General features: G+C 36.3%; 1 long non-coding RNA gene across 1 annotated transcript; it reads right to left on the reverse strand.

Annotated features, from left to right (window-relative positions):
• Positions 1–29,918: 29,918 nt before the first annotated feature.
• Positions 29,919–57,566, reverse strand: LOC128655458 (uncharacterized). Its single transcript, XR_008401806.1, has 3 exons — positions 56,227–57,566; positions 33,857–34,032; positions 29,919–30,211 (listed from the first exon to the last, which is right to left on the reverse strand). It is a non-coding gene; the product is annotated as an uncharacterized LOC128655458 (long non-coding RNA).
• Between the last annotated feature and the right edge of the window lie 14,523 nt (positions 57,567–72,089).

Raw genomic sequence — 72,089 nt, forward strand, 5'->3', positions numbered from 1 at the left:
GTAGAGACTTGGTACTCCAATTATACACAGTACTGGCACGCTGCTCTGGATTACCTCCATAGCATTACCCTTTGTTGCCCCAGGAGCTGATAACTTGATTAAACCTCTCAGAGAGGGACCTGATTCTTTTGTGTATATTTAAGTGATCATTACAAAGGAGCCACCTGTACATTTTGATTTTCACTCTGCTTATTGAAATACCCACATACCCTTACTTTATCAACTTTCAAAATCAGGGAGCTTTTTGAGCCTACAGTCGTCCCAGACCCCTACCCATCGTTGGCGGGGGTAACTAAGGAATGCCTTGTAAGAAACAGAACAAGACTGACAAACACACGCCAGTGCGCACTCTAAACAAGTATCTGAAACAGTTCGAGCAGCCTAACTCTATCCCTCCAGACACAATGGAGGCCAGACAGCTAGAGAATAGTGATCAACCTCAGAACACTGATGCACAGGTGAAGCACCTCATCACAAAGGAAGGTTTGCGTCACCTTTCATCGAAAGAGGACATCAAAAATGCAGTGCAAGAAATGCGCACCCTCTTTAATGACCTCAGAAAGGACATTACTGTGCTAGACAACAGAGTCACACAAGTGGAATCAGCACAGGCAGCCAGTATGGCCTCTACTCAGCTCATGAACACAGAGATCCAAGGTCACACAGAAGTTATACAGCAACTCTCCGATAAGCTTGAAGATCTCGACAATAGGGGCCGTAGGAACAATTTACTCATTAGGGGGGTCTCTGAGTCCATCCATCCCCCTGCGATAGATGGTTACCTGCAGAGCCTATTCCGCACTTTGAAAGACACCCCTTCCTCCCCAGAAATAATGTTGGAAAGCGCTCACAGGGCGCTTAGAGCAAAGCCATCCCCCAAAGCGCCCCCTAGAGTCATTATTGTCCGCTTCTTGAATTACAAAGATAAAGAAGAGATCCTTAGGCATGCCCGTAATAAACACCCGGTACAACATGCGGGTGAGGAGCTTCAGATCTTCTCAGATTTATCCCCAACTACCTTGCAGAAAAGGAGGGACATGGGACACATCACAGCTAAATTAAGAGCGCACAAGGTTCTCTATCACTGGGGGTTCCCAGTGTCATTAGTGGCCACTCACAACAACAAAACTGCAATATATAAAGCAGGAGCGGATATTCAAGCATTCTACGAAAGCCTCTCAATCGGAGAGGTCCAGCAGGGACGTGACAGGCCCCCTGAGACTTCCACTTCATCTACCTAGCATGGGTTGTTCTAGTGTAATAGGGTTTACTTCCTAACCCCGCCACTATAGTATCCTTTACTGTCTACTGGAGTATGGGTTTGATCCACCTGTACTACTTGAACACTGCACTGGTCAACTTTTTCCTGGGGGTTTTGGAGGGGGGGAGGGGAGGGGGGGGCTATCGGGGGCAACTTGCAGGTCTTATGTGAAAAAAAAAGGGGGGAAATGATTAAAAAAAATAATTAAAAAAAAGAGAAAAAAAAGATGAGGGGGAAAGGGGGGAATGAATAATAGGGACACTTCGAAGGGTAAATATGTATGCTGTACCTGGAGAAGTCTTCGGGTTTTGTTTTTTCCTTTTTTTTTTCTCCCTCTTTAGATATACTAGAAGTTACATACGGCTAGATTTAGAGTTTTGTCGGTAAAGACCTGCGTAGCTAACGCCGCTTTTTTTCCCAACGCACCCTTAAGACAACACTGGTATTTAGAGTTGTCTGAAGGGCTGTGTTAGGCTCCAAAAAGGGTGCGTTGAGCCGAATGTACCGCCACTTCAACCCTCAATACCATCGTTGCTTTATGGTAGCGGTAAGCAGCTAAAACGTGCTCATGCACGATTACCCCATAGGAAACAATGGGGCAGTTTGGGATGAAAAAAAAGCTAACACCTGCAAAAAAGCAGCGTTAAGCTCCCAACGCAGCCCCATTGTTTCCTATGGGGAAACACTTTCTAAGTCTGCACCTAACACCCTAACATGAACCCCGAGTCTAAACACCCCTAACCTTACACTTATTAACCCCTAATCTGCCGCCCCTGCTATCGCTGACACCTGCATTATATTATTAACCCCTAATCTGCCGCTCCGTACACCGCCGCAACCTACATTATACCTATGTACCCCTAATCTGCTGCCCCTAACATCGTCGACCCCTATATTATATTTATTAACAACTAATCTGCCCCCCCAACGTCGCCGCTACCTTACCTACACTTATTAACCCCAAATCTGCTGACCAGACCTCGCCGCTACTCTAATAAAGTTATTAACCCCTAAACCGCCGCACTCCCGCCTCGCAAACCCTATAATACACAGTATTAACCCTTAATCTGCCCTCCCTAACATCGCCGCCACCTAACTTCAAGTATTAACCCCTAATCTGCCGACCGCACCTCGCCGCAACTCTAATAAATGTATTAACCCCTAAAGCTAAGTCTAACCCTAACCCTAACACTCCCCTCAGTTAAATATAATTTTAATCTAACAAAATAAATTAAATCTTATTAACTAAAGTATTCCTATTTAAAACTAAATACCTGTAAAATAAACCCTAATATAGCTACAATATAACAAATAATTATATTGTAGCTATTTTAGGATTTATATTTATTTTACAGGCAACTTTGTATTTATTTTAACTAGGTACAATAGCTATTAAATAGTTATTTACTATTTAATAGCTACCTAGTTAAAATAATTACAAAATTACCTGTAAAATAAATCCTAACCTAAGTTACAATTAAACCTAACACTACACTATCAATAAATGAATTAAATAAATGACCTACAATTACATAAAATTAAATAAACTAAACTAAATTACAAAAAAAAACCCACTAAATTAAAAAAAAAAAGATTACAAGAATATTAGGCTAATTACACCTACTCTAAGCCCCCTAATAAAATAAAAAAGCCCCCCAAAATAATAAAGGTCCCTACCCTATTCTAAATTAAAAAGTAACCAGCTCTTTTACCTGCCCTTAAAAGGGCTTTTTGCGGGGCATGCCCCTAAGTAATCAGCTCTTTTTCCTGTAAAAAAAAATACAACCCCCCCCAACATTAAAACCCACATACCCCTACTCTAACCCAAACCCCCCTTAAATAAACCTAACAATACCCCCCTGAAGATCTCCCTACTTTGAGTCGTGTTCACCCAGCCGGGCACCGATGGACCAAAAGAGGACATCTGGAACGGCAGAAGTCTTCATCCTATCCAGGCAGAAGAGGACATCTGGACCGGCAGACATCTTCATCCAATCGGCATCTTCTATCTTCATCCATCCGGAGCGGAGCCATCTTCTTCCAGCCAACGCGGATCCATCCTCTTCAACCGACGCCTACTTGCAGAATGAAGGTTCTTTTAAATGACGTCATCCAAGATGGCGTCCCTCGAATTCCGATTGGCTGATAGGATTCTATCAGCCAATCGGAATTAAGGTAGCAAAAATCTGATTGGCTGATTAAATCAGCCAATCAGATTGAAGTTCAATCCGATTGGCTGATCCAATCAGCCAATCAGATTGAGCTCGCATTCTGTTGGCTGATCAGAACATCCAATAGAATGTGAGCTCAATCTGATTGGCTGATTGGATCAGGCAATCAGATTTTTCCTACCTTAATTCCGATTGGCTGATAGAATCCTATCAGCCAATCGGAAGACGAGGGACGCCATCTTGGATGACGTCACTTAAAGGAACCTTCATTTGTCGGGTAGTCGTCGGTCAAGAAGGATGGTCTTGAAGATGGAGCCGCTCCTCGTCGGATGGATGAAGATAGAAGATGCCGCTTGGATGAAGATGTCTGCCGGTCCGGATGTCTTCTTCTGCCCGGATAGGATGAAGACTTCTGCCGGTCTGGATGTCCTTTTCTGCCCCATCGGATGAAGACTTCGGCCCAGCTGGGTGAAGACGACTCAAGGTAGGGAGATCTTCAGGGGGGTAGTGTTAGGTTTATTTAAGGTGGGTTTGGGTTAGAGTAGAGGTATGTGGGTGGTGGGTTTTAATGTTGGGGGGTTGTTTTTTTTAAAGGAAAAAGAGCTGATTACTTTGGGGCATGCCCCGCAAAAAGCCCTTTTAAGGGCTGGTAAAAGAGCTGGTTACTTTTTAATTTAGAATAGGGTAGGGACCTTTATTATTTTGGGGGGGGATTATTTTATTAGGGGGCTTAGAGTAGGTGTAATTAGCCTAATATTCTTGTAATCTTTTTTTATTTTTTGTAATTTAGTTTAGTTTATTTAATTGTATGTAATTGTAGGTAATTTATTTAATTAATTTATCGATAGTGTAGTGTTAGGTTAAATTGTAACTTAGGTTAGGATTTACTTTACAGGTAATTTTGAATTTATTTTAACAAGGTAGCTATTAAATAGTTAATAACTATTTAATAGCTATTGTACCTAGTTAAAATAAATACAAAGTTGCCTGTAAAATAAATATAAATCCTAAAATAGCTACAATGTAATCATTAGTTATATTGTAGCTAGATTAGGTTTTATTTTATAGGTAAGTATTTAGTTTTAAATAGGAATACTTTAGTTAATAAGATTTAATTTATTTCGTTAGATTAAAATTATATTTAACTTAGGGGGGTGTTAGGGTTAGGGTTAGACTTAGCTTTAGGGGTTAATACATTTATTATAGTAGCGGGCGAGGTCCGGTCGGCAGATTAGGGGTTAATACTTGAAGTTAGGTGGTGTCAATGTTAGGGAGGGCAGATTAGGGGTTAATAACATTTATTATAGTGTTTGTGAGACGGGAGTGCGGCGGTTTAGGGGTTAATACATTTATTATAGTGGCGGCTAGGTCCGGTCGGCAGATTAGGGGTTAATAAGTGTAGTTAGGTAGCGGCGACGTTGGGGGGGGCAGATTAGGGGTTAATAAATATAATATAGGGGTCCGCAGTGTAAGGGGCAGCAGATTAGGGGTTCATAGGGATAATGTAGGTTTCGGCGATGTGCGGTCGGCAGATTAGGGGTTAAAAAATGTTGTTATAGTGGCAGCGATGTGGGGGGACCTCGGTTTAGGGGTACATAGGTAGTTTATGGGTGTTAGTGTTCATTAGAGCACAGTAGTTAAGAGCTTTATAAACCGGCGTTAGCCCATAAAGCTCTTAACTACTGACTTTTTTCTGCGGCTGGAGTCTTGTCGGTAGAGGGTCTACCGCTCACTTCAACCAAGACTGTAAATACTGGCGTTAGGAAGATCCCATTGAAAAGATAGGATACGCAATTGGCGTAAGGGGATCTGCGGTATGGAAAAGTCCTTCAGTTTGGACACAATCAACACCAAAGGACTGAATAACCCAGGTAAGCGGTCAATAGCTTTTAAAGCTATTTAATTTTGTCCAAACTGAAGGAGTGCCTATGGCTCTCTTTTCGACGGACGCAGAGAAGGCCTTTGAACATGTAGATTGCCTTTTTCTGCGTCAGGTCATGAGAGCAATGAACTTTGGGCAAGCTTTTATTAATATGACCTTTGCACTATATTCAGCCCCCAACGCACGCGTCAGATTAAATGGAATTTTATCAGACAAATTCACCATTTCCAATGGAACTCAGCAGGGATGTCCCCTGTCCCCACTGCTTTTCGCTCTTTCAATAGAAGCGCTAGCGCAGAAGGATAGAAACAAATCAAATATCAAGGGGATACAAATCGGTAATGAAGAGCACAAGTAGGCTTTATACGCCGACGATGTTCTCTATACCCTTACAAGTATTGACACATCAGTCCCTGAGCTCTTGAAGCAAATTGAGGAGTATGGCACGCTGTCTAACTTTCATTTAAATTAGAACTTCTTAATATAAACGCCCCCAGTGAACATATCTAGCTCCTAGCAATGGAGTATAAAGTGCCTATAGCTGTTTCCAAATTGAAATATCTAGGTATATTCTTATCTGCAAACCCCTTAAACTTTTTTTAAAAATAATTACTTAACCCAGCCTAAGGAGATAATCAGTGACTTGTCCTCATGGAGGAATAAGTCACTGTCATGGCTAGGGAAGATAGGCCTAATCAAGATTAATATTTTACCAGGAATATTATATGTAATGCAAACAGTTCCAATTCATCTCCCGACAGATTTTCTACCTCACTTACAGAGAACCATAGAGCAATTTATCTGGACAGGCACAAGGCCAAGAATACCTAGAAAGACACTGTACCTTCCTCGAGATAGGGGAGGCTTGGGTTTTCCAGCTCTAGCTTTGTATAGAAGGGCCATTCTTTTACAGAGACTGGTTGAATGGTCTCACAACACCACACAAAAGCAATGGGTTAGAATAGATGGACAGATTCTTCAATTAAAACGCCCCAAACTAATCCAAAAATATCACTTAACACTTGAGACCTTGCACGTATGGGACAGACTTATAGCCATGAGCACACATATATCATCCACTTTCTCACCAATGCTTCCTATCATAGAAATCCCTGAAACACCTTATTACGAGCTCGGCAAATGCATGTGCTCGCCCTATAGTCTAAGAACAGGAATTTTACACTATGCACAAGAGGAAGGTAAGCTTAAATCACAGCAAAAATTACAGGAGCAATTTGGGCTTATTTTTTCCTCGTGGTTAAGATACCATCAGCTTTCACATTTCCTGATGTCCCATAAACAAATAAACAAATTCCTTAGAAACCTAACTCCCTTTGAATCTCTATGTACGGGAGTCATCCCGCCCAAAAAATTGATTTCAAAGGAATATAAACTTCTACTCATACCACCAGACATACAGTTACCATCATATACCAGGGCATGGAATAGAGACCTTGGCAATATAATAAAAGGAGATGAATGGCTTAAATCTTTTGGGCTGATTAAGTGTTCATCGGTTTCAGCCAAGGTACAGGAAATACAGCTCTAGTGACCAGGTGGTACTACACTCCTACTAGACTTCATCAGTTATTTCCAGCAGCTAACGCTGCATGTTGGAGGGGGTGTGGAGAGATGGGTTCGCTCATACATATATGGTGGTCCTGCCCCAAATTGACCAACTTTTGGGTGACAGTTATAGGGGAAATGTCAGCTAAATTGAACACAATTATACCAAACACTCCTGAAACCCTGTTATTCCTACATCTTCCTAACATTAAAACTTCCCATAGCCGTGCCCTCCTTCTACTAATGCTCACAGGAGCTAAGAAACTCATCCCAAAGATGTGGAAATCTAGGGAGGTCCCCACGCTGGTAGACTGGCGCTCCTCTGTAGAGGAGCTATTAATTATGGAAAAATTGCATTACTTCAAGTGTAGCCAAATGGTTAACTATGAATTGATGATGGCCGTCTGGGCCCCTGCCCCTGCGTGAAGCTTATACACGACAGTCCTTAACTAAGAAAAAAAAAAAAAACATCCCATATGACCTAAAGCCACCCCAACCCCCACCCCCTTTTTTTCTCTATCTTTCTTTCCTCTCTCCTCCCACTTTCCCCTTTCTTTTAACTAAATTTTAACCTATCTTTCGCCTCTTCCGGTGTACTGGAAAATCTTAAATTCAATGCATGTATTATTTGTCCATATAGGTTTGAATCATTATTGTTCTAAAATGTTAAAATGCCAAGCTTTCCTTCACTGTAATATGGAATTGCAGTGTGGGTGGCTACACGCGACCACATATGTATACTTTGTAACCTCTCAAATGTACAGTGACTCTGTTTTTCTGATTGATCTGCTTAATAAAGCTTGTTTAAAAAATTTTTAAAAAAAAAAGGAGAAAGGAAAGAAAGAAAAAAAAGGGTAATAATAATAATGACAAAAGTGTGGACATAGGCTTACCTGCGTACCTATGCATAGAGAGTGTGGAATATACAATGTAATTGACTACAGTATATGAAAGTACATTACAAAATTTTTTGATAATGGGTTAAGAAACCAGAGTCCACATTTAGTCCAAAATTTAGCAAGTTGAAGTGCATTATCATTATCATTTCAAAGGTTTTTCTTTCCATGGTGTTTTTGAAGTTGCCTCTGAGAATCTTGATTTTGAGGTTTTTGATGGAGTGGTCAGGTTGGGTGAAATGGTGACCAACAGGGATAAGGTATTTTGTTTCACAGTGGTTTTTGATTGAGTGTCTGTGTAAGTTCATCCAAAGGTGCAGTTTTTGGCTTGTTTCTCAAATATAACATCCCACTTCACATGCAGTGCAATTTATCATTTATACCACATTTTCAGATATACATGAATATGCCCCTTTAATATTATAGGATTTACTCTTGTGATTAGCTGTGCTGCTTTCACAAATGTGTTGACATAGTTTGCAGAGAGCTTTGTTGCAGCGCTTGGTTCCGTTCTGAGTGTTCTTTTTATCAAGGGGTATCTTTCTGTGGACCAATTTCTGTTTTAGGTTAGGTGGTTGTCTGAGTGCCAGGATAGGGGGTTTTGGAAAGATTTTTTTGAGTGTCGGATCCTCTAAGAGTAGTGGCTGTAAGTCTTTTATGATTTTTCGTATTCCTTCTACAGCAGGGTTATATTTGACTACTAGTGGGATACGCTATATGTTTTTCTTCTCCCTGTATTGTAGTAAGTGTTCACGTGGGGTATTAAGGGCAGAATTATTTATTTTGTTTATAACCCTTGTTTTGTAACCTTTTTCTCTGAATGATTGGGACAGTGTGATGAGGTGTTTGTCTGGTGGCCTGACTATAGATTATGGATTTTGTAATGTGATTGGGGTGGGAGCTGGAGCTGTGGAGGTAGCTGCATCTATCTGTTGGTTTCCTGTAAACAGATGAGTGCAATTTGCCATTTGTGATGGATATTGTTGTATCCAGGAAGCTGATACAGTCTCTAGAAAAGTTCATTTTAAGCTTGATTGATGCATAAAACAGCCATGGGCACCAAAATGGCATCACAGTATGCAAACCTCTTCATGGCTTATTAAGAACAGAGATTCCTAGCTACTCACCCTCACAAACCCTTCAAATACTTTCACTACATAGATGATATTTTCCTCATATTGACAGAAGGATAAAAAAAACTAGAACATTTTCATAAATCATTTAATCTATTCCATGCATCAATCAAGCTTAAAATTGACTTTTCTAAAGACTGTGTCAGATATATATATATATATATATATATGTATATGTATATATATATATATATATATATATATATATATATATATATATATATATATATATATATATTATAAGTGCATTGGAGCCCTTTGCAGTCATGTAGGTGAAAACATAAAAAAAGAATATTTATGCAATATTTATTTTTAATAAAGTGTTTTAACTGTGCATGCATTTATTGTAAAGATTCACATTCCAATGTTATTCATATAAGGGAATATGTTCTAAGAGTTTTAAATATATATTTTTATATATATATTTGCATATATTTTACCCCCAAAAAATCATATATATATTTATATATATATATATATATATATATATATATATATATATATATATATATATATATATATATATATATATGTATTTATAAATAAATAGAACATATTCTGCCATGTGAAGAACGTTGGAATGTGAAATATTCATATTATATGTTGGGTTAGTGTACTTGGTTAAACGTGGGTTTGCATGACTTGTTGGGTATTAGGCTTTTTATCGCGCTTCATTGAAGTCTATGGGGGAATACCTTAACGCGGTTGCAATATTCTAACTTCTGCTTTTGGCACACATTGAGTTAGCGTGTAAGCTAAAACTTTTTACTTTGAACTTTCAACTCACGAGCAGGAGCTAAATAGCACTTCAATTGTAATCTAGCCCTCAGTATTGTACTCTTGTACTCTTATTTTATTGATTATTTTGATGTTTAATGTCTTTACACCCACTGCGCCTTAAATGAGAAACAGAATTCATAGATTTGTAGAAAGTTGTTGAATGTGTTAAGCTAAACTGTGTGACTGAAGATGATTTGTGTGAAGGATTTTGTTGTACCTAACTGTATCAAATTGTAAAGAAATGTGTTTGTTTTTTGTTAAGTAATTAATGTATAATTTGTCGATTTCCTACGTGAAATTTGTCAATTCCTTACTCTCTATTTTTATTAAAAAAAAGTTGTCATCTATAGTGCATTTAGAGAAAAGTTTAAATTTCCCATGAAACAAATTAAAGATTGTAGATCTTAAAATCCTATTCCAAAATTGACAGACTATGGACACTATAGTATATTGCACAACATAGAACAGTCAACAATGAATAAAACTTTGCATGTCTAATTATACTATTTTCTTTTTTGTTTTTCTCTTTAGTTTCTTAAGGCGTTATTAATTATAAAATATAGAAAAAATATTAATAATAATTATCAATAATTATAGCTACTGTACCATATATATATATATATATATATATATATATATATATATATATATATATATATATATATATATATATATATATATGCTATTGATGTTTTATAATATTTTATTACATCTTTAATAATTATTTACATTAATTATTAATATGTTTTCAATATTTTATAATTAATAAATACATAACGTACCCTAATATAACTCACAGGTTAGCGCACATGAAGAATTAGTGTACTCCTGTCGGGTTTGCGCACATTAGCCTAGGTATAGGTTTATTTATTTATATATATACTGTATATATAAATATATATATATGTATATATATATATATATATATATATATATATATATATATATATATATATATATATATATATATATATATATATATATATATACAGTATATATATATATATATATATATATATATATATATATATATAAATATAAAATAATAATACAAATTTCCTGTATGTGAAGAACATTAAAATGTGAAATATTAATAACTCCTGTTAGGTTAGAGCGCAAGTGATAAATTAAAGGGTTTTTGTTTCTTCTGCGGTCTCCATTAAAGTCTATGGGGCGAATAAGCTAGCGTGGTTGTAATATCCAAAGTCCTGAAGTTAGTGCACGTTGGGTTTCACTCACGCACAAAAGGTTTACTTTCAGCTTGTAATATGCGCACTAACCCGAGCGTGCAAAATCTTTACTTCTGCTGGTGTTATCGCTTTAGCAAAAGCGTTAAATAACACTCCACTTGTAATCTGGCCCAAAATGTTTAAATATCACTTATCCTAGTTATCTTTTACCATTACTTTGTTCATATTATATATCCTCTTTAATCGGTAAATAATTATTGTTTATGTCGACAATAATATCAGGTGCTTTATAGAAATGTTCCTGCAGTCTTTACTAGACATTATAATTAACATTTTAAAACTTAAAAGGCTCTTTCAATTATATATCTTGCATTTGAATAAGCTTCATTGTATGCACTCTGAGATGATGTTTAAGGATTTGTAATTATTAAATTATCAGTAACCTGGATATCCTCCACATCTGACATTGATTTACGAATGGATTTACTTTTTTATTTAAAAAAAAAAAAAAACTACTAAAGAAAAAAATTCATGCCAAGCATACAAAAAATTCAGAATTAACACCTTATGTATTTTAGTTATACTGTATATTTTATACAGTTTTGAAAAATTAAATTTGGAAAATGAATAGATATTGGAAAAAAATAGTTAAGGCAACATATATAGAATACAGCACTGTTGCAAACCATATATGATAACAATTCTAACAAGGACAAATATATACAGTAAATCAAATCAATTTTAAAAGAAAAAATGCACATTACAAATATATGTCATAATTTCCAAATGTTTGCTTAATTATCTACTCCCTAACTTTAATACATTTGGATGACACCAGTAATCATCCTTCATAGTAAATTGCACATATTAATTCTAATATCCCAAGGGTTAAAACCATAGGGTATGGGCACGCTACCTACTGCATAAGTTAGATACAAGAAGCAATTTATTCAGGCGTTGGCTTGTAAAATAAAGAAAACTGTGGGAAACGTCCGGGCAGCAGCCATCTTCGGTCACAATATTTGGTGAAATCTACAGATCTTGACTAATGAGAAGTTCCTGAAGTGTTTGAGCTGAAAATTGTGTCTACTAGTAGCCCTAATATTCCAGAGAACTGCGGCCTCCACACCCACCCCCCAGCAGGCACCTTTGCTGTTTTCAAAGTAACATAGGCCATGGGTGAGATTTACCATTCTTTACGAGCATTGATGGAGGATTTTGAAAGGAAATTTTGTGATACGATAGATAAATTGCTCCTATTTTTACAGCCAATGAATAAGCTAACGGACTACCGTTCACCAGAAATGGAGACATATGAAAAGCCTACAGACTTGGGGGAAGACTTGTGGCAGAGAGAGTTACCCATTGAGTCAGGAATAGAGATTGGATTGAGAGTTGTGCAATGGAAGTCTACTTTACCTGCAGCGTCCCCTTAGAGCAGCTCCTCTTGGGCATCTAGGCCAAGTGCTAATGAAGACAGCAGGATGTCAGCCACTCAGCCTCCCTTAAGTGGGGGAATCACTATGGGTTCATGCGAGGGATACCAGAGCCTTGCAAACATCTTCAATTGGGCGGCTGTGGTAGGGGGAGCGGCTGGCTCCCTTGTGCGCTGCTCCAGCATTTATCGGTATCTGGAGGTGGCTCGTCAGGAGTTTTCCCTGGAGACTGAGAGAGTGTGTTTTCCCCCGTGGAGAGCGAGAAACTGCAGATCACTCAGAACAGGAATGGGTTAACAGAGGTCTCCCGAAGAGTAGATCATCACATGATACTCATAATTACTAATGGTTTAATTAGTTGTGATTAGCTCCCTTATTGATAACATATATATATATATATATATATATATATATATATATATATATATATATATATATATATATATATGTCAGTAGGCAAGTTCCAACTTGTATGTAAGTTTAGAGCATTTTTGTTTGAATGCACTTTAGGTCACATTGTCTGTTTTTATCTTAGTTTAGCTGTTTGTAATCTACCTATCAACGCTTGCCTCCAAGCTAAATAGCCAGATTGTGGTTCGATCTTGTCCATACAACATAGGGTATATATATAAATAGAAAACCTATCTGTTTGTTTCTAGAAAATATTGTTGGAGTACTATCCCTTTATTAATTCCTCAAGCAGGACTTTAACTGCCACAGAAGTATATGAGAAGAAAAGAGAAGGGGATAAAAGAAATATAAAGGGAGGGAAAAATTCTAATTTAAGAATATTAAATAAGAGCAATAGAACTCCAGCATTTTCTCCTAATTGCATTGTGAACACTACTGTTATGTCAACCTATTCCCTTGTTATTTTACAGATTTTATATCAACAAACCTAAATAACTCAATATAATAATCAAGGCCTTATTACACACTACGGTCCGTGTTTTATAGACCTGCTTTGTTTGGTTTAAATATACACAGGAGGCTCTGTAATCTCAGAGTATATCTGATTTACCTGAATTAATGCTGATGTGTGCATAATAATACGCTGTAAATTTTTTATCTGGTTATCCTAGTTACACTTGCTGTACGTGGTTGCAGGCCCTAGTAGCATCACTTTATCACTATCTCTTTCTTTTATTTTGCTTTGATTTAGGAAAATCTTGAGAGGGTTATAAAAAGAAAAGGGTGAACACAGGTGTATTTCACTATAATTGTCAAAACACTGTAAATGTAAATTCATTTTTTTTGGTTGAATTTAGTATAATTGCTTTTTCTCACTTGTTTGTTTGTATTTCGTGAAGCACAGTATTTAATGGAAAGATTTATTTCGCACTCAAAACACAATTCACCCACTATGCCTGCTAAAATGAAGGATAAAAAAAATAGGGTAACTGATAATAGTCTTGAGGTCAGTGCAGATCTAACTCCAGCTAAACCAGACATACAACCACTTATGTCTCAATTGGCTGAAAATTTCTCTCCCCAACTAAAATCAATTAAGAAGGAATTATCAACTATTACCACGGAATTGACATCTCTGTCCTCAAAGGTAGATCAATTTGCAACTAGAATGCTAGAGGCAGAGAATAGAATTTCGGATCTAGAAGATATGCTCCATACCCAAGAAATTATAACTCTGAAACAGAAAACTAAAATAATTAGCTTACAATTGCGTCTGGACGACCTTGAAGATCGTTCCAGACAAAATAATATAAGGATAGTGGAGTTACCAGAGTCCACTGACTATAAAGACCTTATTACATTTGTATCCACCTCTCTCCTGTTGGCCTTAGTCTTCCCTCCACAACAAATTCCCTTAAGTGTAGAAAGGGAGCACAGAATGGGTACTAGAAAGTTCAACCCAAATGGTGAGGCCAGTAACAGAGTATGCATCTTTAAGTTATTAAATATCCAAGGTAAAATTTAAATCTTGAAAATTTATAGAAAGCTTGACACTTTAATTGTTGATAATAATAGACTTCTACTGTGTCCCCCATACGCACCCAGCTTTTCAATAAAGGGGTAAAAGTCAGATTATTATATCTTGCCAAAATCTTAATACAGGAAATGGTAAAAAGATATTGCTGAACAATATTAAAGAAGCAGAAGAGTTTATGGCTCCTAGTTAATTAGGTTATTATGACTGAAACTTGATATTAGAAATACATATGATGATGATATTAAGCTATATCCTATCTGTGGCGGTTTTTCATTATGTTAGGATCTCCTTATGGATCGTTGCTTTTAGTGTTGGGGTTTTTTTTTGTTTTGTTTTTTTTCCCCCGTTTTGGCCTCTGGTTTTATTATTGGCTTTTATTTTGTGGCGGTCCCCTATCCCCCCCCCACATGGCCCCCCCACAATTCTTTTAAATTGTCATTATGGCCCCTAAAATAGAGAATTTAAATGTTTTTTCATGGAATGTTGGGGGTATCTCCTCCCCCCGCAAACGTAAATTAATAATTAAGCATCTTGCTAAATTTAATTCTGACATAGTATTGTTGCAGGAAACCCATTTAAATGTCGTAGAAACTGCTAAGCAAATCTAAGTGGGTAGGTGAGATTGTCTCTTCCCCTAGTATCTCAAGAAAATGCAGGATGGCGATTTTGATCCACAAAGATCTACACTATTCTGATTTAGAATCTAGATATATTATACTTCAAATAGAAGTTAATAATACTAAATTTGTAATATGTAATTGTTAGAGGACTCCTCTAGGACCACGACCCTCCTGTTCTCCTCTGCTTCAGGACTCTGGTATCTGCACTGCAAAATTGTTACAAGTACTTGGAGGGTTGTTCCACAAAATACACACAAGGATATGTCTGCAGAACAACTCTAACTTTATTGGTCAGGATAGCGAGTTTATATACATTTCAGAATACATTGAAATCTGTAGTCATTAGCTCATTTCTAAGATAAGGAAAACATCTGGCATCCTGTAAGTTGTACATCACATTTGTCAGATATCCTTGAAGATATTAAGTAAATTTATGACTGACAGGAAAAAGGAGTAATGTAGGATCTCAAAATATTCCAATCTGATGTATAGCTACCTTTGACCTAACTAAAATTCCTTACATCAGCAGTGTTTTCTCACACATAGCTCAAGGGTTTAAAAGTACATGTAAAATGTGTGTATAAAGGTCACTATGCGTCTAGCTACAATTGAATATTAAAGGGATACAGAAAAGATACATTACAAAATGGATGCGGGGAACAAGATGGCTGCCGTCAGGTTCATATTACCCCTAACATACCATCCTTTTATTCTAACAGAATAACATAAAAATAGACTGGCATAGAAAAGTAGTAAAGCCTTATATTATGGTAACAGAACTCTGTGAGAATACTAAAGAGAAAAATATTTGCATGTCGTGATATACTTTTATAGGCTAATTGTCACTGCATATCGGTACAGTCCCTCCAATACCTTCCATCTATCTTCCAGCCTTCCCAAAACTACTGGTCCACCGGCACAGAGACCCAACCAGCCCCCCATCTACCCCCAAACAACGCTGCATCTTCTATCTCTCCACCTGCATTGCTAGCACCCCCCAATATGTCCAACAGTTCCTTTTAAAGCATGACATAGCAACAGCACAACTGTCTCTAGATGGCCTCTGATCACTTTAAGAACAGTCTTTGTCCATTTGAGAGCGCTGCACCTTGACACTTTGCTATAATACAGTTCTCCAACAGTTCATTTGCAGTAGGGGTGCTTATCCACGGTTCTTCCGCAGGGAGATACTGGAAATCTGATGGTTTGTTCATGGGGTAGACAAGGCAACCAGTGGATACCCATGGCAAGCAAACACTCGAGTCACAGGGAGTCTAGGAAGCAAATAGAAACAGTACAGGATGAGTACACACCGCAATACAATCACAATTATGTCCAAATAAAACGTCACTTTCCTCCTATGTCATTTAAAATCAAACAAAACATTGTTGATATATAATACAAACTAAATACATTGACATTTCTCAGAGAATAATTTACAACTTCTCTATACACTTTTAAATGATACTTCATGAATACTACGCAAGTGAAAACCTGTTAGACTCTAAGGCCTGCCCTGTAGCAAAAATGAAAAAAAAAACAGTCAATAAAAATAAATGAATTTCTTTACACTGTCACTTTGAACTTCTAAAAATAAAAGAACCTTGTGTTGCTTTATTCTGGATGGCTGCTATCTATAATGTTTATAATTTTCCAACCTAAATTCTCTCACACTCCTGTATGAGGAAAGCATACAAACAGAACATCATTTAAAACTACAAGTTCTTTTAAAGGTAAACACATCTTTATGGTAAGAATTACTCTCTTTGACAAACATCAGGAATGACCAAATTCACTTTGCAGATACCATACTAATTAATAAAAGGGAAAAATACATTTGCTTTCATAAACTATAATTAGGCTATTCCCTGAAACAAACATTTCTCTGTATATTTACTATAAACTTCTAGCTTAGACGTGTCCTCCTTATGTTCTAAAGGGTAAGGGTCTAAGATATTATGATATATTGCAGCATTTTCCTGAAACATATTTTTATACTCAGTGGGCCATTCAATAGGGTACAATACTGCACAGTTCACAGTTACATTTATCTAAAAATTACTATGTTAAGCACATAAACTGCAATGTGCACTAATACCAATGAAGCATATGATGTCTTATACCCAATATGATCAATAAAATACAAGAGAATACAAAACAAGCAATATAAGTAATCGAGTTAAAACAATACTCCCCTAATTTAATTGGTTGACCCTGTAACAGCATAACAGGACCTCCATATCGAGCGATAAGGCACAGTCCAGAGAAGGATAGTCTTTATGTCCTGAAGACACACATCAGAGGAGACAGTCATGGATTACCCAGAGTCCAGTTCTGGGGCTGGTACCAGCATGCAAAGCAAAGAATGGATCCAAAGATAGTTCAGTAACTTTTTTTACTGCAGTATGGTGGTTAAACCAAGCTTGACAAAAGGTCTTTCATTTTCTTCTTTTCTTTCTTTAAAGGTTTACTTGCTTTCAATCTTTAATCTTTTGAAGAGTGCACTTATGGAATTTTGCCTGTACAGATTTCACCTAAATATGAAAACTCAAAAATAATTCAGTTAGTGTCTTTTAATCTCTGAAGACAGTACCTAAAAACAATCACCCCTATCACATAAAGATACTCATCAATACTCATCAATACTTCCCCCTTGTTTGCGTGAAACATCCCATGTGGCATGCAAACACAACATAACAAAAAACGAAAAGACAAATTATGCACTCCACTCATGCATGCAGAATACAATTCTCAATAGCAAGCAAAATCAAATACACCTCCACATGCAATATTCCATTCATACAGCACCTTACCACACGCATTCACGAAAAATAAAAACACAACATTCTCTTAGAAAACACTTAAACCAATTGTCCATTTTACAAAACAAAACATGAACAGCCGACACAAACTTTTAACAACCAAAATTAACCTGAAATTCAAAACCAATTCTGCCATTCCCTGAAACGCAGCACTCGCAAAACACTACAAAATAATTAAAATCCTAAAACAACCATCTATACCGTGGTTCTGCAAATTCTACCATGTACAATTCTATGATATCATACTAATGATGCAATCACTTCAGAAGATCAATAAACTCCGGTTGCATATTTACAAATAAAATCCCTAACCATAAATTTACAAAAGAACACACAAACACCTAAGTATCCAATTTTGGGAATAATTAGATAATAATGATACAGCCACTGTTCTATATAGCTCCTGCTCACATGCACCATGCAAATCCACTGTTAAAGGGACATTTTAGTATAAATTAAACTTTCATTATTCAGATAGGACTTTTAATTTTAATCAACTTTCCAATCTACTTTTATCATCAAATTTTTTCTTGGTATTCTTAGTTTAAACTAAACATAGGTAGGCTCATATGCTAATTTCTAAGCCTTTGAGGGCTGCCTCTTATTACAGGCCTTTCAAATCTCTTTCCAACACAGAGAGACAAAATACACGTGGGCCATATAGATAACACTGTGTTCAGGCACAGGGGGTCATCCAAGATCCAGCACAAAACAATGCTAAATTCAAGACAACAGACCATAAACAGTCACAGTCATGTGACCAGGGAGCTGGAAGAATGCCCCTAGACACAAGGCAACTACAGAGGCAAAAAGCATACCAATACAACTGTGTTGGCCATGCAACACTGGGGAATGGGTAATAAAGGGACTATCCATCCTCAAAACAATAACAATTATATGGTAGACTGTCCCTTTAAGTAAATCAGATGTGGCACAAATAATTTGTGAAAAGCTGCTAGAATCCAGTCTATACTTTTACATAACCAAAATTTTAATAACAACACAATTATTTGATTTAACTTTGTTTATAATTTGATATTCACCATTCTGCAGCTCTCTAGCCAAATGTAACAAATGTATATAACAAAAAATAAAATAAGCTTTCTACAAAAAAAATAATAATAAAAATTTCCCCTTTAAATTATTCCCAATGAGTCATTGGCCTTACTTATAATAAACATGTATACTGACATTCATTAAATAGCCTAAGCAAGCATAACCAGCATAAAAACACACAGTGGGATGCAGGCTAGTTAAAGGGACATTTTACTCAAATTAAAAATTATCTTTAATTGAAACTGCTGACACAGTTAAATATACTAGTGTTAGGCTTACAGTAAACCTCATTGTCTTCTCTGTAAATATTTCCTTAAAATCTCAGATTTTATATCCCTTTAAATATTTTCACTCCTCTGTTTGTCTTTTTTTTTTTTTTTTTTTTTTTTAGTCTCACAGATCGTAACACTAAGATTGTAGACAACTTATCAATTAGTTTGCATTACAGAGAGAATTCAGTTACACTGCAAAAGAAATATCTGCTAATTAAATGGCAGATTTAAAAAGAATACAAAGAAAGGTCCCAAAAAATATATATTTTGCAAACTACTAATACAGTGTTATTGCTGCTAATAAAATGACAATTTTCTAGTGCTCTGTCTACACACGGAGTTCTGATTTTACAGACAAACAATTCAAACCATTACAATTTACTTTATATATACACAAACTTGCAAATGCAACTTCTCCTACATTTGAAACTATTCAGCTTGTATCACAAGTCATTACAAATACATTAATATAAAACAATTTTACAGTACACTGTCCCTTTAAGGACTAACCATTCATTACGTAAATTACATATGTATATTCTAACCATAATTTAGGCTGCTTGTATGATTTACCACACAAATTTCCCTGCAGATTAATTTACTTGCAACAAAAACGGACGCACTTTTAAATAAACTTTCAATTACAGCTTATAACTATATGTCATTGGGTGCACCAACTCTGTGCACAGACCTTACAAATACAACATACGTCAACCCATTAATCATACCAGAAACAGTTTCATATTTACCAGAGCGTGACAAAAAAATCACACACACCATCGCACTTTCAAAGCCACTCTCAAAGCCGTTACTTGCCACACAATTATCACTTAAAACTAAAACTGCACATGAATACCACATACTTAAAACATGCTGGTGACTTTAAAATACAGGTATATAAAATAACATTACAACATATTTTCTTAAAACGTCTTATTTCCCAGCAGGGAAACAGAAAGAAACAGTTTCATTTGTACAGCTATACAGACAAGCTCATTTCATCTCGCATACCAGAGATTCACTCCCCCTTTTTTTTTTTTTTTTTTTTTTTTTAAGGAAAAAATATATTTATTAATTTTCCTCCAAATATAAAATGTATTTGTATATATCTGAATCTGAAAAGATTGGCCATGTCCTCACAAATTGAGATAAATACATTTCAAATAATTAAATCTGTTACACTTAAATCTCCCTTTCATTACTGCACACACACATACAACGGAACAGTTTTTTTTTTATTTCTCTTCACTGACTCTACACAGCTGCTCACTGACAGATCTTTTTATGATCCCCCCTCCCTCTCTAGAGTGGGTGCCTTTCTGCCTGAAATAAACTTTTTCTTTAACAACACAAAAAGAGCAGCAGTAATAAAATGCACAGTCACTTAATATATATTGTAAGCACAAAACAGCACAGTAATTATATAGCAATAAAAAAAGCAAACTTTAAAAGCAATTAGAAAATGCAAAGGCAATACAGCAATTTGAAGTGTGCAAGCAGAAAAACAAATGCAATACAGCAAGTTCAGTTTATAGCAAGCATGAAAGAAACAGATTGCGCATAGACAAAGATAGCAAAACAATTTCCAGGCTGATACCAGAGTTTATGGATAATATGCAATAAATTTTATGAATTATACCCCTTTATTTTACAACATATATACCGCATACAACACTATATACTTCAAATACCACATTAAATCCTTATATTCCAACAGAGACTCGAACTCCGTTTTAACCTTAAAATACTATATTTTAACCAATAAAAACATATGTCTCTAGAGGACTCTAACCTCATCATATGTCACTGGAGGCCTCTAACCTCATCATATGTCACTGGAGGCCTCTAACCTCTGACACTATTTAATATCAAAGAACCAATAAATATGTATCATTCAGAGGACTCTAACCTCAGATACCATATCTAATAAAAAAAAAACAATTAACATGTATCATTCAGAGGACTCTAACCTCAGATACCATGTAATCAATAAACCATGTATCACTTGGAGGCCTCTAACCTCAGATACTACTTTATAACCAAAAATTTCCATAAAAAAAACACCTTAAAACACAGATATGCATAACATACATACACATTCCCCACTAAATTTATATATATTTTTTTTATAGATAACCTGAGTGTCTGGTCCTATAGGGTTCTAGTTTGACAATGGGTAAGCAAAAAACAGTGCAAAACAAGTGTTTTACTTACCCCTTGACAAGCTATCACTTCTGGCACCATTTGTTAGAGGACTCCTCTAGGACCACGACTCTCCTGTTCTCCTCTGCTTCAGGACTCTGGTATCTGCACTGCAAAATTGTTACAAGTACTTGGAGGGTTGTTCCACAAAATACACACAAGGATATGTCTGCAGAACAACTCTAACTTTATTGGTCAGGATAGCGAGTTTATATACATTTCAGAATACATTGAAATCTGTAGTCATTAGCTCATTTCTAAGATAAGGAAAACATCTGGCATCCTGTAAGTTGTACATCACATTTGTCAGATATCCTTGAAGATATTAAGTAAATTTATGACTGACAGGAAAAAGGAGTAATGTAGGATCTCAAAATATTCCAATCTGATGTATAGCTACCTTTGACCTAACTAAAATTCCTTACATCAGCAGTGTTTTCTCACACATAGCTCAAGGGTTTAAAAGTACATGTAAAATGTGTGTATAAAGGTCACTATGCGTCTAGCTACAATTGAATATTAAAGGGATACAGAAAAGATACATTACAAAATGGATGCGGGGAACAAGATGGCTGCCGTCAGGTTCATATTACCCCTAACAGTAATGTATATGGCTCAAACGTCTTCGCTCCAACTTTGTGGGACAAAATTAAATGTAAATTATTCCATTTTAATCTCTGAGAACCTTATTGTTGGGGGTGACTTTAACATGACTTTATGCCCTGAGTTGGACAGATCTTCAAGAAAAAATATAAAAGAACATAATATTGGAGCAAAATATTTTTAAACAATTTGCAACAAATTAAAACTAGTAAATGCCTGGAGACATACTTTTCCAGAATTGATTATCATTTCCGAAAAGCTTTCCATTTCTAAATCACAGATGCAAATAAGGGATATTATGATATCAGACCACACAATTTTATCCATCTTTTTTTCCTCGCTCACCAAAACAGTGAATAAGAATCAAAAACTTTTTCTTTTCTAGGTTTCTCATAAATAACCCCAGATATATAAATTGGTTGAAGCAAAAAATGGAAAGACTTTTGTACCTTCAATATATCACATTATAACAAAATAGAGACTTTCTGGGAAGCCTCCAAGACATGAGTTACAGTTAGCCAACAGGGTCAGGAACGCATACAGTAGAGTACTTACAGATTCTTCCATATCTAATTGGAAAAAATATTAAAAAGCCAGAAAGGAGAGAGATTTATTTTTAAAGCAAAATCATATACAGAAGATCTTAAGATGGGCAACTATTATAGGGGCCATTACGGAATTTCGGCTAAATACATAGCCAAATTGATAAAAAATAGAAAATAATCATTAGATATACGGAGATTGAGGACATTGGCAAAGCTTTTTTTTTCTTATTACAAGCAACTGTATGCTGAGACTGATTCCAATCATATTAATCAGGAAATATTTTTGTCTAAGCTGAAAATTCCAAATATCTCAGCGACGGATTTGCAGTTCCTCAATACCCCCATCTTGGTAGAAGAATTAGGGAGCGTAATTAAGAAAATGAAACTGGGAAAGGCAGTTGGCCCCGATTTCCTCCCAATAGAGTATTACAAAATATTGTTTGAGGAGATTAAAGATCCTTTGATAAAACTATTTAATAGTTATTATCTAACTAATAATACAATTTCTTCTTATTTCTCTGCTGCCAACATCTCAAATCCTGAGGAGCTTTCTGCATATAGACCTATATTGGTTCTAAATTCAGACTACAAACTATTGTCAGCCCTTATTACAGCTAGACTTAATACCTTGATTAACACAATCATACATCCTGATCAGACTGTTTTCATTGAGGGAAGAAATCTTGCTAAAAACCTCTGCTTAGTGAAGATCTTCTTAGATCATTCCTGGAATAAATCTCCCCAGGCTAAGAATCTGTTAGATCAAGATCATGCTATTCTTACTCTCGACGCTGAAAAGGACTTCGACTCTATTGCTTGGGGGCATTTGTTCATGGCCTTGGATAAGTTTGGTTTCAAAGACCAGTTTCTCCAATTTATACAAAATATTTATAATAAACCTCTCCTATCTACTTGTTAATGGCTCACTCTCTCCCTCATTTAGTCTTCATAGAGGCACTAGACAGGGGTGTTCTCTATCACCTCTACTGTTCAATATAGTGCTTGAACCCCTAGCTATTTTGCTTAGAGATACATTAGAAGGGATATAATTTGGAAAATATCTTTTTAAAATACTACTATATGCTGATGATCTCCTAATTTTCTTAGAAAATACTGCACTCTTAATTCCTTGCATTTTACAACTTTTTGATAACTTTGCCTCTTTTTGTGGATATAAGATCAATTTTGAGAAGAGTGAATTGATATGGGTTTCCAAACTCCGAGGTAGTTTCTTAGACCATCCTTTTAAAACAGTAGAGTCATTTAGATTTCTGGTTATCTTGCTGCATAAAAACACTGGAAATTGGTACATATTAAAATGTTATCCTCTTTTTAAAAAATCTAATCAGAATTAAAGATATGGTCAATTTTCCCCCTGTCAATTACAGCTAGAATTAATGTGATAAACAATATTATTTTACCCCGAGTTTTATTTTTGCTACACAATCTACCCCTATTCATCTCTAAAAACGATAGGAAAAATCTATATTAATTTTTTTCGGTATTCATTTAGAAAGGGAGTAAACCTTGAATATCATTCAAATGATTAATGCAGAACTGTTTATCAGCGGGTTTATCTCTTCCAGATTTTGAATTTTATAATATAGCGGCCCTGGTGAAAATTGCACTTGATTGGATTACTGAAACAAATTATTTTGCTTCTCTGGATTTGGAGACCCATGTAATTTTCCTCTTCTCGCTGAAGGCGATTTTACATTGCCCTATTAAAAATGTACCTGCGAATATATTTTAGCTCATATCTTTTAAGAACATAACTGTAGCATGGCAAAAACTAATGGCTTTGTTGGGTTAGTATACAAATATTCAAATTTCCTACGGTTGGTCGGTAACCCACAATTTAGTCCGGGCATTTCCCAGAAAGTCTTTCACCTTTGGTCTGAGAAAGAAATAACATTTATTTATCAAATGGTTGGCACAAATGGTTTCATTATACCCTCGCAGTTATTCCTATCTCAATATAATCTCCCAAATTCTGACTTGTTTGCCTACTTTCAAGTAAGACACTTCATAAACAGTCTGGAATGTCAGAGGGATCTAAATGGCTGATCTGATATCAATATATGTGTCCAAAAATGTGCGTCAAGGAACACCTCCATCTCTTTATTATATGATATTATGCTGGCTAAGCAAAGTCAAAATTACACTGAAAAATTAATTAATCTTTGGAGGTTTTTTTTTCCTACCTTAGATCCAGAGACTATTAAAGATAGTTTTTTAGCCTTAGGCCATTCCAATATATCTTACATATGGAAAGAAACCCTTATGAAATGAATCAATAATTTTTATATTACGTAATCTAAAATGACTAAGTTCTATCCCTCTCATCAATTTGTCTGTCCCCGTTGTCAAAGCCTTAGAGCAGATATTCTGCATATGTTTTGGTACTGCCCAAAAAAATTTCAATGGTGGCAGAAAATTTTATTTTGGTTTAACAAAGTATTTAAAGAAGGAAATGTGTTTCTGCCGAATAATATCATCTTATTATTTTTCCACAAAGACCCCCATACTCCGAGGTGCTATAGTATTTAACGCTATGGGGTTTATTTAGCAAAGCGTCAACTGAAAATATGATTAAATTCCGCGTTGTATTTGTCACAAGATTGATCTGCCGTAGTTATCAAAGTGTCAAGATCGGCAAATGTTGAACTTTGTGATGTAAAATATGATCCCACGATCTCAATCCAACACAGATTGATGCTTGCGTCATTACGGATGTTCCGAATCCAGATTTGACTCTATTTGAGCCTTTTCACAATTTATCAAACATTTAACAGGTACTCTTCTGTCTATTCCGACGCAGCGTACCTAGTTTTCAATCCGGACCGCCACCCTTGAGGTTGCAGATGCCATAGAACTCAATGGGAGTCTGAAAACACAGAAAGCTTATGTTCGATGCTGCAAAAGAATGAATCTATGTGCACCATGTTTAAGCCATGTAATACAAGTCCAATTCTCCACTTCACACCAATTTTGACGCAACACTTTTCGCACCAATTATGATGACGCAAACTCCTAAACAACCCACACACTAGTGAATTTTTCAACCGCTTTTGATTGGAATATGCATAATCACATGATTTATGACCTCAGCCAATCTGATTCAAATATATTATTATTATCGGTTATTTGTAGAGCGCCAACAGATTCCGCAGCGCTAATATACATTTTAAAATATCACTAATGAATCAAAAACCTTGATACTTGCGTCATTGATCACTCATCAGAACTTGTAAGTGCCATTTGTTACATTGTGTTTTATACTTTGAAACTATGTATATGTGAATTTAGAATTAAAGATAAACATTGATGCTAACATTAGGACACACAATGTAATATTTTAGACAATGATTTTAAAATTCAAGTTGATGTTTGTCTCAATAAAATATTAAGCTGATAGCTCAAAGGGATAGCACACCTAACTTTAAACTGTCATGATTCCGATACAGCAGAAATTAAATTTACCTCTTTACTGTCATAATATGTTCAGTGTATTTCTTCCTTCTCTTGAATTTCTTTTTCAGTAAGAAATGTCATTTTATATGCCAGGCCATTTTATAACACCTGTGAACGGGTGTTTTTTAAAAATAGATTGCAATCAGACAGAGCAGGAGCGAGCTGCACTGTGTCTAATGGCGCGGTAAGGCCGGGCTGTGACTATACAGCTGGCCCGATGCGCTCAGTAAAAACAACAGACCCGCTCAGCAGAGTACAGAGAGCAGGTCTGTAAAACAGCGGTATTTTTTCAAAATAAAAAGGCAATATTATGATTTAAAAAGTTTGGCTAATGTAATGTTATATAATTCTGCACTATGTGCAGAATTATATAACATTATTTTTAAGGTTTACTGACCCTTTAAATATGTAGTTACACATATTCTCCCAGCTTGATTCTGTCACCCCAGAGACTATACTGGTTTATTTTGTTTAAACATCTAGCGCCCAATGATCTAATGCTGTCTGCACTGGCAAGAAGTCTTGTCAGCGTGTGGTCCCTAAAATAATTTTAGAAAGGTAAATTTTAGCTTGAGAGTTTTTTATCTAGCTATGCAGGGTTCTGCATGTGACAATGCCCCAAAAAGCCCCCAAAGGTCCATGGTGGTGCTTTTTGATGATTGTGTATCATGTCCTTTTTCCAAATGGCTTCAGATAATGTTTAATTATTAGATATTCACATGAATCTTTTAAAAAGTGTATTTTACATACAAATAAAAATTGTAAATCTAAATTGTTGTAATAAGTGTGAAGATGCTAATTATGGGGTCGATTTCAATCTATCGCTGAAAAGCCCTATATTTAATATGGAACCAAAAAGTTTTCAGAGATTGCAATCCGTTTTCTCTATAGTATTCAACAGGTTTCTAGAGACCTGTCATATGGTTCCTGCATTTTGCTTATTACATCATTTTTTTCAAGCATTCCCTCTATCAGCTCCATTTTTTCAAGCCACATAATTTTTTCCAGCAAATCAGGTTTGATGCCAAATAATCTAGAAATTGATGCCATGTTGGCTTGCACGTTTGTTAATTTATTATTTGGGTACGCTGATTTTTGCTTGGAATCCTGTGCATGAAATTTAGCATTATTTGGTTATTATCCTGGTTCTGATTTGGCTCTAACTGATGTTGATACTGACCTAGTTTAAATTTGGCCTTCTGTTGGATTATACTCTTGTTCCACAGTGCCCAGCTGGCTCTAACCTCTTACAACTCCCTTTCTGGATTCTTCTTGGAACTTCACCTGAATTGTTCCTGCTCTTCTGAATAAGGTATTTTTTAGTTTTCTGGTCTTTAGCTCAACCTATATATTACTCAGTCAGTAGGAATACCTCTCAGGACTGATTGAATTGTGATAAAACCATGTTACACTTATCAAATTTGAGACCTAAAGGAACTTGAAAAAGTCCTGAAATAGCCCTTTGAGATATCTGCAAGTATTTCAAGACAATTTGGAACAATTATATTATGTTGTATATGTTAAAGACACTCTAATATGGCCACAGCTGGCATTTTAGAGGTGTATTTGTATTCATGGTCAAGATTCATTAAAGATCTATTCATTAAAGATCCAGTGGTGTTCTTCTTGATTTCAGAAGTATATCTCACCAAATTAGAATTAGGAAAAAAATCTTTAAATTATTAAATGTGACAATGCAATCATTGAGCAAACATGCCTAGTATACCCATCAGGCCTATATAAAAAATTCATATTGCATTAATTTTGTTTGCCAGTTATCAGTATGTATTCTGATTACAGTATGTTAATCTCACACATGTAAATGATGATTTTCCATATCGGCTTAAACTTAAACCTCATTATTGGAGCCAATATTGAATTAGAATAAACTCTTACTTGGGTTGCTTGTATTTGGAGATGTAGAATCAGGAGTAGGTGCAGTACATATAATGAAGCTGTAACCAGAATAAAGTTTGATTAAATCTTTTCTGAATGGAGGGGGGGGGGGCAAAGAAAACTGGAAGTGAGGGATTTATAGGATCAGCTACGAGAAACTGTAGAAGGAGTCTAGGATATCTCAAAGGAAGTAATGGACCAGGTCAGCGGCTTGCAGCACGGGACCGAGTCAGCAAATTGAAATCAACAGGACAGTTTTCGGCTACTGTGAGCAGGTTAGGGTGTGTAGAATGCAGGAACAGATACACTGAACAAAAATATTTTAAAAGTTTCACTGAATGATAAGCAAAAGAACAGATGGTAGTTAAATTGAATATCTCAGAAACAGCAAGTTTGAACATAGGCCCAAGGCAGAACACTAAAGTACTATTCTAATTTCAGAATACTTTAGTAGGTTGCATTAGTAAAGTCCAGAGGACACTGATTCTTGAGTTGTGTAATACAGCCAATGGTATAGAGGGTGAGACTGTCACAGGATACCAGGTAGGTGCAGCAGGTACAGCTAGTTTGAGGAAAGCTGTCACTGGTATAGCAGACACAGAATACTCAGCAGGCACAGGATACCCAGTGGGTACTGTTGGTGAGTCTGTCACAGGATACAAGGTAGGTAAAACAGGCACAACTTCAGGAACAAGATGAGCATACACAGGTTTCAGATAAGTTTGCTTGGCTTTTTTTAACCAGGTGAGCATACAAACCTACATAGAAAGTATGCCTTGTCTCTGGAACAAGGTGAGCATACACAGGTATCAGGTAAGGGGAGCATACACAGGTATCAGGTAAGTATGATTGGTCTATGGAACAAAGTTAGCATACACAGGTATCAGGTAAGTATGCTTAGCTTTCTGGAACCAGGTGAGCATACACAGGTATCAAGTAGGTACCTGACAGTTACTCTTAGTAACAAAGAGGACTCTAGAACAGAACAGGAGCCACTTGCAGACAGCTATCAAACAGGCTGGTATGTTGCAAAGATAATTTTCATATTTATATTCCTATATTCATAAGAAAATTAATTTTTAATATATATCAAACCACCACTGAACCTTAACATACCTCCCTACATTTTCCAGATTCTATTCATGACAAACAAGCTGAAGGCTTTGTAAAGGAGAGGCAGTGACGCACTGTCCAAGTCAAAATGTACCAGGTTGGGGTCAGGGGTTTTCAGTGTAGCTTCATGAAACTTGGACATTTATATTGAAGGAAATATGGCATGAGGGACAGCAGGAAAGATATCCCAAATCACAACTTTTCTTGAAAAAAGAGGAATAGTTTTAAGCTCTGAATTAACCTCTAAAATTACATCAGGGCAATAAGTGATTACCCCCATTATAATTAATACTAGTCAATACATTTTCACTATTAAAGAACATGCTCGCCACTTAAACATCCTAAGTCATATTTATTGAGACAACTAATTTATATATATATATATATATATATATATATATATATATATATATATATATATATATATATATACTGTATATATATATATATATATATATATATATATATATATATATATATACCATTTTAATTTAAAAAATGCAGACCATCTTTAGAGGCTTACGTGGTACAAGATAACCACACTCTTTCTATTCACCTCTGGGGTAGGAGGGGTTTAACGGAAGAGGCTTATCTTATTTTTTATCCATATTTGTTCCGATGCTCACTTTCAGTGTTGGAACATTGCCTGGGATTTATATTCTCTATGTTCTGTTAATACAAAAAAAAAAATGCATCTTAGGTGGCGGACAGAAATCAACCCGATCGAATACGATCGGTTTGGTTGACACCCCCTGCTAGGGGCGAATCTGCAGGGGGCGGCATTGCACCAGCAGTTCACAAAAACTGCAGGTGCAATGATAAATGACGACAGTGTATGATATCGGCATTTATCCATGTGCGGCAGACATGATACTCTACATCGTATCATGTTCGTCCACACTTTAATAAATATACCCCATAGTGTTAGAGGAGGATGTTTGGTAGTTTATTGCTGATAAAGAATTACTTTCCTACCTTTATAAAAAGCTTCCAACAAAACTCCTTCAAAACATACAGTTGCTGACAAGTAAAAACCACTTGATCAATTCAAACACAGTTAATCATATTTTATTTCAAGATATTCCTATACCTGACAAGCTTTATCGAATTTTCATATAGTTTTATCTCCAGCATGCTGTTATCACCCGTCCTACTGTGACCGGGGCATCCTTAGAATCAAAGGCTACATTTTGTGTCCTCTCATCCAGCCACGTCCCAGCTCCTCTATCAAGTGTCCCTCCTGTATCCTGCATCCAATAGTACTGCTTGCTCCTGTGACAGATGTATGGTGACTGTGATTCAATATCTGTGTGTGTGTTCAGTGGGATGGGAGCAGTTTATTCAGCTGCACAGCAATAATAATAATAATAATGACAATAATAACAGTAACAATAATAATAATAATAATGACAATAATAACAGTAACAATAATAATAATAATAATGACAATAATAACAGTAACAATAATAATAATAATAAATAAATAGTTGCATACAAGGTGTAGTGGGATCTTTAATCAGTTTCCCAGCTAACCATCTCACAGGATTTCTCCTTTTTCAATTTAAAGCTTCACTTGTATCTACATTTCCTCTCTAGCTGCCTCAAATACCTAGAACAGAATGAGTTTCAAATGATGTATGCTTTTAAATCTCTCTTTATTTGTAGTTAGTTTTATGTCATCTTTAAAAGTCTAACAAATAAATATTAAAGTGTTTTTTTTTAATTTATGCATCAGAAATTAATCAGTGAAATTCAAAAGGATCTGCATATAAAACAAACATTTTCAAAGTATTAAAACTAGCATGTTGCAAAATAAATATACAGTTAACACCTTCGCTACCGGGAATTTCAAAGAAAAGCTTGCCCAAAATACCTGAAAATGTTTAGCATTTTTGCTATCACTCCATTTAAAAAGAAATACAATCTTGTTTTTTTGTTTTTTATTATTTATCCCCTTTGCTTTGTAATTGGCTTTTGGTAATTAGAAGGCTGCTAATTGTAGCTGCACACCACACTTCTGAAATTTCTGGCAGTGAAGGGGTTAACTAGTTAGCCAGCAAAGGTAATATTTTTGTAGTGTAGATATAACCATCTCACCTGACACCTCCCATCTCCTTGATCCCTCCCAAAAAGCTCTTTTCCTCTGCCCCAATGCTTGCCACCATCTTAGGTACGGGCAAACAAACAGTCTACTGGTAAGAAGTTTTAGCGATTTGTTTTTTAACTTTAATGCCCCTTTAAGTCCCTGAGAGTTGTAAAAAGATTAGAATTTAAGAATTACTATGGTTGAGGAATAGCTAAAGTATCTTAATCCTGATTCATGCACTAAAATGGGTTGCATGCTTTAAGTAACTCCCTAATTTTTTTCTTTCATGATTTAGATAGAGCATGTAATTTTAAGCAACTTTCTAATTTACTCCCATTATCATTTTTTCTTTGTTCTCTTGTTCTCTTTTTTTAAAAAGTAACATAGTAACATAGTAACATAGTAGATAAGGTTGAAAAAAGACTGAAGTCCATCGAGTTCAACCTATACAAATCTAAAATACTTACAAAAAGCTCCAGTTAAGCTTAAATAACCCCATTAAAATGTGACCCATTTAATACTAGCAATCATATCCATGAATTTTGTTTATATACAGAAATGTATCCAGACTATTTTTAAATGTATCTATGGTATTGGCATTCACTACCTCCTTTGGTAATGAGTTCCACAATTTTATTGCTCTTACAGTGAAAAAACGTTTCCGTTGCAGGAGATTAAATCTCCTTTCCTCCAACCTTAAATTATGACCTCTTGTCAGAAACAATTTTCTTGGAATAAACAGAGCTTCTGCCATCTCTGTATATGGGCCTTGAATATATTTATATAAAGTAATCATGTCACCTCTCAAGCGCCTTTTTTCTAAAGAGAACAGACCCAGTTTGGCTAGCCTCTCCTCATAGGTTAATTTCTCCAATCCCCCTATTAGCTTTGTGGCCCTTCTCTAAACTTTTTCTAGTTCTGCAATATCTTTTTTAGCAATCGGTCCCCAGAACTGCACTCCAAACTCAAGGTGAGGTCTTACCAGGGCTTTATATAATGACAGAATTATGCTTTCCTCCCTTGAATCAATGCCTCTTTTAATACATGCTAGTATCTTATTAGCCTTTGAAGCCGCTGCCCTGCATTGTGCACTCATCTTTAGCTTGTTATCTATTACTACTCCCAAATCCCTTTCCTCCTGTGTTTGGCTAAGTCTTGTCCCATTTAAAAAATACGTAGCCTGCTTATTTTTACTTCCAAAATGTAGAACCTTGCATTTTTCCGTATTAAATCTCATTTTCCATTTACTTGCCCATAGTTCTAATTTTAGCAAATCCCTTTGTAAAGAGAGTTCGTCCTGCTCTGACCTAATGACCTTACTTAACTTAGTATCATCTGCAAAAATAGAGATGTCGCTATTTAATCCTTGCTCCAAGTCATTTATAAAAATATTAAAAAGAACAGGGCCCAGTACTGATCCCTGGGGGACGCCACTGATTACCTTTGTCCAATCTGAGTATGATCCATTTACTACTACTCGTTGCTCCCTATCTTTTATCCAGTTATTTATCCATGAGCTAACATTTTCAGCTATTCCCAGTCCCTTAATTTTGTGCATTAATCTCTCATGTGGCACTGTATCAAATGCCTTTGCAAAATCTAAGTATATCACATCAACTGATTCCCCTTTATCTATATTTTTACTTACTTCCTCGTAGAATCTAATTAGATTAGTTTGACATGATCTATTTCTCCTAAAGTCATGCTGATTAGAACTCATAATCTTGTTTACACGAATATGCTCATCAATATAATCCCTTATAATCCCTTCAAATATCTTCCCCACTATTGATGTCAGACTAACTGGTCTATAGCTTCCTGGATCATCCCTGCTTCCCTTTTTGAAGAGTGGCACCACATCAGCTTTACGCCAATCCTGGGGTACCATGCCTGAGGATAATGAGTCTTGAAAAATTAAGAGTAAAGGTTTGTCTATAACAGTGCTAAATTCCCTTAACACCCTTGGGTGTATTCCATCTGGGCCTGGAGTTTTATTTACCTTAATATTTTCCAGTTTTTCCTGATATCCTCTAAACAAAACCCAGTTAGTGGTATGGACTGGCATGTTCTATTCTGTTCCAAAGTATCATTAGATGGTTCCTCTCTTGTGTATACTGAAGAAAAAATCTGGTTTAGTACCTCAGCCTTCTCCCTGTCATTATTTATCATGCTACCCTCCACGCATTTTAATGTACCTATATTATCCTTCTTAGATTTTTTGCTATTTATGTACTTAAAGAACCTTTTAGGGTTAGACTTTTTCATTTTCAATTTTGGCTAATTTGATTGCTTTTTTGCATGCTTTGTTACATTCCTTATAAATATTGTATGCTGAGTCTGTACTATTTTCTTTTAATAATTTAAATGCCCTACGTTTTTTCCTAATTTCTCTTAACACATTTTTATTTAGCCATAACGGCTTAGTTTTTTTATTTTTATTTTTATAACCATATGGTATGTGTTGATATGTATATTTATTTAACAATTTTTTAAATATTATCCATTTATCCTCTGTATTTTTATTAGAAAATACATTGTCCCAATTTATATTATTTAATGATTTCCTTAAATCGTTGAATTTTGCTTTCTTGAAATTAAAAGTCTTAGTTAAGCCTTTAAAACACTGCATATGAAAAGAGATTTCAAATGTGACCATGTTATGATCACTGTTAACCAAATGTTCTTTAATTTCTATGTTTGATATTATATCTGTATTGTTTGATAGCACTAAATCCAATATATCTTTACTCCTAGTTGGCTCCTCTATTAATTGTGACAAGAAGTTATCCCTGAGAACATTTAAAAATCTATCCCCCTTAGCTGAATTACTAGTTTCATTGGCCCAGTTTATATCAGGGTAGTTAAAATCTCCCATAATTACAGCACTGTTATTAGCAGCCTTACCTATTTGGATAAGTAGTTGAGTTTCCTCCGGGTCACTAATGTTGGGAGGCTTGTAGCATGTTCCTAGTAATATTGCTACAGGTTGATAGTAAGGTTCATGAGACCATCGTTTCTGATGTTCCTAGTAATATTGCTACAGGTTGATAGTAAGGTTCATGAGACCATCGTTTCTGAATCTTGAAGCAAAGTAGAGAAAAGATTAAGAAAAGGTATAGGTAAGGCTGTGTAAAACGTTGCATGGGTTATTGATCTGGGCCAAAATCGTACAAGAGCTTGTGAGCAGACAGGGACAGAACTACCATTGGTTCAGAAGGTGCAGTGGCACCAGGGCCCAAGTGATAAGGGGCCCATATCAGCCAGTCTATACATAGGCGTGTGTAGCATATGTACAATTCTAATGCAGGGGAGCCTTTTATTAGTGCAGTTTGCAGGTCCATATATATGTATATATATATATATATATATATATATATATATATATATATATATATATATATATATATATATATATACTTAGTATTGCTATTACTATTGCTTACACTGAGTTACCTTTAGGGGACCCAAACTTTTTTTGCACCAGGGCCCTCTGTTGAGTAGGTCAGCTACTAAATCAAGGTATTTTCCTTACTTGCTCTGCCTTAAAACTCACTAACCCAATTCAGGTCTTAGAAAGAGTTGGAAAATATTTCCTCCATTAAGATAACTGTCACTGGCAACCAAGGCCTCAAAAACCTTGATTGCATACTCTGGATGAGGGAGGGACTAAGCCTTGTCTACCAATGTCCTCCATATTTTGAGAGGAGGGAGTTAATTAATAAACATAACTAAGGGCTAGATTACAAGTGGCGCTAACTAACGCACATCTTACAAGTTGAAAGTAAAGGGCTGTGCCTACATACCAAAAGAGAAGCACTATCTCTCGAGTGCATACAAAAACTGAGCTCAAAGTATTAGAGTGACTGGAAACCTAGCATAAACTGTAAGGGTTAAATAAAAAAAACACATAAAAATAAACTATTACATTGATATAAACACTTTCTGATAAAAAAAAATCATATACTTTAAATATTAATAAAAAAGGTTTTAGAAGAGTTAAAAGGAATATGTTATATGACAAGGTGTTTGACTGGGAAATGCTCCAATGTCGCTAAATATTTATAAATATATTTATATGTGTGTGTGTATACATATATGTGTATATATGTGTATTTCTGTGTTTACATGTGTAAATATGTATATACATACATATACATACACACATATATTTATATATATACAGCCCTTTCTGATCAAATACCTTTAAAGGGACAGTCAACACCAGAATTTTTGTTGTTTAAAAAGAAAGATAATCCCTTTATTACTCATTCCCCAGATTTGCATAACCAACACAGTTATAATAATACACGTTTTACCTCTGTAATTATCTTGTATCTAAGCTTCTGCTGACTGCCCCCTTATTTCAGTTCTTTTGACAGACATGCAGTTTAGCCAATCAGTGCTCAGTCCTAGGTCACTTTACATGCATGAGCTCAATGTTATCTATATGAAACATGTGTATTAATGCCCTCTAGTGGTCAAAATGTATTCAGATTAGAGGCAGTCTTCAAGGTCTAAGGAATTAGCATATGAACCTCCTACTTTTAGCTTTCAACTAAGAATACCAAGAGAACAAAGCAAAATTGGTGATAAAAGTAAATTGGGAAGTTGTTTAAAATTGCATACCCTATTTAAAACATGAAAGTTTTTTTTGGACTTGACTGTCCCTTTAAACATGAAGTTTCCTTTTTATTCAATTTTAATATGTTTTAATGTGTTTTGAATAGAAATACTTTACATTTCAATGTTCTTCACTTCGAAGAAAATGTTATTTGTATTTTTAAATATATAGATAGATAGATAGATAGATAGATAGATAGATAAATATTTAAAAATAAAAAGAAAATGTTCTTCTGTGTGAAGAACATTAGCATGTAAAGTATTCATAACTACCTTTAACGCTGTTGGTCTAATGCAGTGTCGGGTTAGTGCACAAGCAATAAGTGTAATTTTTGTTTTTAAACAGCACATCCCATAGAAGTCTATAGGGAGGATTTAGCACAGTCGTGATATCCGAAGTCCTGAAGTTAGTGTGCCCAATCTTTCACTCACGCGCTTACTTTACTTTTGACCTCTAATGCGAGCACTAACCTGACTGCTTTAAAATTTTACTTTGAGCTAAGTTAGTGCACAAGCGAAAATAATATTTAGTGTGACACTTGTAATCTGGCCCTAAGAGTCCTACGGAGCCCTCACGCCAACCTCAGGCAATCTCGATTTTTGAATAAAGAGAGATACAATAATAAAATCTTTGGTATATATTGAAAGTGCTTTTACTTGGTATAATTATTATAAAGGGACATAAAACCCATATTCTTTCAAGATTCAGATAGAACATATCATTTTAAACAACTTTCCAATTTACTTCTATTATCAAATTAGCTTTGTTCTCTTAGTATCATTTGATGAGGGAACAGCAATGCACAGAAGTAGGGGAAGGAATGCAGGAGGACTGGGATAAAAATGAGTTTTCAATGTAGCGATCTCCAAAGATAGTAAATTATGATAATAAGGAAATAAATTCTAGTCATGATTCGTTTTAGACAAATCAGCAGCAGTAGAGTTGGAAAGTAAATGAGATAACACAAGTAAGCTGTACAGTGTGTATCTAAACTAATGGATATGTCATATATGGCTTCAAAGACCTTATAAAATGGAAGTAGAGTGGAGAAAAAAACGCATCAGCACTTTTTCCTGTGTAGAGAACCCATAGTATTAGAAGGTAACAGTTTTCAAGAAATGTCAAAATATACAGTATGAGACAGACAGGGATAGGCAAGGTGTCCGTACACGGACACTGGTGTCCATGACTGGCCCTTGCAGTGTCCGCCACTCGTTTTGCGGTGGGGAGGCAGGAGTAGGACAGATGAATGCTGGTCCTGACACCACCTTGTCACATGCAGCGCCATGCTTCCCGGGGTTGGGGCCCCACCCATATGACGCCACTCAGTAGCAGGAAAGTGAGTGAGAGGTAAGAAGCAAGCTGCCTGCAGTGCAGCCTCTGTCATCCACCAGTGAGTCGTGACCCGTCCCGATTTCTTGATCTGTGCGGCAGCATGGTGCTGATGTCTCTGTGTAGAAGACCACTGCCTACTCTGACAAACCATACCTTACCAAGTAAGTAACCAACCATGATGATCATGCAATTAACATCAAGGTGGGTGGGTTTGGTCAGGAGACTCTCAATAAAACCAAAAAAAAATAAAAGGTAAGAATTTTGAAAACATTTTATACAAGTATACCACAAGCAGTCTTTATATAAATTTTATTTTAAACTTGATTAGATGACTAATTTGCACTTGTGGAACTAGACCAGGGACATCCAATGTATGGCTCATTTGACAGCAAAGTGCTCCTGACTTATAGAAACATAAAATGTGTCGGCAGATAGGAACCATTCAGCCCATCTAGTATATTTTCTGAATACCTTATGCCTATCCCATGTATGTTTAAACTCCTTCACTGTCTCTACCACTTCTGTTGGATGGCTATTCCACCATGAATCTTCTACCCTCTCGGTAAAGAGAATGTTTTTTTGATGTATTAATGTGAAATGTATCTTGGTGTCCTTCACTAAGGTCTGTACTTTGGAAAATGTCTGCCACAGCCTTGTTCCGTGCCTATCCTTGAAGACAGATCCAACAAAAAAATGAAGATGGGACTTTTTGACCGCAGCCTAGTAAGAACAAATTAATTTTATTTTAGTGCTATCTCACTTCACATGAGCATCCCTTGTAAGCAATCTTTCTTAAAGGGACATGATATCCAAATGTTGAAAGTGATGCAGCATATCTGTAAAAAGCTGACTAGAAAATATCACCTGACAATCTCCATGTAAAAAGGGAAAATATTTCACCTCAATATTTACACTTTAGCCACATCCCATTGTAAAATGACTTTAAGCAGCCATCGAAGATTCCAGTCCCAGGACTAGCAAAGGAAGTTTGCATCTGACATGTGCAGGCAAAGTCTTGTAATTTCCATAAGTAGTTTAAGGAAGTTTGCTATAAAATCTCATGACATTTCAGTGAAATCTCACAAGATCACAGACAGTAAAGCATGACCTCAGCACTAATAAAGATTATTGTTTTTTGTTTTTTTTAACCTTGTAGCTGGACAGTAACTGAAGGATAACTGTCCACAAAACAATAACTATTGTGAGTGTCACGACCTTATAAAAATATCAAGTTGTTCTAGAGAATAAGAAAAACTTCAAATTAGACCACAGCTGCTGAGATGTAATTTTATATTTATATGTGGCTTAGGATCATTTGGGAAGCACATAATTTACCTAATAGGTAAAGTGGGTCCCAGTTATATTCCTAAGCAGTTGTTATAAGTTTCAGGAATGATAAGGAAAAATGCTTATAACTGTCACCTGAGAGTGTTCACAGAAATACAGCTAAGCTACTGTTACTGAAACCAGCGTGGTAAAATGACAGAAGTTGAGGAGAATGTTAATTAAGCTGAGGTACAATTACTAAGTATCAACTGAGAAACACTTGTGAAACTGAAAATTAACATAGTATCCCTTTTCGGATAAGCTGAGAAGAAAATACACAATAGTGCTTTACAAACAATTAAGCAGTGGTATTGAGTGTAATACTTAAGTATGGATAGTTGCAGATATTACGTATAGTTCGTAGACTTAAAGTAGGTTACCTTCAAAATAAGCCAGATGGTTAGGTTTCAGATTTAGGTATAACTCCTAATACCCAGTTAAGAGTTCCGGTAACGATGAGCAGAAAGGCATTAGCCTGGATTGTCCGTTTCGTTGGCGTGTGACGTCACCGCGGATTGATCTAGTAGATCCGGCCGGAGTTGTAGTTGATATCGTAGGTGCTGGAATTGCCGAGTTGCGGCTAAGCGGCTTTAATGAATTAAAAGGTCATGTTGGTTTGAGCTGTAACTCACATAGGTGATAACTATAGGTAATTTGAGGAGCGTGGAATTAAGGTGTACTTCAATACCAAGCAATTTGCTAAGAGACTGATAGACCTTTATAGGAAACAGGAAGTGGGTAGGTCTGGAATTAAAGGGACAGCAGCTCAATGAACTGGTAAGCAAGTGATCCTTAAAGGGAATCCTGACAGAATCCCCCCTTCAAGGAGCAACTCCGGGGCTCAAGGACTGGGACGGTCAGGATTCCTGCGATGGAACAGTGCAACCAATCGAGGAGCAGAGATGTTGACAGCAGGCTCCCACGAATCATCATCCGGAGTATAATCCTTCCAACGGATGAGATATTGAAGAATTCCTCTATGGATTCGGGAGTCCAAAATAGATTGTACTTCGTATTCGATGTTAGGGTCCACAATAACCTCCGGAGAAATAGTAGCAGAAGAGGGATTCCTGAGAGCTTTATAAGGCTTTAATAGGGAAACATGAAAGGTGGGGTGCACCTTCATAGAATCGGGTAGTGTAAGACGAACAGCATTAGAGTTGACAATTTGAGCCACTGGAAAAGGTCCGATGAACAGAGGAGCGAATTTCCTAGAAGGGGTGTTGAGTCTAAGGTTTTTCGTAGATAACCAAACTAAGTCTCCAACAGAGTATATCGGAGACGGAATTCTCTTCCTGTCATAGTAGTACTTTTGGGTCTTCTTTGCATCCTCTATAGCAGCTTTGATAGTAGAAAAGTTAGATGTAATGAGAACGGAAAGATCAGATATAGTGGGTGATAAACTCTGATTGTCAGAGAGTAATTGAAATCTGGGATGGTAACCGTAGTTCACATAGAATGGAGTTTGTTTGGTTGTGGAGTGAGTGGTGTTATTGAAGCAGAACTCTGCGTAAGGCAAATGTTTTGACCATTGTAGTGGTTGCGAAGAGCAATAGATCCTAAGGAATTGCTCAAGCCACTGATTTGACCTTTCAGTCTGGCCATTGGTCTGAGGATGGTATGCTGAACTAAGCCTTTTATCAATTAAAAAAACCTTACAGAATTCAGTCCAGAGTTTGCTGGAGAACTGAGTTCCACGGTCAGTAAGGATAGTATTGGGAATACCGTGATGTTTGAAAACATGAGCGATAAGAAGTTAAATGGTTTCAGATGCAGTAGGAAGTTTATGGTAAGGGATGAAGTGTGACATTTTACTGAAGAGATCGACAACAACTAAGATGGTAGTGTTATTGTCGGATTTCGGAAGGTCAACGATAAAATCTAGAGCAATCTCTTGCCAAGGTTTGCTAGGAGTAGGTAACGGAATCAAAAGTCCATAAGGAGCATGTTTAGCTCTTTTGGAGATAGTACATTCTGTACAAGTAAGGACATATTTCTTAATGTCTTGATAAATTCCCGGCCACCAGTATGAACGTGAGATAAGTTCTTGTGTTTTTTTAACTCCTGGATGTCCAGCAAGTAAAGATTCATGGGAAGACTGAAGAACTAGTTGTCTTAATGTAGGAGGTATATAAATCTTGTTCTTGAAATAGTATAATCCATCAGTTTTCTTCTGGAGCTGGGAGATTGGTTTAGTGGAGTCCAGAGATTGTTCATGAATCAGACTGGAGTTGGTGTCAGTGACGAAGGAGACAAAGTTTTCCGCTGGGATGATAGTATCCTTTGGTAAATTGAATCGAGTATGAGTAGGTAATCTAGACAAGGCATCTGCCTTGTGATTCTTCCCCGCTGGTCGGTATACAATCTGAAAATTAAACCTAGAAAAGAAAAGATTCCAGCGGACTTGTCTAGCGGAAAGTGTCCTTGTTGATTTAAGGTATTGGAGGTTCCTATGGTCCGTATATATGATAGTGGGAAATGAAGTACCCTCTAGAAGGTGTCGCCAATGTTCCAATGACATCTTGATGGCAAGGAGCTCTTTGTCTCCAATGGGATAATTTTGTTCTGAGCTGGATAAACAGCGAGAAAAAAAGGCTACAGGATGAAGAGGTTGGTTTATGCCTGAACGTTGGGATAAAACTGCACCCACAGCTACATCTGAAGCATCGACCTCCAAAGTGTAGGGTAGTTCAGGGTTAGGAAATCTCAGAATCGGTGCAGTAGTGAACCGGATTTTTAACATATCAAAAGCTGATTGGGCTTCAGAATTCCATTTAAACGGTGTACCTGATTTGGTTAAATGAGTTAGAGGCTTTGTTATGTTCGAGAAGTTCTTTATGAACTTCTGATAGAAGTTAGCAAAGCCAAGAAACCTTTGTACCTCTTTCTTTGATTTAGGTGAAGGCCACTCCTTAATTGCCTGAATTTTAGTTTGTTCCATGTAAATTCCATTAGATGTTATAACATAACCTAAAAAGGTTATACTCTGTGTGTTGAAAATACATTTCTCTGGTTTGGCGTAGAGGAAATTGCTTCTTAACCTAGAGAGTACCTGTCTTACATGTAAAATATGTTCAGAAAAGGTCTTTGAGTAAATGAGTATGTCATCCAGATAAATGACAAGGAAAACATCTAGAAAATCTCTGAAAAGATCGTTGATTAGATATTGGAAAGTGGCAGGGGCGTTACACAAACCGAATGGCATCACGGTGTATTCGTATAGACCATACCTAGTACGGAACGCCGTGAGCCATTCGTCACCACTTCTGACACGTATTAAATTGTAAGCCCCTCTGAGATCTAATTTGGTGAAGTATTTAGCCCCTTCTAGTCTTTCGATCAGTTCAGGGATAAGTGGTAAGGGGTACCGGTTCTTTATTGTAACTTTGTTAAGTTGTCTATAGTCTACAATAGGCCTTAAGGAGCCATCCTTATTTTTCACGAAAAATATACCCGCTCCTGCTGGAGAGGTGGAAGGGCGAATGAAACCCTTCCTTAAATTATCTTCTAGATAGGTCTTTAGATGTAAAAGCTCGGGTTTAGATAAAGGAAAAATATGACCGTATGGTATCTGTGCCCCTGGTACTAGCTCAATAGGACAGTCATACTTCCTGTGGGGTGGAAGGTTTTCAGATTCGGTTTTACTGAAAACATCTGCGAAATCCCTATACTGTTTAGGTAAAATTATCTCATCTTGTACAGGGGTGAAGTGCATGATATTAAGAGGAAAACATGTTGTACTGCAATATTTGGAAGGAAATTTAAGTGTCAAGTTTGTCCAGTTTATGTCAGGGTTATGTAAAACTAACCAATTCAATCCTAGTATGACTGGAGAAGCAGGTGAAGCAATTACATCAAATGTAAGATATTCTCTATGTTGTTCAGGGGTAGATACTAGAATTGGTATTGTTTGAAACTCTACTGGACCTGAAGAGATGGGCCTTCCATCAATACCCTTTAATAAAACAGGAGACTTTTTCCGAATAAGCGGAATTTTATTGATAAATGTATAATCTTTATCAATGTAACAAGCTGTCGCTCCAGAGTCAATTATTGCGGGCACGTTGAGACGGTGTTGATCCCACTGAAAAGAGAGTGAAAGCTTACAGTATATCGTTCTTGTGACAGATGTATTACAGCAAATATTAAAAGTTGTGAACTCACCCTTGTTAGATCTCTGTAGTGCAGGACATTCTTTAACTGAGTGTTCATCTGATGCGCAGTAGAGACACAGATTATTTTCTCTGCGCCTAATCTTTTCTTGGGGACTTAACGGGCCTTTCAGGAAGCCAATTTCCATTGGTTCAGCGTTAGTTTTGTGAGAAGATGTGGCAGACGTACTACCAGAACCCTTTTTAGAGTATGTCTCTGGATATGTTCTTTCATGTTGTCTTTCCCTTAATCTTCTATCTATAGTAATACTGAGCTTCATTAACTCTTCTAATGTGGCAGGAATGTCAGTGCGGGAGAGTTCATCTTTTACAGGATCAGATAGACCCAGGCGGAACTGATTCCTTAAAGATAAATTATTCCATTCGGAATCTTTTGCCCACCTCTTGAAATCTGAAATGTAATCCTCAACTACCCTTTTCCTCTGTTTCAGAGCCCTAAGTGCTGTCTCTGCAGTCTGCTGTTTGAAAGGGTCTTCATATAATTGACCCATGGCCAATAGAAATTGATCCAATGAATTGAGTATATTTTCATTGGTCTCAAAAAAACTGTTTGCCCAACTGCGTGGCTCCCCTCTAAGGAAAGAAATAATAGTTAGAACTCTGGTTCTATCATTGGGATAGGACTGGGGTTTTAACGTGAATAGCAGGAGACATGCATTTTTAAAGTCTCTGTAGTGTGCCCTGTCACCATAGAATTTTTCAGGGAGACTAACTTGTGGTTCAGGGGAATGTATTTTTGTCTCTAAGTAATCCTTTATATAAGCTTTAAGTGCTACATTTTCTGCTTTTAATGTATTAAGGCCATCAGCCAGTAAATCAACTTTCTGGTTTAAAGACTGTATTTCTGCGGTCATCTCAGCTGGATCCATATTAAAAGGCTTGGTATTCTGTCACGACCTTATAAAAATATCAAGTTGTTCTAGAGAATAAGAAAAACTTCAAATTAGACCACAGCTGCTGAGATGTAATTTTATATTTATATGTGGCTTAGGATCATTTGGGAAGCACATAATTTACCTAATAGGTAAAGTGGGTCCCAGTTATATTCCTAAGCAGTTGTTATAAGTTTCAGGAATGATAAGGAAAAATGCTTATAACTGTCACCTGAGAGTGTTCACAGAAATACAGCTAAGCTACTGTTACTGAAACCAGCGTGGTAAAATGACAGAAGTTGAGGAGAATGTTAATTAAGCTGAGGTACAATTACTAAGTATCAACTGAGAAACACTTGTGAAACTGAAAATTAACATAGTATCCCTTTTCGGATAAGCTGAGAAGAAAATACACAATAGTGCTTTACAAACAATTAAGCAGTGGTATTGAGTGTAATACTTAAGTATGGATAGTTGCAGATATTACGTATAGTTCGTAGACTTAAAGTAGGTTACCTTCAAAATAAGCCAGATGGTTAGGTTTCAGATTTAGGTATAACTCCTAATACCCAGTTAAGAGGTCCGGTAACGATGAGCAGAAAGGCATTAGCCTGGATTGTCCGTTTCGTTGGCGTGTGACGTCACCGCGGATTGATCTAGTAGATCCGGCCGGAGTTGTAGTTGATATCGTAGGTGCTGGAATTGCCGAGTTGCGGCTAAGCGGCTTTAATGAATTAAAAGGTCATGTTGGTTTGAGCTGTAACTCACATAGGTGATAACTATAGGTAATTTGAGGAGCGTGGAATTAAGGTGTACTTCAATACCAAGCAATTTGCTAAGAGACTGATAGACCTTTATAGGAAACAGGAAGTGGGTAGGTCTGGAATTAAAGGGACAGCAGCTCAATGAACTGGTAAGCAAGTGATCCTTAAAGGGAATCCTGACAGTGAGCTGAATACATTTTGAGGTAAAATCTCATCCTTTTTTACACTGAGATGTTCATATGATTTTTTTGTCAGCTTTTTACAGTTATGCTGCATCACTTTCAAGTGATTTAGCATATGAGTAATATGTCCCTTTAGAAACTTGTAGATGCCCTCCTTGTAGACCTTTGTTGCATACAAGTCCTTGATACAGACATTTATGGCATGGACCTACAAAACTAGTGTGCTGGGCTAAAGTCTGCTTAGAGGATTCTGTTGACCTCCATGTAGAGCAGATCAGCATCAGCCAGAGATTCAGTCCTATAAATTTACTGGCATGTTCTCCTGAAAAGTCTGGCTGGTGGTGATGTCATCGGAACAGAGTTATAACATATTCAGAACATGGAGTGCAAACAAGTGATACACATGTTCTTTATTTATTCACATTTATTATCTAATATAATAATATAATGTAATATACTGTGGAGCTGTGTAGGAATAAATTACATGAATTAATACATGAATTAATTTGATGGATGTTTTCTTTTCACTTTGGCTAGATATCTTTTGCATTTCTTTAGGTTTATGCAAATCTTTGTGAAAATCCATTTGATATGACTGCAATAGCCCTGTTTCTTTTAGTTTTTAGTTTTCTCATATTTAACTTTCTTTTGCAGTTATATAATTTTCTTATTTAAGCAGATTAATTCAATCAAAAGATTAGTCCAGAAAAGCAAACACAAGATCAAATGAGTATTCCTACATAGGAACTTATGCTTTGATCACAGGCATGTAGACAAAGCATATGGATTCAAGGTTTAAGACTAAATTCAATGGTGAAGCAATAAGCACAATCTGAAATTACAACTCTATAGTAAAAAAAAAAAAAAAGGATTACCAGAGGATGTTAGACATTTTTTTAGTGCCCCCTATATTTTCAATGGATAGTGCAGTCGCTCTAAACATTGCTCAAATTAAAAATCGTGAAAAAATTGGGGCAACTGTGGAAAGCTGAAGTAAAGTGTTAGGGCTAAAATAAAACACATAAAACCACATGTATAACATAATAAAATAAAGTATTTCACTCATATTTATAAATTTTACAAGCAAAAAAAAATGTTTTGCAATAAAATAAATGTTTAGGAAGTGTTTTAAAGTGATATTGTATATGACAAGTTGTTAGTGTGAGAAGAGCTCAAAAGTGTAAATATAGGTGTGTGTGTATGTATATATGTGAGTGTGCGTGTGTGTGTATATATATATATATATGTATGTGTGTGTGTTTGTATATATGTGTGTGCGTGTGTGTATATATATATATGTATGTGTGTGTGTGTATATATGTGTGTGCGTATGTATGTGTATGTGTGTGTATGTATGTATGTGTGTGTGTATGTATGTGTGTGTATGTATGTATATGTGTGTGTGTATGTATGTATGTATGTGTGTGTATGCATGTATGTGTGTATGTATGTATGTGTGTGTATGTATATGTGTGTGTGTGTATGTATGTGTGTCTATGCATGTATGTGTGTGTATGTATGTATGTATGTGTGTGTGTATGTATGTATGTATGTATGTGTGTGTGTGTACGTATGTATGTGTGTGTATGTATGTGTGTATGTGTGTGTGTGTGTATGTATGTGTATGTGTGTGTATGTATGTATGTGTGTGTCTATGTGTGTGTGTGTGTGTGTGTGTATATGTGTGTGTGTTTATGTATGTGTATGTGTGTGTATGTATGTATGTGTGTGTGTATATATGTATGTGTGTGTGTATATGTATGTGTGTGTGTGTACATGTATATATTTAAATAAAAATAACATTTTATACTAAGTAAAGAAAAAAATATTTCTTCTATTTTGTAACACACATGCGGCTTACAGCACCTTCAGGTTTGCTCTCAAGCCAAAGCCAGGACCTGACATATAAGTCTATTAGGTGATGGCTTTAAAGGGACATTAAACTGCTGAGTACAACTACAATATTATGGATACCACTCACCATCCTATTGTTTTTCCTCCTGTATCTGCAGCTGTTTTCAAAGTTATTCTCTTATTTTAACCCCTTACAAGTATTAGTGAAGCTTAGCATCTTCCCACTGGGCTCCACCATTTTGGAGCTTATATTTGTTATTCAATTTTTAAACTGTGCAAAAAAAAAACTGGAACACTTCTGCTCTCTATTATATGAGCTAAACTGAAGTGAAAGGTACAGCTGTAAAAAAGCAGATCTGTGAAAGTGCACTGTTCCTATCACAGGATGTGACAATATACAAGCTACAAGATGGCGGCGCTCCGTATAAAATGCAAAACTTTACCAACTAAATTCTGTAATAATGAAAATATGAAAAGAAAAAGAGCACTGAGTCCAAAGATTAGTTAGATCCAAGTTTATTGGACATGGGCTATAAAGTTAAGAGGTGTGCTCCATACAATCTGACGCGTTTTGCACATGCGTACATGCGCTTCATCAGAGATAATTCTCTATCCTTCTAGGGGGCCTTAAATATCATGCAGGAACCTATAATGGATACAGTTTCCACAGGTGGTAATTACACATTTGTACAATATCATTGAATGCATTTACATTAGTTACATTGATGCATTTTATATAAAGGCAAGGAAATTGAAAAAAAGCAATAAAGAGTGATTAAAAAAATTGTGAACATTTTTTCTTTTTTGCAGATGGGTTAATAGATGGTAACCTACTGTATGAATCTATCTTCTATCTCTGTATATACAGTTAGTGTATATCTCATCATATAGGCTGTCCTTTAATTTTCTATTGTGGTACTCGAGGAAGGAAATTTAAATAAAATAGACAAATTATAATAAATATAAATATAATTAAACACATGTGTATATTTATTGGATATAGGGTTCTAAGTGATGATTCAATTGTTATCTAAACTTAATGTTGGATGGTCTACTTTGTATATAATTTGAGTGACTATGATGTTTCCTGGTAGTGCACAAATGTTGCCGGATTCCAGTGCTTTTGTATGTTATTGTTGGCTTAAAGGTAAAAAGATGTGCATAATCTAATTGATTAGATTTGTAGAATTTCTGTGAATCTGTCTATGAGGCTAATGTTGGGCTAATCTACAATGTCTATGTTTTATTCTACTCTATATCTAATCTATATACAAGTTCACATTGTAACTGTGGTTTATGCCTTTTGGGACTCTAGCTTCTAGTGTGAAGAAAACAGTACACTTAACTTCTTAACAGTTTTTTTAGTCTACTCCCACCCACCCCACCCCACCCACTCTCTCTATTTGTTCAATGCCCATGAAGGAAAAGTTGGTGGTGCCTTGACCATGAAGATAGAAATGCTTGGCAACCGGAGTCCTAGGTATCTCTTCATCTATGGAGTTTAGATGCTCCCTAATTCTGTCTTTGAGTGGGCGGGTTGTAATACCAATTGTACTTCTGGAAACAAGATTTACATGTAATGAGATATACAATGTGGGTAGAGGTACAGTCTATCCTTTTCCTGACATTGTATACTTTCTTTGTTTGAGTTGAAGTAAAAGTCAGACTCTTATTTGTGTATGAGCAGCTTCTGCACGGTACTCAACCACATTTATAATTTCCTTTAATAGAGGATAACCAATTGGTAATAGAGTCATCCCTTTAGTGAAATCTTTTTGTGACCGAATCCCCTATATTAGGTGCTCTTTTTGCTACATATTTAATGCCTTTTTCAAATTTGTTTTTGAGAACAGTTTTACCATTTAGGACTGGTAGGTATTTTTTTATAATGTTGGAAATGGCATAAAATTGATTGCTGTATTTGGTTATAAAGTATATCTCCTCAAAGCCTGTAGTTTTGGTGTCTTTCTTTGTTGTATTTCTGTCGATTTTATTTCTATTACCACTAGCATTGTTGTTAACCAGTGATACTCTATTCAATTTGGCTACTTGTTCTTTAATGCCGTTTAGCACGTGTCTATTGTAACTTATTGCTACCAATCTTAAAGGACTAGTCAAAACATTAGATTTGCATAATCAACAAATGCAAGATAACAAGACAATGCAATAGCACTTAGTCTGAACTTCAAATGAGTAGTAGATTGTTTTATAACAAATTTCAAAGTTATGTATATTTCCACTCCCCTTGTACCATGTGATAGCAATCAGCCAATCACAAAGGCATATACGTATAGTCTGTGAATTATTGCACATGCTCAGTAGGATCTGGTGACTCAAAAATTGTAAATATAAAAGACTGTGCACATTTTTTTAATGGAAGTAAATTGGAAAGTTGTTTAAAATGACATGCTGTATCTGAATCATGAAAATGTAATTTAACCTGAGTGTCCCTTTAATGGTAATTCTTCAGCTTGTTTTCTGTACATTCTCAGTGAGGTACAATTCCTGCAAATTTGCAGATATTGACCCTTTGGAATGCATTTTCTCATGTGTGGAGCATGGCAAGAACCTGCTCTTAAAATAGTGTTTCTACATAGTGGTTTTCTATAGATGCTTGCGGTAATATTATGGTCTTGATCATGATCCAGACCAAGATCTAGATATTCTATTGATGTATCACTTATTTTGTGTGTAACACTTCTGCTCTCTATTATATGAGCTAAACATGAAAGTGAAAAGGTACAGCTGTAAAATAACAGATCTGTGAAAGTGCTCTGCTTCTGTCACAGGAAGTAACAATACGTGTGCTACAAGATGGCGGCACCCAGTATAAAATGCAGAGCTTTACCAACTGGATTCTGTAAAAATACAAAATAAGAGAATGGCTTTAATGAGAGCTGCAGGCACAGGAGGGAAAACACTAGCATGATGGGTAGTAACCATCCTACTGTAGTTGTACCTAACAGTTTAATGTCCTTTAAACATAGACGTGCTAGTGACCTCTAGATGTTAGAGTAACCAGGGCTTTCGCTGAAGTGCTAACATTTTATTTTCAACTTGAAATATGAATGCAAGAATAAGAGCACTACTGATTAACTTGAGTGGTGTTAGCGCTCAATAGCACTAATATTTTGCGCTCCACTTGTAATCTAGGCTATTGTGTTTTTCCTGTTAAAATGCAGAAGAGATAATATTTTTGTTTCGTTAGGGACAGTACTGATAGAAGCTGAAAGTTCACAGCCAACAGCATAAGTAAAATAATATATGAGGTAAGTATTGCTTGCTTATTGGCTCGGATGCTGTAAGAGAAGCACAAGGTATGTCTGACACAACTCTTGGTGAGTGCTAGATTTTGCATTTCTGGCAGACATGTTGTTGAGTTTGGATAAATTCAAGTTGCATTACATTGGGTGTGAAAGATGTTCTCGTACCTTAAGTAAACTTTATTTTATTTTTTGCAAAAAAGAGACCTTACATATTTTCCTTCAGGACCACAGGCATATAATGGAGTGAATAAGCATCAGTGAAAAGAAAATGAAGGGTGACTTTACATACTACCTCACGCATTAAAGGGATATCAAAACACAACATTTTTCATTCATGATTTAGATAGAGCATGCAATTTTAATCAACCTTCAAATTTACTTCTATGATCAATTTTTCTTAATTCTCTTGGTATCTTTTGTCTAAAAGCAGGGACGTATGCTTAGGAGCTGTCTCATATCTAGAGCACTATACAGCAGCAGTTTTGCAAGAATGTTACCCATTTGCAAGACCACTAGATGGCAGCAACATTCTCTGCCATGAAGTGCTCCAGGTGCCTACATAGGTCAACAAAGTACACCATAAGAATGAAGCACATTTTATAATAGAAGTCAATTGGAAACTTTTTATTTAAAATGGTCTGATCCATCTGAATCACAAAAGAAAGATTGTTGGTTTTGTATGTCTTTAAAGTATTTAAATAAACCCCAGTACCAAAAAAAATTGGGACCTGATATGGATTTTTTATTTAATTGTGACCTGATGTGCCACTTGTGACTTATTGTATTACTGTGTATTTTGTACTAACTGCTTTTTGTAATATCCACAAATTACCAGTTTGATCACCTCCCCAGGTTAAACAGACACTAAAATATCTACAACATATCAAAAGGTTATGAATCTTGCTATTACATTGGAGAGGGTCTGGTGTGGAGTCAGCGTGGTTTAAATAGGTCAAGCAGGTGTCGATTTTTTTGCAAAAAATAAATAAATTGCAGCATGTCTAGGGATTTAGTAATTAAACCATTAACAGGTGATTGAGGGCAAGCATAAGGTGCATGGGTGAATCATGGGAGAGTTTTATTACAGATGTATAGCTGTATAATTCGCTTGCAACTAAAGATATCTGCTTGAGCATCTGAATTCTTCCAAAGATGTTTTACCATGAAGTATTTGGGATATGTTTTTGAAAACCATTGCTGATGTTAAATGATTGTGGAGTAGCAACAGATGATACCTATGTCATCTTATGGCAAACAAAAATGTTTATGGTTATATTTACTATTGTACTATGTTGGTACCACACCCATCTGCTATATGTCAAAGGAAGAGACTGTACTGGAGATACTCACTTTCAATGCTGGTGTTATGGTGCTTACTCACTTGCTGCTTCAATGGATTTAATGTCAAAGATGTACTCTTATACTGTGTTTGATCACTGATTCTTTTTTTCTTTAGCTCAAGTAACAAAATCCTATCAGGTTATTAGCTTGACTTTTAAGAGACGCTAAAGTCAAAATAAAAATGTCATGATTGTGATAGAGCATGCAATCTTGAGACTTTCTAAATTAATTCCATCAAATTGTGCACATTCTTTTTATATGCCCACTTTTGGATTCACCAACTCCTACTGAGCATGTGCAATGGTTCACAGTGTATATGTGTAGGAATCTGTGATTGGCTGATGGCTGTCACATAATACAGGGGTCTCACAAACGTAAGTAAATTTAGACATTTGTCAGAAAATAAGCGCTATTGCATTTTCTTTTTATTATACACTGGTTGATTATGCAATTTTACTGTATGTCATGGTGCTTTAACCCCTCCCTGCTGGTACATATTTGTAACATCGGAACCAAGTTCCGATGTAAACAAATACAAATTTGAAATCACGCGATTGTTCATGCAACCACATGATTTCCGTGATGGCATCGGGTAAGGGGAAGTGCCTATGATGCCATTGAGGAAGCTATTATGGATACAGTACAGCCAAACGGCTATGACGTTCCATGCTCTCCTGCCGGTGCTAAAGCTCAGCGCGGTTAGGATGGCATGGAACGCAGGGAAAGGGGTTACGTCTATTTATGCTGTTGTCCAGGTGCAATGTGATTCCCTAGAGTGTAAAAAATGTCCTGAAGGCTGAGAGTGCAGTAGGAGGACTGAATCCAGGAAGACACTCAGATATTAATTATTCAACACGTGGCTTCTAAACATCAGGGGGTGGGATTTTTTCCCCACAAACATGTTTGTAAACATGTTGATATGAGTTATTTAATCATAAAGTAAACCACTGCATTTAAAGAGAACATTATGCAAAAAAAATTTATTAGTGTTGTCAGCAATCTTTGCAAATATTTAGTCAACTATGCAAACAATTCACAAATATCTAGATTATAGATATTATCACTATCGTGTGTTAAAATCGCCAAGTTAAATCTGTAACAGTTTTATTTTTTAACTCATATTACAAGTTAAAAGTCCTATTTAATGCTTGCATGTTAGTCTAAGCATTAGTCTGACACCTGGATGTCAGATAGTGTGATTGCACTGACTCCACCACATAATAGATTTCTATTGGGGCACACTGAAAAACTTATGTCAGCTATCACTAGACCAAAGCCTAGTGTGCAAAAAATTAACACGCCACTTGTAATCTAGCCCTAAATGTTTTCGGCAAAGGGTACTTTCCATGCTGTAATAAACTCTTAATTTTTATGCTTTTAACCAAGCTGTGTGCATCCACATTAGGGCTGACTATTGAGTGTGTTGCTTGATATTTTCATGTGATTTCTCCTATTGAGATTGCACCAAATCTGGTCTAGGGTTAACTGCCTTAGTCACCATTCACAAATGCAGCTGCCTGTGAGTGCTGCTGAGTATCCGGGGCTGTGAGTTTTGCTAGTGGCTTGGGATTTTTACCCTCTCCGGTTTAAGAGTGCAATATATATATATATATATATATATATATATATATATATATATATATATATATATATATATATATATATATATATATATATATATATATATATATATATATATATGTGTGTGTGTGTGTGTGTATATATACAGTTAGGCTTACCATAATTTTTAGAGGTGAAACTGGGACCACCTGGTGCGGTGCCAGTGGGGGTGTGGTCAGGAGCGTGGTCAAGGGGGCGTGGCAATTACCGGTCCTTTTAAAGTAGTAGCTTTTATGTGTGTAATGTTTCATGGATACTCTACCCTTCCTCAGTCAAACAAGTGAATCACACAGTTTAAATAGACCATAACACCACCCCCTAGTGAAAAAAAGGCACCATTACGTTGTCATGGCAAATAAATCATTAATCTGAATCTCAGATTCTAAATAATGCCAAACATCAAACATAATGATCAATTTCACAATTTAATATCTGCAGTGTAATATGTTTTATGTGTCTAATTAAGGAACAGAGCCAAATACTTATAAGGCATAAATACAACATTGAATGAAAGTAAAAAAGAAACACGTACCTGCTAAAGCTGTTTAAGAGGCTACTCTATACCATAATGCAGGAAGATTATAGCCAAAATGCTATCCTGCATGAAGTAAAGCAAGATCCACGCCAATCCTGCCTGTCTGTACTTCCTAGTCATACCCATATGATTCCCCTAAAGGTGTATTACCGGCAATGACACCAAGGGTCGGGGGGGAGAAGGTGTTAAATTCTTAGAAAAATAAACCAAGTAGTACTACAAAATTTAAAAAAAACCTACGCTGCTCACTCAGCCTGTATTACTAAATGTAAACTTTGAAGGACACAAACGTTAAGCTAAGCAGGGCTGTATGTAACAAAGTACCAGCATCCAACTATGCTGGAGAGCCACAGTCCAGTCATTTTGAATAATGTGTCCGGGTTTCAGGTGGTCTGAAACCCGGACACATTATTTGAAACCTGGAGGTGGCAACCCTACTGGGACAGAATGAACAACTGGGTGGGACACTGGGACAGCGAATCCAAACCGGGACAATCCCAGTAAAAGTGGGACTTCTGGTAAGCCTATATACAGTGGATATAAAAAGTCTACACACCCCTGTTAAAATGTCAGGTTTCTGTGATGTAAAAAAATGAGACAAAGATAAATCATTTCAGAACTTTTTCCACCTTTAATGTGACATATAAACTGTACAACTCAATTGAAAAACAAACTGAAATCTTTTAGGTAAAGGGAAATAAAAATAAAAAACTATAATAATATGGTTGCATAAGTGTGAACACCCTTTTATAACTGGGGATGTAGCTGTGTTCAGAATTAAGAAATCACATTCAAAATCATGTTAAATAGGAGTCAGTACACACCTGTCATCATTTAAAGTGCCTCTGATTATCCCCAAATAAAGTTCAGCTGTTCTAGTTGGTCTTTCCTGACATTTTGTTAGTTGCATCCTACAGCAAAAGCCATGGTCCGCAGAGAGCTTCTAAAGCATCAGAGGGATCTCACTGTTAAAAGGTATCAGTCAGGAGAATGGTACAAAAGTATTTCCAAGGCATTAGATATACCATGGAACACAGTGAAGACAGTCATCATCATGAGAAGAAAATATGGTGCAACAGTGACATTACCAAGAACTGGATGTCCCTCCAAAATTGATGAAAAGACGAGAAGAAAACTGGTCTGGGAGGCTGCCAAGAGGCCTACAGCAACATTAAAGGAGCTGCAGGAATATCTGGCAAGTACTGGCTGTGTGGTACATGTGACAACAATCACCTGTATTCTTCATATGTCTGGGCTATAGGGGTAGAGTGGCAAAACGGAAGCCTTTTCTTACAAAAAAAAACATCCAAGCCCGGCTAAATTTTGCAAAAACACATCTGAAGTTTCCCAAAAGCATGTTGCAAAAGGTGTTCTGGTCAGATGAAACAAAAGTTGAACTTTTTGGCCATAATTCCAAAAGATGTGTTTGGTGCAAAAATAACACTGTATATCACCAAAAAGAACACCATAGCCACAGTGAAGCATGGTGGTGTCAGCATCATGCTTGGGGGCTGTTTTTCTTCAGCTGTAATTGGGGCCTTAGTCAAGGTAGAGGGAATAATGAACAGTTCCAAATACCATACAATATTGGCACAAAACCTTCAGGCTTCTGCTAGAAAGCTAAACATAAAGAGGAACTTCATCTTTCAGCATGACAACGACCCAAAACATACATCCAAATCAACAAAGGAATGGCTTCACCAGAAGAAGATTAAAGTTTTGGGATGGCCCAGCCAGAGCCCAGACCTGAATTCAATTCAAAATCTGTGGGGTGATCTGAAGAGGGCTGTGCACAGGAGATGCCCTCGCATTCTGACAGATTTAGAGTGTTTTTGCAAAGAAAAGTGGGCAAATCTTGCAAGTCAAGATGTGCCATGCTGAAAAACTCATACCCAAAAAGACTGAGTGCTGTAATAAAATCAAAAGCTGCTTCAATAAAGTATTAGTTTAAGGGTGTTCACACTTATGAAATCCTATTATTTTAGTTTTTTATTTTTATTTCCCTTTACCTAAAATATTTTAGTTTGTTTCTCAATTGAGTTGTACAGTTTATAGGTCACATTAAAGGTGGAAAAAGTTCTGAAATGATTTATCTTTGTCTCATTTTTTTACATCACAGAAACCTGACATTTTAACAGGGGTGTGTAGACTTTTTATATCCACTGTATGTGTGTATGTGTGTGTGTGTGTGTGTGTGTGTGTATGTGTGTGTGTGTGTGTGTATGTGTGTGTGTGTGTGTGTGTGTGTGTGTGTGTGTGTATGTGTGTGTGTATGTGTGTGTGTGTAAAGTAGTAGGATACCTTCAGTCTACATTCAGTTTGTACTGTAAGTGTCTTTGTCTACAGTATAAGTGCTATGCGCTTCTGGGCTTAGACTGCTGCTGCCCAGAGACAGGATACTTATGTGTTTCCTTTCTGTGTGAGTATTTTATAAATCTAAGGGAAGCCTACACTTTTTTCCAGTGTCTGGAAGGTTAGGAAGTGTAAATCTTTTTTTTAATTTTATTAGGCATTTAAGTAACCATAATTAAAGATGAAAGTATAAACAATTAACTGAATTATATTGGTGTTTTTGACATTGCCTTGCGAGTAGCAGTCTAAATGTTAAATGGACATACTAATTCTTTGGCATTATCTTAAAGGGGGGTATCACCTAGCACTTAGCAGTATTCTACACCTTCACCTGGAACTGAATGGGTTACCTGACGAGATATCTTGGGAACAGAAATCAGACATACAGCAAGAAAAGTCTAATCACTGTTCTGTTAATTATCAACGTATTATTTTCTCACAGCATAATAAGCTGTTATAATAAACTATGATAAACCATTCTTAATAAAATGAATGACTAAAGACAAAATGGTGTCAGTATTGCTATATATTCCACCCTTTTATTCTAACAGAATAACATACTATAAAAATTGAACAACTACAGTATATAAAAGGCACAGAAAATTAGTAAATCTATTAACAACAATATAAACCTAATACTACGGTATAACATGAATATATGTGATAATACTGTAGAGAAATTAATTCACAATTACTGCTATAATATACAGACAAATGTAAAAACTGAATAGGCCAATAGGGCACAATTTGTCACTGCACATAGGTACTGTCTCTTCAATACTCTCTGTCTACCTCCCAGCATCCCAAAATTACTGGTCTATCTGCACAAAGACCCAACCAGCCCCCTATCTACCCCCAAACAACACTGCATCTTTATTTCTCAACCTGCATAGCTAGCATCCCCAAATAGCATCAACAGTTTCCTGCTCTGTACACTCTCCACAGTGAAGCATAACATGGAAACAGCACAAGTATCTCTGGGTGGCCTCTGATCACTTTAAGAACAGTCTTTGTCCTTTTAGAGCTCCACCTACCTCAGACACTCTGCTTCAATACCATAGTCCATTTGCAGTAGGTGTGCTTTGCAAGTGTCAATCTGCTGGTATATGCTGGAAGTACGATGGTTTGTTCATGGGGTAGACAAGGAAAGCAGGTGGGTCCTCACAGCAAGCAGACACTCAAGTCAGAAGGAGTCTAAGAAGGAAACAAAACAGCACAAAATGAGCACACACCCTGATACAATCACAATTATGTCCAACAAAACTTATTTCACCTTTTTGTAGCATCACCATTACCTTTAATAGCTTAACTTATCCTATGTCATTTAAAACCAGAAAAACATTGTGGATATATAATACAAACTAAATATATTTATTATACTTTTACAGAGAATAGCTCACAGCTTCTCTATACAATTTACATGATACTTTAAACATGAATACTAAGCAAGTAAAAACTACTAGACTTCATCAAGAGGCTGTATGGCTATGCTAAGTAACTTATGCTAAGGCCTGCCCTGCAACAAAAATGAAAAGTAAAACAGGCAATAAAAACATTTTCTTTCAAATTAATTTCTTCACACTTTCTCTTTGAACTACTAAAAAAAATAACCTAGTGTTGCTTTATTCTACAAAGCTACTATATGTAATGTTTATAATTCTCCAAATATGACCTTAAAAGAATCAGCTGTCTCATCTGATATAGACACTACTAATTTACTAATTATTTTATGCAACCTAAATTCTCTCGCACTCCTCTATGAGGAAAGAATACAATCATAACATTATTAAAACTATAAAATTTCTTTAAAGGTAAACACTTCTTTCTGATAAGATAATTCCTTTCACTGACAAACACCTGGAATTACAAAACTCAAATAGCAGATACTATACCAGTTAATAAAGGGAAACATAAATTCGCTTTCATAACACAGATCCAATAAGAGCCATTGTAGTTAGAAAATATACCATCAATTTCACTATAATTATACTTCTTCCACAACTCATATTTCTCTGTATAATTGATATAAGTTTCTAGCTGAGACATGTCCTCACTCTCTTTAATTTGAGTAGTTTGATAATATACTAAGGAATGATTACAATGGGAAATTCCTACAAAAACTTCCTATTCTCATACCCTTCTCCACCGTAAGACACATATATCCCTTCTTCGCTTAAATATTAAAGGCAGTATGGAAACATGGGGAAACCTTCTATGTTCTGCAAACATATTCTCTATACTAAGTGGGCCATACAATAGGTTACAAGACTGCAAGGTTAAGAGTTACACTTATCTGGAAGGTTACTTTGTTTAAGTACATAAACTACAATGTGTACTAATACAAATAAGACATACTTTTCTACAGACAAAGCTATATGACTTCTTATAACTAATATGGTCAATAAAAATAACACAATTACAAGAGAATAAAAAACAAGCAATATAAGTAAACAAGTTAAAACAATACTCCCCTAATTTAGCTGTGATTGACTCTGTAACAGCGTAGCAAGTCCTCAATTCCAACAGGCAAGGCACAATCAAGAGAAGGATAGTCTTTATGTTCTGAAGACACACATCATAGGAAACAGTCATAGATTACCCAGAGTCCAGTTGTGGGGCTGGTACCAGCATGCAAAGCAAAGAATGGATCCAAAAGATTGTTCAGCAACTTTTACTGCAGTATGGTGTTTAAAAAAAAATTGACAAAAGGTATTTTATCCTCTTTTTCTTTCCTTCACCTAGGCACCTGGCATCTATTTATTTAAAAGGTTTACTTGCATTCAATCTTCAGTCTTTTGGAGAGTGCACTATGGAATTTTATCTGTACAACTTTACCTAAATATGAAAAACTCAAAAATAATTTAGTTAGTGTTTTTACTTCCTGGATACAGCTTTATGATCTCATCCTGCAAATACAAATATAGTGTTAATATAAAAAAACATTTTAGGTTAATTTTCTTACTTAAAAACAATCACTCAAATTACATATATAAAGATACTCATCAAAATAAAGATACTCATCAATACTCCCCCTTTTGTTCGCGTGAAACACCCTATGTGTCACGCAAACACAATATGACAGCAAACTAAAAGACAATCCATGCACTCCTAAAAGCAATAGTATACTATTCTTAAAATCAGGCAAAATCAAATACTTCTTAATATTCAATATTCCATTCATACAGCACCCTTCCACACACATTAACTAAAAATAAAAACATAACATTCTCTTAGAAAACACTTAAAACCAACTGTCCACTACAAAAAATAAAACATTAACAGCCGGCACAAGCTTTTAACAACCACAATCAACCTGAAATTCAACACATATACTTACATTCACTGAAACACAGCACTGAAAAATACTACATTCTAGCAAAACACTACTTATAATTAAAATCCTATAACAACCTTCTATACCCTGGTTTTGCAAATTTTACCCTGCACAATACTATGAGATCACGATAATAATGCAATCACTTTAGAAGATCAAATAAAATCCCTAACCATAAATTTACAAAGGAACACACAATATTATACTCTGTAAAAAGGTCCGATAATAATGGCACAGCCACTGTTCTATATGGCCCCTGCTTGCATGCACAGTGCAAACCCACTGTTAAATAAATCATATTTGGCACAAATAATTTGTGAAAAGCTTTAGAATCCAGTCTATTGGCGGCAGTAACCAGCCACGTAACCATTACATGCTATGCTATACTTTAATATAACAAAGATTTTAATAAATACACAATTATTTGATTTGATTTGTCTATATAATTTGATATTCAACATTTTGCAGCTTACTGACTAAATATAAAATTGAATTCAACAAAATGAGATTTCTAAAAAGAATAATAATAATTTTCACTAATAGATTAAAAGGACAGTTTACCCCCCAAAAATCTCCCCTTTAAATTGTTCCCAATGATCCATCTCGCCTGATGGAGTGCATTTAATTGTTTACAAATAGCTTCTTCAACCCTATTTTGGCATTTGAAATAACTGATTCAGCCTGTGGTATACCCACTTATAGTAACATTTTATACTGAAGTCTCATCTATTAATAAGCCTAAGTAAACACAGTCAGAAGAAGAAATCATACTCTCTGTAGGGCACAGGATAGTTAAGTAATAAAATTATATTTTTCCATTGCTCTGTCTAAGCACTGAGCTCCGGTTTTCCAGACAAATATCAGATAAGGACAATGAGACATGCTATTACCTGAAACTCAACCCATTGTAATAGGCTGTGATTTAAAAGCACAAAAGCAACTACTTCATATATACAAATAAACCTGAAAATACAATTTCTCCTACTTGTTTATACTATACAGCAGGAATAACAAATCATTAAAAACATATAAACATAAAATATTTTTTGCAGTGTACTGTCCCTTTAAGGACTGACCATTTATAACATGTATATTACATATATAACCTAGCCATGATTAGGAAACTTGTGTTATTTACCATTAAAATTCTACTTCTTTGCTGTATCATAACCTGCATATATTTAAATAAGAGCCATCACAGCATAAATAATATTACACAGTAATATGTTACCAATTTATATTGAAACTCTACTGAATTACACTACTTGAAACAGACATAAATACTTTAGATACATTTAATAACTTACAGCGTATAGTCTTTTCTTTTCTCTTTTTTAACTCCTTGCATGAATCTTACATTACACACATAACATACTTAAATCAACCTATTAATCACTTGCCAGAAAAACTCTCCTATTTACCAGAAAGTGACCGAAAGTCACACACATCATCGCACTTATGAATTCATTAATTAGTTCACTTGCAAAACAGTATATTTATATGCCTCAACAGGTGGAAACACATTAAATCTCTCTTCAGTCTTTATTTGCATAAAACAAATATCACTTAAAACTAAAAATGCTATTAATAACACACATAATTAAGAACATACATATGACTTTAAAATCAAGTTACAACAATAACACTTTAAAATACTTCATTACAGAGTCAGATTTCTTAACTAAGAAACACTGGTATACACACACAGCTCTAGCCTGAATAATTACCATTCAGAAAAAAAAATGCACCATGGTCAGCTTTTACAGTGATACACACACAAGCTTATATCAACTTGCATACCGTAAATTCACTCCCAACATTCAGCAATTTTAACATATATAGCAAACTTTTTTTTAAAGACACTGAAAACATATTTTATTAATGTTCTCTCTCTTTCAGGAAAACATATATTTCAAACATACCAAAGACATTAGAAATACGATAAGATGAACTTTCCACCAAATTTAAAATGTATCTGAAAGTGTCCGCATTGGCAAGGAATGGCCATTTCCAAGCAGATTGAGACGTAAACAAATTATTTTTAGACAGGATAATACAGCCTCATATATTTAGTGGGGAGTAAACCTTTTACACGTAACATGGGACACAGTGAAAAATCAGACAGACAAACAATTCTTACACAGCACTTGGCCCCCCTTCTGTGCCCATAACATTCCTGAATGCAGAAGAAAACTTTTTAGCTGAATTTACAGGGCTGTGATTACTGACAGCTTGGAATCCCTTATCTCCCTCCCTTTTCGGAGTGCACAGCTCCTTCCTTAAAATGAAACTGTTAACCCCTTTGTAGACATTAAGGATGCAATAACATTCTCCTCTTCTCTGTGCATTATTTAAAGCAGCTAGTGAGGATACATTGCAGTCGGAGGAGCTAATGGGGCATTTTTATATGGAGGGGGCAGGGTGTTACAATTACACAGAGAACCTGTACAAAAGAACGGATTTGTTTCCTGAGGGTATAACGCTTCTGTCCAGCCTGACAGATTATCATTTAAAAGGGACAATATAATAACCACCTGCAACTCTAGTTACAAAATCTCTTGGAGTTTCCCCTTTAACTGGCTTAGGATTTGTGGTACGGAAAGTATTCTAACCAGTGCTGTATGATACATCTCTGACAGTTTTATGCTAAGTATTACTTCTCTGTATCTCAGCATTATTATCAATATTTTGCTGTGAGCAGACCCCATTTTAACAACGCAATAATAGCAGCAATAATGGCATTCACAATTATCTAATATTCCTAAGCACAGTTCAGCACATCACAAATGAAAAAGCAGTGAAGCACAAGCAATTAAGCAATAAGCGTCAACAAGCAACCGACTTAGTTCCAGTGCTATTTAAACTAAACTATACTATATTCTTATATAAAGACATTTAACCCTTTAAGGTGAGACTTTTACTCTTGCTAAAATTGTGCTACAACTTGCGCTAGTACTCAAACCTCCGCAAATGCACGCTTCCTAGCAGGACTCAAACCTGTCTAGGGGAGTTAATACAGTGCAAGACTCAAACTTGTGCTATAAATTGCGCTAGGACTCAAACCTATGCAATCCCACTCTTCATTGCAGGACTCAAACCTTATAAAAGGACTTTAACCCTTTATATATCACTAACGCCATCCAGACTTTGGGTTCAGATTTACAGAGGGATAAGCAGAGTAAAAAAACACTTATCTACTTAGCCAGTACGAATGCCACGCTCTGACACCAGAATTGTTAGGCGTTATCTTAAGGGGGGGTATCACTTAGCACTATTCTACACTTTCACCTGAAACTGAATGGCTTACCTGACGAGATATCTCAGGAACAGAAATCAGACATGCAGCAAGAAAAGTCTAATCACTGTTCTGTTTATTATAAGGCGTACAATACTTTTATAGACAATGGTTACAGCATATAGGGTTAAACAATGACGTATCATAATCACACCAATTTACATAGCATAAGTTAGAACAAAGAAGCACAGTGAAAATATTAGAGAAAGAATTATACAGAGAAACTAACAGTTTTAAATAACGGTGTATCCGGGCTCATCGCCAAGGACATTACAAGGCCATTGGACCAATTATTGAGATAACATGTTCAGCTTAGACCATCAACATACTATTTTCTCACAGCATAATAAGCTGTTATAATAAACTATAATAAGCCATTCTTAATAAAATGGATGACTAAAGACAAAATGGCATCAGTATTGCTATATATTCTAACACTAATCCAAAAATCATATGCTATTATTCATTACAGCATTTCATATTTATAGAATTGACAATAGCTCACTTTCAGCCAGATAATGCACAAAGCACAAGCGTTTGTGCTCGAGCAATAAGAGGTTCATTGTCGGGTTTACCACTCGTCTTGCAAGTTGAAAGTAAACATGATCGCTTGAGCGCAATCACGATTTAGCTAGAATGATTACCACAACTTCAGAGCTCAGGTTAACTGTTTAGCGAAACAAAAAAAGTTGTACAAAACAAATAAAAACACATTACATTACAAAGTACAGTTACACTCCTAATAGCACTATCTAATAAAAAGAGTTATTAAAGGCTCAAAGATATGAGACAAAATGCAGGCAAACGGCTTTAATATTGAGATACAAACGTATACATCTTTCTTAATGTATATGTTTGTGTATATATATATATATATATATATATATATATATAGTGTGTGTGTGCACATGTATTTATGTGTGTGTATGTATATGTACTTACAAATATATATTTACAGGGAGTGCAGAATTATTAGGCAAATGAGTATTTTGACCACATCATCCTCTTTATGCATGTTGTCTTACTCCAAGCTGTATAGGCTCGAAAGCCTACTACCAATTAAGCATATTAGGTGATGTGCATCTCTGTAATGAGAAGGGGTGTGGTCTAATGACATTAACACCCTATATCAGGTGTGCATAATTATTAGGCAACTTCCTTTCCATTGGCAAAATGGGTCAAAAGAAGGACTTGACAGGCTCAGAAAAGTAAAAAATAGTGAGATATCTTGCAGAGGGATGCAGCACTCTTAAAATTGCAAAGCTTCTGAAGCGTGATCATCGAACAATCAAGCGTTTCATTCAAAATAGTCAACAGGGTCGCAAGAAGCGTGTGGAAAAACCAAGGCGCAAAATAACTGCCCATGAACTGAGAAAAGTCAAGCGTGCAGCTGCCAAGATGCCACTTGCCACCAGTTTGGCCATATTTCAGAGCTGCAACATCACTGGAGTGCCCAAAAGCACAAGGTGTGCAATACTCAGAGACATGGCCAAGGTAAGAAAGGCTCAAAGACGACCACCACTGAACAAGACACACAAGCTGAAACGTCAAGACTGGGACAAGAAATATCTCAAGACTGATTTTTCTAAGGTTTTATGGACTGATGAAATGAGAGTGAGTCTTGATGGGCCAGATGGATGGGCCCGTGGCTGGATTGGTAAAGGGCAGAGAGCTCCAGTCCGACTCAGACGCCAGCAAGGTGGAGGTGGAGTACTGGTTTGGGCTGGTATCATCAAAGATGAGCTTGTGGGGCCTTTTTGGGTTGAGGATGGAGTCAAGCTCAACTCCCAGTCCTACTGCCAGTTTCTGGAAGACACCTTCTTCAAGCAGTGGTACAGGAAGAAGTCTGCATCCTTCAAGAAAAACATGATTTTCATGCAGGACAATGCTCCATCACACGCGTCCAAGTACTCCACAGCGTGGCTGGCAAGAAAGGGTATAAAAGAAGAAAATCTAATGACATGGCCTCCTTGTTCACCTAATCTGAACCCCATTGAGAACCTGTGGTCCATCATCAAATGTGAGATTTACAAGGAGGGAAAACAGTACACCTTTCTGAACAGTGTCTGGGAGGCTGTGGTTGCTGCTGCACGCAATGTTGATGGTGAACAGATCAAAACACTGACAGAATCCATGGATGGCAGGCTTTTGAGTGTCCTTGCAAAGAAAGGTGGCTATATTGGTCACTGATTTGTTTTTGTTTTGTTTTTGAATGTCAGAAATGTATATTTGTGAATGTTGAGACGTTATATTGGTTTCACTGGTAAAAATAAATAATTGAAATGGGTATATATTTGTTTTTTGTTAAGTTGCCTAATAATTATGCACAGTAATAGTCACCTGCACACACAGATATCCCCCTAAAATAGCTAAAACTAAAAACAAACTAAAAACTACTTCCAAAAATATTCAGCTTTGATATTAATGAGTTTTTTGGGTTCATTGAGAACATGGTTGTTGTTCAATAATAAAATTAATCCTCAAAAATACAACTTGCCTAATAATTCTGCACTCCCTGTACATATAAACACATAAATACATATGTACACACCAGGGACGTGCACTCATAGGAGGCAGGGGAGGCAGTGCCTACCCTGCCATATGTGGCCAAAGCTTAATTAAATTTTAATTAAAACAAAACAAAAAAAGTAAAAAAAAAAAATTTTCCCCCCATGTAATGCTATGGAGAGGCAGGTACAGGAACGCTTCTCCCCATTGCAGTACATGGGTCAAAGGAAAAGTTGTGCTGCAGCGCCACCTGTGTTCTGTCAATATATTAGCAGCAGAAATTGGGACAAATAGGAGGCACCCCTCTTGATGCCTCCTAGCAAGTGAAGGATATATAGAATAATCAGAAGGAGGATGCAGTGAGCAGGGTCATGTGACACAACTGGAAGCTAAGGTAACCTAAAAACAGATGACACCAAGCAGAAGAGTAAAGTAGTATCTCTTGTGATTCACAAATTGTGTTCAGATACAGCTCATTAACAGGGGGGGACAGTAAGTGAGCATAACCAAATACTGACAGGAAGTCAAAGGGTCAATTTAAATTTAAATCCATTATTTAAAACCCAGAGTGTGCAGTGTCCACATTATTTAAATTAAAGTTTTTGACATTGAATATTGCTAAGCCTCCCTTTTCATGGTTATTTGATTTAATTAGGTACAAACTCCATATATGTTATGTCTGTTCAGTCAGAGGATGCAGCAAATATTTTTATTTTTATCTGTATCTCCATTTATTTAAAGACTGCTGTTAACTTGTAATTCACAAATCAATTGAAAGCTGTTGCATTGTGTTTTTAATATGTGCTGCTTTTATACAAGTTTATATTAATAAAAAGAGATGAGTCATTTAAAAAATAAATGTAATTATTGCAGTTAAATGTTTTTAGAAATAATGCCACTGTAAAGTAACTGGTTAAACACATAGTCAAAGGGAGACATTTAAAATTAAACTTTCATGATTGAGGTAGAGCATGCTATTTTAATAGACTTTTCTAGTTATTTATATTTTGAGAATTAGCATCAACTGTTACTGGCCCCATGTCAGCAAATCAAATTCGTTTTTGAAAGGAACATGAAAGTCATAATAACATTTCCATCATTCAGATAGAAATTGCACCAAACAAATAAATAAACTTTCTATTTTACTTTTATTATTATATACTTCATTCTTTTGGTATCCTTTGGTGTCTTTTGTTGAAGAGCATACTTAAGTGGGATGTGCACGTGCGTTTCTTGAACACCATATTGCAGCAGCTGTGCTGGCAGTATTGATAACTTGTCCTTTGTGTAAAACTTGTATGGTAAATTATTTCTATTTTTACAATACAGTAGTGAGTAGAGATTGTGTATAATTCTAATTGCTTAGTAACTGGCACTGTGCCATAGAATTGTGTGAGTGTGTATGTGAGTAGAGTGTGTGTGGGTGTCAGTGAGCAGAGTATGTGTGCTTTATTCTCCAGGTAATCAATACATTTCCGATGAGCTAGTGCTTTAGTGCAGTGTTTCTCAACAATGGTCCTCAAGTACCCCCAACAGGCCAGGTGTTCATTATAGCTGAATCAGTGCACAGGTGAAGTAATTAGCTGATCAGTAACTCAGTGGTTACTAACTTGCTCTCACCCATCACCTGATTATGTCACCTGTGCACTGGTTCAGCTATAATTTAAACCTGCCCTGTTGGGGGTACTTGCGGCCCTCTGTGTTTCTCCGGCGTATCATATCTAGTGCCTCACCAGCTTCTGACCTCACTGCACGTCACTGGTACACACATAAAGACCTATATAGAAGTGCTTTGGAGCCCTTTGCTGTTAAGTAAATGAAAACATTTAAAAGCATATTTATGCAATATTCATTTTTAATAAAGTGTTATAGTGTATATTTACTGTAAATATTTCACATTCCAATGTTCTGCACATAGGGGAATATGTTCTAAGTATTTATAAGTAGATATTACTATATATATATATATATATGTATATATCTATACCTACTGTATATGTAATCATATATATTGTATATATATATATATATATATATATATATTTATATTTATATATATATATATATATATATATATATATATATATATATATATATATATATATATATATATATATATATATATATGTGTGTGTGTGTGGGTGTACAGATATATATTGTACCAAAAAAAATCAGATATACTGTATATACTGTAGAAATGTGTATTTATGAATAAACAGAACATATTCTGCTATGTGCAGAACATTGGAATGTGAAATATTCATATTTTCATGTTCGGTTAGTACACATGAGAATATGTGATCAGGTTTGCGCAAGAGTAAGGTGTTAGGTTTTTTTCCCACTTTTCTTGCTCAATTGAATTCTATGGGAGAATGAACGCACAAGCAATATTAATAAGATTGGCGTTTTGCACTCTTTAGGTTAGCGTGAGAGAGAAAACAGTTTTCTTTCAACTCATAATACGCGCACAACCCAACGAGCACAAAAACAAAATTTATGCTTACCTGATAAATTTATTTCTCTTGTGGTGTATCCAGTCCCCGGATTCATCCATTACTTGTGGGATATTCTCCTTCCCAACAGGAAGCTGCAAGAGGATCACCCACAGCAGAGCTGTCTATATAGCTCCTCCCCTAACCCCCACCTCCAGTCATTCGACCGAAGACAAGCAAGAGAAAGGAGAAACTATAGGGTGCAGTGGTGACTGTAGTTTAAAAATAAAAAACACCTGCCTTAAAATGACAGGGCGGGCCGTGGACTGGATACACCACAAGAGAAATAAATTTATCAGGTAAGCATAAATTTTGTTTTCTCTTGTAAGGTGTATCCAGTCCACGGATTCATCCATTACTTGTGGGATACCAATACTAAAGCTATAGGACACGGATGAAGGGAGGGACAAGGCAGGCACTTAAACGGAAGGCACCACTGCCTTTAAGACCTTTCTCCCAAAAATAGCCTCCAAAGAAGCAAAAGTATCAAATTTGTAGAATTTAGAAAAAGTATAAAGCGAAGACCAAGTCGCCGCCTTACAAATCTGTTCAACAGAAGCCTTATTTTTAAAAGCCCATGTGGAAGCCACCGCTCTAGTGGAATGAGCTGTAATTCTTTCAGGAGGCTGCTGGCCAGCAGTCTCATAAGCTAAGCGGATTATACTTCTTAACCAAAAGGAAAGAGAAGTTGCTGAAGTCTTTTGGCCTTTCCTCTGTCCAGAGTAGACAACAAACAATGCAGATGTTTGACGAAAATCTTTAGTAGCTTGTAAATAAAACTTTAAAGCACAAACCACATCAAGATTGTGTAATAGACGTTCCTTCTTTGATGAAGGATTAGGACACAGTGACGGAACAACAATCTCCTGATTGATATTCTTATTAGATACCACCTTAGGAAGAAACCCAGGTTTGGTACGCAAAACTACCTTATCTGCATGGAAGATCAGATAAGGGGAATCACACTGCAAGGCAGATAACTCTGAAACTCTTTGAGCCGAAGAGATAGCTACCAAAAACAGAACTTTCCAAGATAAAAGCTTAATATCTATGGAATGCAGAGGTTCAAACGGAACCCCTTGAAGAACTTTAAGAACTAAATTTAAACTCCATGGTGGAGCAACAGGTTTAAACACAGGCATGATTCTAACTAAAGCCTGACAAAACGCCTGAACTTCTGGAACATCCGCCAGACGCTTGTGCAAAAGAATAGACAGAGCAGAAATCTGTCCCTTTAAGGAACTAGCTGACAATCCCTTCTCCAATCCTTCTTGGAGAAAAGATAATATCCTAGGAATCCTTACTTTACTCCATGAGTAACCCTTGGATTCACACCAATGAAGATATTTACACCATATCTTATGATAGATTTTCCTGGTGACAGGCTTTCAAGCCTGAATTAAGGTATCAATGACCGATTCAGAGAAACCACGTTTTGATAAAATCAAGCGTTCAATCTCCAAGCAGTCAGATGCAGAGAAATTAGATTTGGATGGTTGAAAGGACCCTGAAGTAGAAGGTCCTGCCTCAGAGGTAGAGTCCATGGTGGAAGGGATGACATGTCCACCAGATCTGCATACCAAGTCCTGCGTGGCCACGCAGGTGCTATCAAAATCACCAAAGCTCTCTCCTGCTTGATCTTGGCAATCAGACGAGGGAGCAGAGGAAATGGTGGAAACACATAAGCCAGGTTGAAAGACCAAGGCGCTGCTAGAGCATCTATCAGCACTGCCTTGGGATCCCTGGACCTGGATCCGTAACAAGATTAGCGTTCTGACGAGACGCCATGAGATCCAGTTCTGGTTTGCCCCAATGTTGAATCAACTGTGCAAACACCTCCGGATGGAGTTCCCACTCCCCCGGATGAAAAGTCTGTCAACTTAGAAAATCCGCCTCCCAGTTCTCTACTCCTGGGATATGGATAGCTGATAGATGGCAAGAGTGAGCCTCTGCCCATAGAATTATTTTTGAAACCACCAATATTGCTAGGGAACTCCTTGTTCCCCCTTGATGGTTGATGTAGGCTACAGTCGTGATGTTGTCCGACTGAAATCTGATGAACCTGACCGCAGCTAGCTGAGAACAAGCCTGAAGAGCATTGAATATCGCTCTTAGTTCCAGAATGTTTATCGGAAGGAGTGCCTCCTCCTGAGTCCACAAGCCCTGAGCCTTCAGGGAGTTCCAGACTGCACCCCAGCCCAGAAGGCTGGCATCTGTCGTTACTATTGTCCAATCTGGCCTGCAGAAGGTCATACCCTTGGACAGATGGACCCAAGATAACCACCAGAGAAGAGAATCCCTGGTCTCTTGATCCAGATTTAGTAGAGGGGACAAATCTGTGTAATACCCATTCCACTGACTGAGCATGCAGAGTTGCAGCGGTCTGAGATGTAGGCGGGCAAACAGCACTATGTCCATTGCCGCTACCATTAAGCCGATTACTTCCATACACTGAGCCACTGAAGGGCGAGAAGTAGAATAAAGAACACGGCAGGAATTTAGAAGTTTTGACAACCTGGCCTCTGTCAGGTAAATCTTCATTTCTACAGAATCTATCAGAGTTCCTAGGAAGGAAACTCTTGTGAGAGGGGATAGAGAACTTTTTTCATCGTTCACTTTCCACCCATGCGACCTCAGAAATGACAGAACATTGTCTGTATGGGACCTGGCGATTTGAAAATTTGACGCCTGTATTAGAATGTCGTCTGGGTAAGGGGCTACTGCTATACCCCGCTGCCTTAGGACCATTAGGAGTGACCCCAGAACCTTCGTAAAGATTCTTGGTGCCGTAGCTAACCCAAAGGGAAGAGCCACAAACTGGTGATGATCTCTGTGTATCGGAATGTGCAGATAAGCATTCTTTAAGTCCACGGTAGTCATATATTGACCCTCCTGGATCATAGGTAGGATGGCTCGAATAGTATCCATCTTGAAGGATGGGACCCTGAGAAATTTGTTTAGGATCTTGAGATCTAAGATTGGTCTGAAGGTTCCCTCTTTCTTGGGAACCACAAACAGATTTGAATAGAAGCCTTGCCCCTGTTCCTCCTTTGGAACTGGGTGGATCACTCCCATAACTAGGAGGTCTTGAACACAATGTGAGAATGCCTCTCTCTTTATCTGGTTTGCAGATAATTGTGAGAGATGAAATCTTCCTTTTGGGCAAGAAGCTTTGAAGTCCAGAAGATATCCCTGGGACACTATTTTCAACGCCCAGGGATCCTGGACATCTCTTGCCCAAGCCTGAGCGAAGAGAGAAAGTCTGCCCCCAACTAGATCCATTACCGGATCGGGGGCTGATCTTTCATGCTGTCTTAGAGGCAGCAGCAGGTTTTTTGGCCTGCTTTCCTTTGTTCCAAGCCTGGTTAGGTCTCCAGACCGGCTTGGACTGGGCAAAATTTCCCTCTTGTTTTGTATTAGAGGAAGTTTAAGCTGCGCCACTCTTGAAGTTTCGAAAGGCACGAAAATTAGGCTGTTTGGTCCTTAATTTGTTGGACCTATCCTGAGGAAGGGTGTGACCTTTTCCTCCAGTAATATCAGAAATGATCTCCTTCAGTCCAGGCCCGAATAGGGTCTGCCCCTTGAAGGGAATGTTGAGAAGCTTAGACTTTGAAGTAACGTCAGCTGACCAGGATTTAAGCCATAGCGCCCTACGCGCCTGAATAGCAAAACCTGAGTTCTTAGCCGTTAGTTTGGTTAAATGAACAACGGCGTCAGAAACAAATGAATTGGTTAGCTTAAGAGCTTTAAGCTTGTCAAGGATATCATCCAATGGGGTTTCTACCTGTAGAGCCTCTTCTAAAACTCAAACCAGAAGGCCGCAGCAGGTAACCCTTAACCCTCTAATGTTTTTGTCCATTGGATCTAGAAAAGCACAACTGTCCTCGACAGGGATAGTTGTACGCTTCGCTAGAGTAGAGACTGCTCCCTCCACCTTAGGGACCGTTTGCCACAAGTCCCGTGTAGCGGCATCTATGGGAAACATCTTTTTAAAAACAGGAGGGGGAGAGAACGGTACACCTGGTCTATCCCATTCCTTAGTAATAATTTCTGAAAACCTCTTAGGTATTGGAAAAACATCAGTGTTAACAGGCACTGCATAGTATTTATCCAATTTACACAATTTCTCTGGGACTACAATGGCGTCACAGTCATCCAGAGTTGCTAAAACCTCCCTGAGCAACATGCGGAGGTGTTCAAGCTTAAATTTAAATGTAGACATATCAGAATCAGGTTGATATTCAACATTTTGCAACTTACTGACTAAATATAACAATTGTATTCAACAAAATGAGATTTCTAAAAAGAATAATAATAATTTACACTAATAGATTAAAAGGACAGTTTACCCCCAAAAAATCTCCCCTTTAAATTGTTCCCAATGATCCATCTCGCCTGATGGAGTGCATTTAATTGTTTACAAATAGCTTCTTCACCCCTATTTTGGCATTTGAAATAACTGATTCAGCCTGTGGTATACCCACTTATAGTAACATTTTATACTGAAGTCTCATCTATTAATAAGCCTAAGTAAACACAGTCAGAAGAAGAAATCATACTCTCTGTAGGGCACAGGATAGTTAAGTAATAAAATTATATTTTTCCATTGCTCTGTCTAAGCACTGAGCTCCGGTTTTCCAGACAAATATCAGATAAGGACAATGAGACATGCTATTACCTGAAACTCAACCCATTGTAATAGGCTGTGATTTAAAAGCACAAAAGCAACTACTTCATATATACAAATAAACCTGAAAATACAATTTCTCCTACTTGTTTATACTATACAGCAGGAATAACAAATCATTAAAAACATATCAACATAAAATATTTTTTGCAGTGTACTGTCCCTTTAAGGACTGACCATTTATAACATGTATATTACATATATAACCTAGCCATGATTAGGAAACTTGTGTTATTTACCATTAAAATTCTACTTCTTTACTGTATCATAACCTGCCTGTATTTAAATAAGAGCCATCACAGCATAAATAATATTACACAGTAATATGTTACCAATTTATATTGAAACTCTACTGAATTACTCTACTTGAAACAGACCTAAATACTTTAGATACATTTAATAAGTGTATAGTCTTTTCTTTTCTCTTTTTTAACTCCTTGCATGAATCTTACATTACACACATAACATACTTAAATCAACCTATTAATCACTTGCCAGAAAAACTCTCCTATTTACCAGAACGTGACCGAAAGTCACACACATCATCGCACTTATGAATTCATTATTTAGTTCACTTGCAA

This window comes from Bombina bombina, chromosome 4 (genome assembly GCF_027579735.1).
Source record: "Bombina bombina isolate aBomBom1 chromosome 4, aBomBom1.pri, whole genome shotgun sequence".
NCBI classification, from domain to species: Eukaryota; Metazoa; Chordata; class Amphibia; order Anura; family Bombinatoridae; genus Bombina; species Bombina bombina.